The following is a 64712-nucleotide window of genomic DNA, read 5'->3' as shown; positions in this document are numbered from 1 at the left end:
CGGCCTACCGCGAAACACGAAAATCGAAGTTTCGTTATCTGCCTGTCTATCACTCTTGCACATTTAAGCGATAAAGATGCAGATAACAAAATTTATTTTTCGCGTTACCCGGTAGGCGCTCTTCCCCTCTGTAAACAAACCGCCTCAATGCGTCAAAAATTTTTTTTTTAAATATGCCAAACAGTTTTTTCAAAACCTGTCAAAAAACTGTTGAAGGAATATTATGTATAAGTTAATCTATGGTTTACAATAAATATGTGATAGTGCTGCTGCTGCACTCTGGTAGCAGAACATTGCAGTAATACCTCCTACTGAATAATGTTAAAATGTAAGTAGGAAAGCCGGCTTTGTTCCTCTCCAAAATATATTTTTCAGCTGCATGTTTTTTTGCAGTATAATCATTTTTATTGCTTTCCTTGTACAATTACTACAGTTTTGGACTCGAGAAAAAAAAAGACACACTGTTGCATTCCCCCCGTAAATAAACAAAACAGTAAACTTTAAACAACCCTCCGGCTAGTAGTAAATCGTAGTAGAGTAGGCGATGACAAGAAAAACACGAAACTTCGGTCATTACGTCCGCTGGGACGGAGTCGGAGTGCAAAGTTTGCTGTATATATTGTACCTACGTACCACGTACCTGAATGATTCCGAAACTATTGGGGTCTTTACAAGGGTTTTAGTATCTCATTATTAAGTCACAACATTACAGCAGCTTTTTGTGTGAGTAAGAACAAATAGGTACTATTTTTAGCAATTCGTGGGTGAACTAAGGTTATTTATTATGAGTTAGAGGATATAAAATAAAAAAATAAAGCTATACGAGTACAAAAACCATGCGTTTCTGTGATCACAAAGGATTTAATCCAATCTTTGTAACGAATCAGTATATCATGCTTTGAAGTTAGCATATAGCCAACATTTTTGTGAGGATATTGCTATTTACAATTTTATTGATGTGATACCTACGTTTACCTATCAGAAGATTCAGAAGGCAAGACAAGCCTGAGTCCTACAATTCAAAACAGCGTTAATTATTCCGAGGTTATTTATCAAAAACTGTTGTTATTTTTCAAAAACAATCATAAAAGCCGTAACCGTCAGAGACCAGGAGACCACTTTTCCTCATCGCTTCGCGACATGTCGACTTTACCATGTTCTCGGCCGCATTGCAAATGTAACGGAAGAATGATTTATCCTTCTTTGGGTCTCGACTTTGATCTTACAAGTTGTAGTGAAGGGTTCGCGTAAATTGTCTCTTCTTTCCTTGCCATGAACTTTGTTGGGAAAATGTTTAAGCTGACGCTTTTATTTTCTGTACTTGGGTGAATAATAGTCACTGAAGTTGGGAGTTCAAGTTTATATTTTGCTGTTATAATCTTAGATTTTTGTTAGAGAAGAAACATTTGGAAAAAATATGGATGGTTAGCGTTTTTAAGCACCGGTCGTATGACAAGTTTTTTACTGTGTACTGTGAAAGGACATAGGGTAATTTTTATCCCAGGAATCACTCTTTAAGGGCCCCGTAAACCCCCCTTCCCCCTTTTTACCAAAAGGGAAGAGGATTTTTTTATACGGGGAATCGATAAAGAGCAGATTGGATAAAAAATAAGCTACCCAAATTACTAACTCCACGCAGACGAAGTCGCGGGCAAAAACTAGTATATTATAACTATAATATAGTTATATTATATGACTGTTTATATATTTTTTTTATTTTACATATATACCATACTATATACTGTAGGTTATAGGTTTACCTATCTTTTAGGAAATTAATTATTATCTTTTTTTGCCGTTTAGTATACAGCTTTGATGTCTACCTGACTTTGAAAATATTTAAAGACGATGTATTTGAAAATGGCATAACTTCGTAAAAATGAAGGAGTTTAAGAATAAGTAATACTTAATTTTTTTTTAAAGAGCATATTAACTTTTTACTAAAAGCAAACTTAATTTGGCGATATCGTAATTTTTTTTAAGAAAAATAAAAAAAAACATTAAATAAAATAAAAAAATTGCATCTTTGGTGACAGATTGCACAAAAACTATAAGTGATAGCACTATAGTGTGTATAAGAGATTGATAGCAAATTTATTAGGGATCATTTCATTCCTACACACAGATGTCTTGAACGGTTTCCTTAAAAATTGAGAAAAACCGAGTTTCGGACCCTTAAAAATTACTTTGGTCTATAACGTACACATCTCAATATTTCCAATTGAAAAGTCTTTCATTAATATTAATAATGCCGTAATTTCAGCTAATTTCCCTGAATTATATCTTAGGTATTTGTGTGTCTACCTGTGACCTCGTAGCGCCGAAACAGATGAACCGATTTTAATTTTTTTTTGTTTGATAGCTGGCTTCACTGCGGTGAATTTTAGGGTTTATTTCATTATAATCCGTCTAGCCGTTTTGAAAATACATATAATGCACGTCGTCAAACGAGTATGGTTATTTTGTTATTTTAAGGTTATACAAGCAATATTGTCTTCGGTTACCGCGATAGTTACTCGTGAAATATACGCGATATAATCCGTTTTCATAGTTTTATTTCATGTTATACAAGTACTTATAGCTTGAATACCGTCCAACTTGTACAAAAACACATAAAACCTTTTTGTTCCAAATTTAATGTCATTAATTCTGTCCTTGACACTTTTTTGATATCTATTAAAGTTTTCGTGAGAATGTCAAAAAACTACCAACGGGGACACATTTCAAGGTGGGGGGGATCGAGCGTCAGGTGGAGGGGGGGGGGAGACTGGCGAATTTTAAAGATTTAATTTTAATTTTAATTTTACTAGGTACTAGATGTATCATGCCACACAGGTTTGAAAACTTTATTAATTTGTTTCATTTCCCCATACATTGCTTACATAGAATGACTCAATTATTGGTGTCCACTCGGTAGTTTTCTTGGCCCACAAGTCGTTTGGCATACGGCAGATGTGTCCGGCCCAGTCCCATTTAAGCTTAGCGGCTGTCAGGGCTACGTCGGCTTCTTTGGTTTTAGAGCGCAATAATTTAATAAGTATTAAGTATACATAAATATCGTATATTAAATTATTCTCTTGTATATTTAAACTCACTTAAAACTTCAATGTTATTACAAATAAGGTTTCGCAAAGCTCGCTTAAAACTTATAATAAATGAGTTTTTATCTGTGTATGGATTGAGCACTGTTAGCTTTATGCAATAGCAATCAAAATGTGTTGTTTTAGCAAAATAAACCAAGTTTTTTTAACGGGGTTAACTATGTAAACCTGTATAAAGGTGCAGAAAACTATTACTACGATTACCTACTACAGTTCTCAGTTCCACCATATGGTTTGTATATATATTGCCCACTTTGAACAGCAGTGTACCCGGTGCGAAACGAGCATTGCTACAGTACCCGCTAAAAGCAGTCCTAATGTACCTCAGTATCGATCACCCTAATGGAGTTACCCGGAAAACTATAAATTCCAACCGCCCCTTTCTAAAAGGATAATCACACAGACAACTCCGAAGCAAATGGGAATTTAGCGCCCCCTGAGAGGAGGCCTAATTGACTAAACATACTCGATTACAGCCCCCTCTTGTGAGGACCAATCACTTCGGGAACGATTTTTCGGTGTTAAGTATAAGCATTTTTAAACTGAGACAAAATGCTACTGCTGCTGAATTTTGCATATCTTTTCACAATTTACGTATCACCAATACGAAATCATATTAGCTGAGTTTTTTATCATTTCAATACTACCTGTGTTTCCTACACAATGTTTCTCATGACTAGCTCATGATCAACAATTTAGCGAGGAAAAACTAAAACTTTAGGCAAAATAAATGTTGATATTGTTAAATAAAATTAATTCAGTATAAAAGGCAAAGAGCCATCATTGAAAATTGTGTATAAAATATTTATAACGGCTATGAAATAACTACGATTAATAAGGTAATGAATTAAGTGAAAATTTCATTTTTAATTTGTACAATTAACATTTATTAACAGCAGGATTTTTAAAAAAAGCGGCTTTTTAACCTCCTTTTTAAACCTTTTTAAAAATACATTATTCTCTAGGGAGTAAGTTAGCGATAGCTCATATTGCCACAGAAATTCTTGACAGTTTTTCTAATTAATTAATTCATGCTTTCTAATTTTGAATACGATTCATATTCAAAATTAAAAAGAGTAAACTGACAGTTGTGGGGGTGTATAATTATGTGATTATTTCGTGAGATTGTAACTTTATAGTTTTTAGAACTAAGATTATTTAAGTGGATTCATACTTTCTCAATAACATTTATTATACTATTTTTAAATAATGGTTTCTCAGTTTCCTTAATTCTGGATATCAGTAATAGGTATACGTATGCATTTCATAACAACCTTTATAGTACGATTCCCACCTAACGGGCGGAGTCGGCGCGAATTTCACATTTGTATTTGTACGGCTACAAGCCGGTCGGCTCCTCGCGTATGCAGACGGCTCCGGTCGGACTCCATCACTTCTGCAATACATAATGTATTTGAGGCACATTAAAAAAGCGCTACGGCGCGGCCCGACTCCGGCCGGTCCGTGGGTATCGTGGTTTCGTTTTCTTCATAAAATTATCATTATGTAATTCAAACAAATTTGTAATTTATTTACTCAACTCTTCTACAAACATTTTTGAGGTTTTGTTTGGAATTTTCATATCAAACTATTTGTTTTCAGTTACGTGCTCTTTCTTGAAAAACGTCATTTTTATTGCGAATCTTCCAAACAGTTAAACATAGGTACCTAATCATTAAACTAAATTATGTAGGGCCAAATTAACGAGCAAAAAAATCTCCGAAAATAATAAAGAAGCCGATATAATTCATCAGCTCCTAAACGATGTCATAGCGTAAATGTATATACGTTGTTATCAAATATTATTTGGAAAGTCCCAAATATCGATTTAAAGGAAGAAACTTAAAAGAAGGGGTCCGTTATCTCAGTTTAGCAGCTGGTCTGAGACAACAGAACCAATGGGCCGGACTGCGGAGGGTCGATCAGTTTGATAAAATTATATTTTAAGCCTTCTTTTGTCTTTGTCAATATTGGACTTGTCTTCCGAAACCTATTTCATGTTTTATCATAAACTTACAGTGGTTGATGTTTGTATACGATAATGAACTTGGCGGATATAACCAACGGAGTTGCCTTGTCTGTGATTTGCTGTACAAAAAAGTCTGCCAATTTTTGCGGGGGAGGGGAACGTCAAATGAATACGTAACATCAAAATAGCCATGTCAGATAAACTTCAGTACATACATTGTGTATTTGTGAATGACCATTGGACGACTATTTTCAACAGACGGGAAAGCCTGTTAATGGCTACTCCTTTTGGTTATATCCTCTAAGATATTGAATATTTATTAATTAAATTGACCAAATCGATCACTTTGTTATTTTGATTAACTTAATCATTTGTTTATTTAAACACAAGCAAAACGTATTACCATTACCTTTTTCGGTCACTTTGAAATTTGTGTTTTTTAGGAAATTTCACAAAGCATTTTTACTGTCAGATGCATTTTAAGTTATATGAAGGTTTTGGTTTGTGTTTATTACTGTTACAGTCTGCCGTATTTGCATATTAATAATTTCGAAATGCAATGCAGGCTGGCCCAAAAAATAAGTTGACAAAAATATATTATACTGAAACAGAACATATAATAATCTTCAAAATATTCTTCTTTAACTTTGATATACAAACATTTGTTAAAACGATCAATAATGTGCACACTGCACGGTAATAAAATCTTAGCCAACTTATTTTTGGGCCAACCTGAAACATTATGAATCACAGCCAAAAATCTGTGGAAGGTCGTATGTAGGTATCTGTATGTTTTTTTTTGTCTGTCTAATTCTCATAGTAGCTTCGTGAACGTTTGTCAGGTAACTCGGCGGTGATAAAGACTGGGAACTGCCGCGGACGCCGCACCCCTTCTCCATGCATCTCCGGGGACAGGGAGCGCAGAAACATTAATATTCTATTTGCCATATAATATGAGACTATACTGATTTTTTAAAACATGAAACCTTATTGTTATATTGTTAGATTTAATAACAATTTAAACTTATACTTGTTCTTGAAGGTTATATTAAAAGTAATAAATAATATTGTGTTTTTTTATTTATTATTGGCTGATATATTGATATACAGTGTATCTCTGACCGTGGGGCTTTAAATTCATAGCTAGATTCTACTCCCTAAACTGAGCTACTTTTATTACAGGACCAACCCCGAAATCGCGAAAAAAAAAATTGGCTTTTTCATACATTTTGGCTGATCAGATGTCGACGTTTTCTATGGAAAAGCCAAAAAATTTTTCGCGATTTTGGGGTCGGTCCCATAATAAAACTACCTCAGTTTAACGAGTAGAATCGAGCCCTGAATTTAATGCCCCATGGTCAGTATAGATCGATTATGTATAATTACTAGCAGATAGAGTGGAATTGCATAAATTTTATATATCATTATTTAATGGACGGGGGCCTGCCTTTAGCAATATGTGTAACTTCAATAAGTATAACCCGAAGTGTTTCGCCACTTCAGCTTTGAAACAAAAACGTAGGTAAACGGCGAGTTCTATCCACGAATATTTTCCGAACTCCCCAGATACATTAAAATTCGACGTCCGTATCCAAACAGAATGCCTTCTCACATCTCTAAAGAAGAGTCATTGGGGAAATTCGTGGGGAGAGACGCAACGGCGTGTTTTCATTCGCGGCAGTGCCGTCCACGCCCGAGCCGCGAGAGGGCGCCGCGCGCGCCTACGGACTTGTCAGGACTTGTTGCTCACCTGACATGCAGCCCGACGAGACCTGATTAGTGAATTATGTACCACCCAAATCTGTCATGAATTTTCTAACCAAACCACTCTACAACCATGCAAAACTGCTCATGCTTTTAAGTTTCGCGCTAATCATTATCCTAGCCGGCATCCTTCACAAGAATAAAACTAAACAATTACAAACAGTAAACCCTGATTACCTCGAGGACGGTTTGCCGACAAATGCAACAGAGCCCGGGAAAACGAGGAGAAAAGAATACCTGTACCGTCTTTTGACAAATACGACCCGTTCGCTCATACAAATGGAAATAAAAGCTAGGAGACTGGAGGAAAATATGCGTAGGATTAAGGAAAAGACTGCAGATTTATTGTGGAAGAACAAGGATAAAGCGCTGTGGCATATTCTGTTTAAAAATATAAGCAGACATATTTCCATTCGACACGAGTTCCATCAGCATTCTAGTTTGCGAAGAATAATGCAGGATGCTCACACTGGCCTACACAAGGGGAAAAGAAAAGTTTTTCTAAGTTAAAGTACTGACTGTGTAATCGTGTTTAATATAAATAATCGTTAAAATAATTGTATAAAGTGCTAGATTGAAATTCCAAACAGACAATAACCGTATTTTATTCGAACCAGTTTCTACGTGTACCAACTAGAGAACCGGGCTCGATGTTCGCCTATGAGAGCACGTACGAGTATGTACCATATGTACTTATCTTATGGCGTAAAGATACAATTTTATAGAACCTTCAGTGCTACTTTTTTTTAGTGTAAGCTTAACCTGTTAGATTTTATGGCATTACGACTGGATTAAATAATTTTCAGAGACAAGCTATTGTTTTTTCCCAGAATTGAGGCTAAATTATCTTATTAAATAATCATTTATAAATTTTAGACCTTAGAACCTAACAATAAACGTAAATAATGTAAGGAGTTATTTTGATTGTTTTTAATTTGGTTACAATATTTTCCGAAACCCGCTAAACCTACAATCAATTTATTGACTTATGCATTGTCCTGTAATCATTTCGTATTGTCTTTAGATAGGTACTGAATAATGTAATAACTATGCCTACTTATTTTTGTAAAAATAAAAAATTATTCTTTATACCTCTATTATTAGAGCTCTGAATATAAGTTATAAATCTGCTCGGCCCTGTAAGTAAGTATATTTATGCCTGCTAGTAACTTACTAGGTATTACGCGAATAGGCAGCTTCAGCGAAGCTAAATTAGGTAGGAGCTACTGAATCGGAGGAGTTTAGTAAGAAATAGTATCGTTAGTAAAGAAATAAGTTAAACAGTTCTAAATAGGAGAGCAAATTTCATACACTGGAGGTGCAATTTGTACCATATTTTAAGTAACTAATATACACTTGTACTTTGACAACAGCAAGTTAGGATAGAACGATTAAAAAAATTAGTCATATTTGATATACGGTTTCAACTGTGGTTACTCATAGAGTAACCACAAAAAATCCATCCAAAATTGTACATATTGTGTTGTTGTATTGTCATAAATTGTACATCCATCTATCAACGGATAACCTTAGAAATTTACAATGTAAATGAGTTATTCAAATATATTTTTGACTATAGAAATTACAATCAGGATTTTTTTTATCAAATCAGTGTTAAAACATGCGATAGGTAAATTTAGTTTTGAAAAGTATTCGACCTTTTTTTTCTCCTTTTGTATAAAACCGATTCGCCAATTTTATAGATCCATGTACTTAGACCAATCTTGCCAGATTCAGTTAAATAAAGAATACTATATATATATTTTTATGATGAATAGGCAGGCGTTTGACCACGATCCCACCTGATGGTAAGTGATGATGTGGTCTACGGTGGAGCACGCTTACCTATTAACTCTTGCCCTGAAGAGCCCCAAATGGTACTCATGCGGAAACACAGACTCGGGCAAATAAGAATATATTAGGTACAGTAAAGTTTTTTAACAACAAAATAATGTGCAAATTATTTTTTTATCCAGTTTCCTATTATTTTCACTAACAGAACACTTCTTTTATATAAAAGCTATTATAATGGACCGGCTCGCGAATTTGTGTACATAGTAGTTGTTAAACTGCTCCCAGTACCGTAGTGGTATCGTATTAAATTACAATACCCATTAAACCTCTTCAAAGGATGTTTTAAGAGATAAAAGTGTCTTATATCCTTTTCTAGTATATACGTGATGTATGTGCCAAAATCCGTTCAGCCGTTTCCTAGTGATGGATACCAAACATTCTAATATTAAAACATACAAATTTACACATTTATTAGGACCGTATGAAGGTATACGAGTTAACCCTTAAATGCATGATTTTTTGTATAACTTTTTAATAAATTGAAATAGACGTGTCATGTTGTATAGATTGAGGGAATAATATTTTGGATAGCTGCATATTGAGCCACGGACCATCAAATATACGATGCATATATACATCATTATGCATTTAAGGGTTAAGTATGAATCACGTACACCATTGATTAAATGCTCTTATTTATTTCAGAAGGTGAAACTGAACAAGGACGCCTGCGACTTGACCCCGATTTTTCTGGACTTACTTTGAATTGGTCCGCATTGAGATTAGGTATTGATGTTCGTATTATTCTGAGTATTCTGACAGAACTCTTAAAAAAAGTGATTATCTGTTGTGATTTTTAGGGTTCCGTATCCAAAGGGTAAAAACGGGACCCTATTACTAAGATTCCGCTTTCCGTCTGTCCGTCTGTCTGTCTGTCTGTCACCAGGCTGTATCTCATGAACTGTAATAGCTAGACACTTGAAATTTTCACAGATGATCTATTTCTGTTGCCGCTATAACAACAAATACTAAAAAGCACGGAACCCTCGGTGCGCCAGTCCGACTCGCACTTGGCCGGTTTTTAATTCAATTCAGTAGACATCAGAAAAAAAGGCATATTGAACTCCAATACCGATCTGAGTGTTTGTTCTAAGCTTTACTCTTGCTTGTTTCAGGTACCTTGCGAGAAATGTACGGATTACAACGATGAAACAAAACACTGTATAAGTAAATATTTTTGTATCCATAATGTGTCAAATAGCAGTATCTTAAATGTTATGTAACAGCAATTTAATATGATTAAATAACATAAATTTAAAATATATTCCACTTCTCTGTTATACACCGTCCGTGACTTCCTTTTAAAAGCGATCCTTTCAAACAACAAATAATAAATACGTAGGTAGGTATATACAAATAAAAACAAAAGGAGGAATGAAAAAAAAAACCGGCCAAGTGCGAGTCGGACTCGCGCACGAAGGGTTCCGTACCATTACGGAAAAAAACAGCAAAAAAATCACGTTTGTTTTTTTATTTTATTTATTTATCTCAATGTACAAAACAACAATTTTCTTATAGTTATATTCCTCGCCAAACTGCGATTGCAGTTTGTTGGCGAGATAGCGCTCATTTTTACATTTTAAACATTTATGCACTTAAAAAACTAAACTTAAACTTAAACTAAACTTAAACTTAGATACTATCCGAAAAGCGAACATGCATGGCGATAGTTTATGATGACTATTAAAATAAAAGATATATTATTTTATCTTTTTGTTTAATTGTCACTACAACTTTTAAACTATTTTAACAACTAATTAAGGTATATTCAAATATAGTTTACAGTTTTAATATTAGGGTATCATTTCCAATAACGTTTTTTTTAACTCATTTTTAAATTTAGCCATACTACATTTATTTTTATGGGATTTGTATGGGAGCCCCATTTAAATATTTATATTATTCTGTTTTTAGTATTTGTTGTTATAGCGGCAACAGAAATACATCATCTGTGAAAATTTCAACTGTCTAGCTATCACGGTTTATGAGATACAGCCTGGTGACAGACAGACAGACGGACAGACGGACAGACGGACAGACGGACAGACGGACAGACGGACAGACGGACAGACGGACGGACAGACGGACAGCGGAGTCTTAGTAATAGGGTCCCATTTTTACCCTTTGGGTACGGAACCCTAAAAACTGTATATACCTATAAGTAGACAGTTACCTACTATTAATACATTGCAAACAAACAAAATGTAAACTGTCCATCGGCTTTTAATTATTATTTTTCCAAGAACTGACCAATTCTATCGTTCACTGCCACTGTAATAAATCAGTTTTTTCATTTATTTTTATGAATACTTTTTATTCAAACATCAACACCAAAGGTTGTTTGACCAGTATCGCTAACAGTGCCTATGTTAATAGAGCGAGTTGGAAAAGGACAGAAATATGTGTATACTCGTTCTAGCAGTGTTTACTCAATCATTCAAAGAGAGTTTATCAACGTTGTAGGTGTTCGATTGTGCATGTTATCATCTTCAAAACAAACTTTTCTGTGCTATTTGTTAAAATAAATCCAGTGATAATGTCGTGCTGTAAGTACTCTTTAAATTTTTACAATAATAATGCAAAATTGCTTGTAGTGTGCAAAAGTTGAAGAGGTAATATGTAAGGTTTGAGGTTAGGCCAATAAAATAAGAACTACCGGTAATAACAGAAACTAGCACCCAATTTATAGGTATTTTATTTATTAGGTAGATATTAAAATAAACCAATACATTTGTAAAATATATGTTAGCTAACCATAAAATTCAAATATAGGTATATTTATTTGTCGCCTTAGCCGATGGAGACGTAGACTTCGTATCAAATGCTAGTGATTAGAATACTAATTAAGTAATTTATTTCAATGTATTCAACCTGTTGAATGTCAAAATCATTCTTCTTTGTTCTCCTTATAAAAAGAAAATTATCGCAGTTTTTTTCTCGTTGACCTCAACACAACTTTGTTTAAGAAACCTTTCTAAATAATTTATAAGTCTGTCAAAATAAAAACCGAGAAATTTTCCTGTCTGACTGGCGAGGGGATGAATGAATAATATTCACTGACACAGTTAAACATTGTTTTCACTACACCAGCTCCTTTTTTCTTCCTCGCGTTGTCCCGGCATTTTGCCACGGCTCATGGGAGCCTGGGGTCCGCTTGGCAACTAATCCCAAGATTTGGCGTAGGCACTAGTTTTTACGAAAGCGACTGCCATCTGACCTTCCAACCCAGAGAGAAAACTAGGCCTTGTTGGGATTAGTCCGGTTTCCTCACGATGTTTTCCTTCACCGAAAAGCGACTGGTAAATATCAAACGATATTTCGTACATAAGTTCCGAAAAACTCATTGGTACGAGCCAGGGTTTGAACCTGCGACCTTCAGATTGCAAGTCGCACGCTCTTACCGCTAGGCCACCAGCGCCATTACACCAGCTCCTAAAGGCTCGATATTCTTCAAAAACTGATAAGAATGTTGCATTTTATCCTCAAGAATTGCAAAGTAATTATTAGCTGTAAATTTGGACTTAATTCCTCATTGAACGATAAATATTTAATAGCGTTTATTTGGATTTGATTCGTATTTACAGTTAGTATTTTTCTCGCGTTGGTGTGAAAAATTATGTATTTTACTCGTGCCTTGAAACCCTCGCAACGCTCGACATTGTACTTTTTTAAGCACTTGCCACGCTCGTGGTTTAATTTTGGAATCCTTCACTTGCTCGAGTATAAGTACTAGTGCGAGGAGTTAAACAACAATTTCTTCGTGTGATGATTCTGATTGGCAAAACTATCTTGTGTCGTTCCTCGGGCCCGAACTATTTCCGTACCCAATTTCATATACTTAAATCGGTTTAGCGGTTTAAGCGTGAAGAGGTAACAGGCAGACATACATACAGACTGAGTTACTTTCTCACTTATAATATTTAATCGATGAAGTACCTAAATAAATTTTTGAGATATAAATAATCTATAAGTACGTATTTGAGTAAACCACATTAAATCTAACTGCAGTTATATTCAGTATCATTAGCAAGTCATTTTCCATTCTTAGGTATTTGTCACTGCAACGCAGTGGGCCCGACATCCCGACAGGCATAATAAACGAACGAGGAAAGGTCATAGTTGGGATAAGTGTCAGCTAAAGCCATAATTCAGGAAAGCAAATCTGAAATAAAATATTTACGGTATTTTTAGTGCTATCATGAATTCGTCATTCTCATACACTTTGTTACTTCGCTATTATAGAGCCAGTGAGCACACGCAATGTATACATTTTTCATAAGTATTTGATGCATATACGAAGCATGGTCCTAGTAATTAATCATATGCGACTTCACAAGACTTCAAAAGCTACAAACCGTCTTTAATCTCAGTTCTGATAAAGAAAAACTTTTTTTTCATTATGAATGCTCAAAGACGAAGTTAACAATATTTTCCATGTAAGAATTTTTGTAGTGAACCTTTGAAAGTGGAGGTTTTGTAATACAGCCCGAGGGAAATGAATACTGAATACTGGCTTTGAGGGCAAAAATGAAACGTATTTTTACTTGATATTTGCGTGAAAATACAAGTAATTGCGCGTTTTCAGCAATTCCAAATTGTATTTCGAATTTTTGGTAAATATTGAACGCGTACCTAGTAGGTATTTCATCTATCTACTTGAGTTTTTAGGAGCTTAAGAGAACTTTAACTAACCATTAGAGCTATTTCGCACGTTGGAATGAACTTGAAAGAGGAGCATAAGTAAATATAATGGTGTAAGTATAATTATTTGTTATACTTGTTTTTTAATCATTTAATTATGAGTATGAATATTATCAGCACTCTGTGGACTTATATAAAACAAGAGTGACTGGACAAAAACTTGAGGATAGCCCCTTTTTTAGGAGAAGCTGGGACAATTTTATTAGTACAAGGGAAACATGATGCCAGGTACCAACGGATATTTAGAATAGCGAAATTACATATAAAAAAACCTTTTAAAAATAGCTCAATACGCGGGACATTAATGAACAAAACTGTGCATATTTTACGCGGCTACAAAATCATAACACTGCATATTTTCTTCTCGCAATCCTGGGCTAGGTAAAATAAACTGAATTTTCGTCGATGATTGCATTATTTTCTCATAAAAAGAACTGTCATTCTCAATAAATAGTGGATCGGCATCTAAACATTTATTTTCCCCGTTGCCATCCGTTGCATAAACAAGGGTGCGAAATGAGGGGTGCCACAGGGGTGTCATTGTAACTGCTTAACGAGTACGAGTGATTCTTAGTTCCAAGCGAACTAGTATAAGTGCGCTATCCAACTAAGCATAGTTGTAAAGAACCTCGAGGTTAAATATCCTGGTTCGGATGGATGAAAACTTGACTTGTCCGCATTTGTGCGTCCAATGGGAATATATGCCAGGTTCACTAATCGCGTCAGGTACCCTGCATAATAAATTACTCCTTTGTCGCTGTAATCACCTGTAATTCCATCAATAGCACATTGTTTGTTTACCAAATATCCCATCCCAATGTCCCTCTTGATTAACCGAAAAGGTATTTTGCGACGTGGTAAAATGATTGATGATTTAATTCCGGGTGTTAACAACGCATAATTTTTATTTTACGCTCACATATAAATTGTAATTCAGGACAATGGTCATTTTTCCAGAATAATTATTCTCTTTTATTTAAAATACTCATACAATTTACAGCAATTTATTATTTTGCTCTAATTATTATTTAATGATGCCTCAAATTTACAGCAATTTATTATTTTGCTCTAATTACTATTTAATGATGCCTCATTTTACAATTTAGTTAATATAAGTTTTTCCAACGTCACACAATATTATTCATATTTTTAAACCTTCACTCCCTCCGATTCTCACTTCCCTTCTTATTTATTCGCAATGAACATTTTGAGTTCCAGCAACGCAGCACTAATTTAATTAAAGTATGGCTTAAGGTAGCTGTATACGGAACGAGATTTTTCTTGTGTTAGGGAGTGATTTTGTATGGGGTGCCTGTGAAAATCATAGTGGAAACCCATGCGCTTTCGTCTTAGGGAAAATCACAATACTTTTTCAGATACTTTAATTTATTGATTTAACAATTTAACTTTTTATAGGCAAAGGTCCCGGTTATTCGTCGCCACTGGAGGCGTTTAGGAGTGGGCCGCGAGAGGAGCTTCTATATGTCGTGTGTGTTCAACCAGACAAGACTAAAGAGGACTACTTGGCCACCGTCGACGTTGACCCTAAGTCGCCAACGTATAGCCAGGTTTATATATTTTTTACATTAAAGGCAATCATGTTGATAATTGCATAATTGGAAGCCACGCTGTACAAGTTACATTGACACTATTATGAGATTCTGACCAGGGTGCGTAGCCAACATGCCAATAGTTTTGCGCTCCATAGCGAACGAAACGCAACTGTTACTGTCGCACTAATATGGAAGAGTGATACAAAGCGTTTCGTTTTCGTAGCGTTTTCATTGTTACACCGTAATTACCAAATGAGCTAGGAACTAAATTAATTCCCTAAACCTAAATTGTTAACTTTTAGAATACACAAGTTTAGTAAAGTAAAAAACCGGACAAGTGCGAGTCGGACTCTCCCACCGAGGGTTCCGTACTTTTTAGTATTTGTTATGGCTGCAACAGAACATCACCTGTGAAAATTTCAACTGTCTATAGCTATCACGGTTGATGAGATACAGCCTGGTGACAGACAGACTGACAGACGGACAGAGGAGTCTTAGTAATAGGGCCCCGTTTTGCCCTTTGGGTACCGAACCCTAATAAAAAAGGGTAGGTAGGCATGAAGTGCTTATGTTGAATACCTTTTAAATAAAGTAAAGTTTATTTGTGAATAGGTACCTAAATCTTTTTAGCCAAATGGATTTCTCTGAGATACTTACTCATGAATTGTGTCATGTTCAGCAGACTGACATAGAATTTGCGTTATAATATTTTTGGTTGTAGGTTTTAGGATTCCGAAGCCAAAATGGCAAAATCGGAGCCCTTATAGTTTCGTCTGTCTGTATGTTTAAGTCATTTTTTAGGGTTCCGTAACTCAAAAGGAAAAAAACGGTATCCTTATAGGATCACTTTGTTGTCTGTCCGTCCGTCCGTCTGTCTGTCAAGACTCTTTATCTCGGGAACGCGTGGAGGTATCGAGTTGAAATTATAACCATATACTCAGGTCTACAATCCCTTGAAGCTGTGAAAAAAACAAATTTCTAAGTCAACGTAAAAAAGATACGGCCGTTTATGCTGCAAAAAAACGTATAATATTTCGGCACTCTCAAGGGAATCAAAATTTATAGGGTACTTCCCTAATTTGGCAAGTAATCTAGACACGCGGCAGCGGCGTGTCCAGCCAAGTTTAAAGCAAAAGGAACTGGCGACGCAGCAACCGTGTGTAATATTACACGAACCATTTCGAGCTACTTTTGACCCCTTCACAACTTGAAACCTATTCACACACATGAAATTAACCTACACACATGAAATTTGGCACATTTATTCAAGTCCTTGGCTTGTCTAACATACAAAATTTCATAAACATAGCTCAAACAGTTATTGGTAAATTAAAGTTAAGAAACCGGCATTTTTGTGATTGACTGACTTATAGATCAAAAACATAACCCACTTCCAGATGACCTAGAAACTTGAAATTTGGCATCAAGGTAGACTATTAGGTGTCTATAAAGGGAAAAACCTAAAAACTGGAAATTATTGATAATTCTATGGAAAAAAATCATATATTGATAATTATTAGATCAATTTAGACTTATAGATCAAAAACCATGCACTTTCAGATTACTTAGAAACTTGATATTTGGCATCAAGGTATAGCCGACAAGAAATTGTATAAAATTATTGAGGGCGCCACTTCCTACGTAATTGTCACATTTTTGGCGTAAAATGATTAAACATGGCAACAATGTAGTATGGAAATTTTTAGTTCCTTTTTACTTATTTAAATTTCTACTATTTTATGTTGCACTATAGACTATTATATGTACCTATATATGGGGAAAAATCGGAAAACTGAAAATTGTTGATAATTCGATTTAAAAAAAACATATATTGATAATTAATTACATATTAAATTAATTAAGACTTATGGACCAAAAACTTATGGTTTTTGGTCTATAAGTCATCTAGAGATGACCTAGAAGCTTGATATTTGGCAAGAAGGTAGACTATTAGGCGTATACAAAAAAAAAAACTGAAAACTGAAAAAAAAGACAATTGACCGCGCTTTAGCGAGGGTCTCCTTTTCAGTTTGGGCAAAACTGCTTTCATGTTGAATACTATAGTAATATCTGTACAAAAATGATATCCCAACAAAATCATAAATGTGAAATGAGAGCCAAGTTCAATATTAAGAATATGTGTCGTTGTTGACTCTCCGACAAAATAATTGAGATCTATAATTATGGGTGCCAAGTGCTGTGCTGTGTAGAAAATCCTGAAATCATAAAGGCTTTGTCTTGGCTAGTTTATACGTATACGATATTTGTCTATATAGATGTTACTTCTCTAAAATTTGGTTTGTTGGTAAAAACTAGCCAAGTCAAATCCTTTATAATATCAGGATTTTCTACACAGCACTGAACTTGGCACCCTAGATCTCAATTTTTTGTCGGCGAGTCAACAACGACACATATTCTTAATATTGGATTTGGCTCTCATTTCACTTTTATGCTTTTGTTGGTATGTCGTCTTACACTACAAGTACAGGAAAAACTTTCAAAGTATAAATAAATAAAAAAATTGAATAAAACAAAACATTATTTAAATTTGTACGGAACCTCCGGTGGGCGAGTCCGACTCGCACTTTTCCGGTTTTTATTCAAAAAACGTGTTGAACGTAAGATACATTGGTTTTTAATTAACCTCAGAAATAGTAACGTTAATTTTATTGCAAGTGTTTCTGACTTTTACATGAGTACAAAGTCAAAATAGACGTGAGATATTTTACCTTGTATGCAGCAGGACTATGCACGGATTATAGGATAAAGCCACACATGAATAGTCTCATAATGAGCGTGAAGCTCAATTGTTTCATCACGTATGATTCATAGGACATGCATAAAACATCCTCGGCACGCATTCCATACATTTGTATCCTAGAATAGTGCTCCATCACGCATAACAGCCATCGGAAAACGCATTAAATTGCTGTGTATATTTATTTCAATATTGCAATGCATTAAATTTAATATGGTATCAGTACCAGAGTTGAATTCATGCGCACAAAAATATATCATGCAGGGAATTGGAATGCGGGGACTTGATTTGTATGACGAGAACCGGGAATTGGCCTGATGACAAATTTTGTAATCCCTTTTAATATTTTCGGTACACTTGTATTGACTAGTATTTGTTGTTATAGTAGGAACAGCTATCACGGTTGATGAGATACAGCCTGGTGACAGACGGACGGACGGACGGACAGCGAAGTCTTAGTAATAGGGTCCCGTTTTTACCCTTTGGGTACGGAACCCTAAAAATATAATCAGAGGTATAAGGAGAAAAACTTTTGTCTTCAGGCCAAAGAAAAATCCTATATGTTTTGTATTTATTATGTTTATTGTTTAAGTTGTATATTTTAAATCTTTGCTTACCTTATAACTGTACCTATCTGTTAAAACATCACATAATGTATTTATAATAATATGTAGGTATTTAAAAAACTATCGTCGTTAAGTTGAAAAATAATATATATTAGGACACTTGAAGTTTTTTTGTATATTTTCAGGTAAGTAAAACACACAATTTGTAACTCTACAGGTTAAATTCAATATGCGACTGTACAGCCACGCCGTTTAGGTTCTGGCTACATTGATGTGGGAAATGTCACTTGTTGCCGGCTAAAAGCCTTGTTTTGTATGTAAGAATAACTAGGTCGTTGTGTGTTTTTCGATTGAGAATTTTACCTGATATTTAATTATAAACTAATAAAATATATTAAGTACCTTTGCACATTGTCATGTTTTCTCTATCACATCTGCGTCGTAGTTTCATAATTTACGTAGGTACTTATCTTAATCATTATTTACCCTTCAATCGGATCTTCGATTTGGCGGGGAAATAAATAAGGCACAAAATTATTGTGGCATATCTACGTCTACGAGTACGCACGAGTAAATCTCTGAGATCATTCACTGTCAGGATTATTCTTAGTATTCTCGCATTCGTTGATAACATAAAATAACTTGATAGTAGACAGTAAATAAATAACTTTTGTTAGACTTAGTTTCAAAGATCTGGAAGGACTTGAAGTCGTTTAGATTAATATTCCTTTTTAGGGTATCCAAAGGGTAAAAAAGGGTAAAAACGTGTGTCTGTCTGTCCATCTGCCTGTCTGTCACCGGGCTGTATGTCATGAACCGTGATAGCTAGACAGTTGAAAATTTCACAGATGATGTATTTCTGTTGCCGCTATAACAAAAAATACTAAAAAGTACGGAACCCTCGGTGGGCGAGTCCTACTCGCACTCGTCCGGTTTATTTTTTACTGGTAAAGGTTGGGTAGGGGAGCTGCAAAATTGCATTACAAATTTAATTCATTCATAAAGTGGCCATGCACTTTGCAGCTGGGTTAAGTATGTTAGAAATGGTTAAGTATGTTAGAAGTTATATTAACCACTTCCATACCAACGCTGATGCGCACGGCTCCATCACGCGACGGCGACATGACCTGAGCTTGCCACACACACGACTGGCTAAAACTAAAAAATGCCTTAACTTCATTGGTCCAAAGATTTATAATAAGATCCCTCCGGCAATAAAGCAGGCCCCGAGTTATGCTTCATTTGTACGGCAAATGAAAACAAAATTAGTCAAAGATGCATTGTACACCATTGACGAATTCTTTTTGTAAATAAGTATTTAGGTTGTAATAGTAATAGTTGTTTAATGTATATTTAATATGTAATGTAATGTGTAATCGTAAACAGACGGACGTATAAAATGTAAAATTTTATGAATAAATATTTGAATTGAATTGAATTGGTGTACATTATAATCTATTTCAATTAAAGTTTTGGCTTAAAACACCCTATTTTCGGTCAACCGTTTGGTAAAGGGATATCTAGTTCAGAGCGATGTCGCACTGAGGCAATAACGTCGAGGTAATCCTGGAGGATTCCAGGCTTCAGCTGGTAGGTCATTACTGTATACTTTGCTGCAATACGGGCCGGGAAGTAAATTAACAAATGGAATGTAATATATCCGTCCGAGATTTGTTGTGGGGATTAAGAGATACGTTTCGGTAATTTTGTAGTTTTATGAATGTTTCCGTGGGCTTTGTGAGGACAGTTTATGTCTATGAGAATTGTGACATGAAAGAAGAAGCGGTTTTTTTTTACCACGGCAGTGAAAAACACCTTGTTATTTTTTTTACTGAAATAGATTTTGCCCAGCATCGTTATGGTAACTTTTGAATTTGGGACGATTTGGTATAAAAAGTGTCGAGTTATTTTGTTTCTCGAGAAAAAAATATGGATCAGGAGCAAAAAATCAATTTATTTCAAATCCTCAAAACAAACCGTAATATGCTCGCAGATGGTTATACTACGAATTATTTGTGATTTTTTGGCTTACTTCATATGTATTTCCGTCACGCGTGCGTTTTTTTAAAATCGTTAATGGTTTCTATGGATAAGTTGTAAAAACCGAAATTGACATATTAAAGTTATTTTTATTGAAATGGGCTTTGCCTATCATTGTAATGCTAAAATGTGAATTTCAAACGATTTGGCTTGAAATAAATCGTTGTTTTTTTATGTATGGAGCAGGAACAAAAAATCAATATAAGCAGAAAATACCGTAATATTCTCGCAAATGCCACGAATGATTTGTGATTTTTTGGCATTTTTGATATTGCCCTAACGGGTGCGGTTTTTTCTAAATAGTTTATTGTTTCTATGGAAAAGACGCAAAACCCAAAGTTGTAATATTGTTGAATGAAATGGGTTATTTCGGATATCTATGCGCTACCCTATGAATTTCAGACGATTGGCCATAAATAATTTCGAGATGATATTTTTTTCTTTTTTTTTAACAAAAATCGTTGTTGTAATAATGATTAGCATTCCAAAAAATCACAATTAATTCGTTGTATAACGATCTGAAATGATATTACGTTTACGTTTGCGGTTCTCGAGATATCTTGATTTTTTCAACCTTCCCTTACATTTTCTTGAAAAAAAAAACAATACAACAATAATTTTCATGTTAAATCGTCTGAAATTCATAGGGTAGCATACAGATGCTCTTAAAAACCCATTTCATTCAAAAAATCTTAAAATTACAACTTTGGTTTTTGTGTCTTTTCCATAGAAACAATAAACAATTTAAAAAAAACACACACGTTACGGAAATATCAAGAATGCTAAAAAATCACAAAAAAATTATGCCAAATCGTCCCAAATTCACAAGTTACCATAACAATGCTGGGCAAAATATGAGGGCTTGCAACTCTAGTGAAGTTAGTTATGAGTAAATAACCAATACGTGCCAAGCTATTGGATAATAGAAACAAAATTAGTTTTACTTGAAAAATGTGTCATGCAACGTCATTTCTTTGTAACAGAAGTGACTAGTCTTGTCAACAAAATTTTGAAATGTAAATTTCCCTACACAGGCGCGCAAACAAAAAAGTATATAATATGGGTAATTTTTCAGAAGAAGTATTAGGGTCAGCTGCACCAAACCATCTGTTACCGTTAAAGCGTTCGCAAAATTTTATGTACGGGAAATTTCATACTTCTCCCCTGAGTGACGTTGATCAGTCCGCTAATAATTGTGGTTCCTGCAACTGGACCTTAATTCACCACCTTTCTACCTTTAAGGTAAAGAAGAACTATATGCACAACTTTGGAAAGAAATCAAATTATTTTATTAAATATGTTTGATGTGTTTTTTAAGTAGTCACACTACTATATATAAATTATAAACTGAAATGGATATTAAAGAAACAGTGACGAAGCCAAACCAGTAGTGAAGGTCGGATTCGACCCCTGCCCGTGCCGTGATTCCGTGGCGGGGTGACCTAGGGGTTCAAGGCGTTAGCCCTGATTGCTAAAGACACCGGTTCGAATCCGGCCATCACCTTTTTCTTTAATATGACATCTATTTCAGTTTATATGCTACAGTGTTTATTCTTCTTCCTCGCATTATCCCGGCATTTTGCCACGGCTCATGGGAGCCTCAGGTTCGCTTGACAACTATTAAGTATTTTTATAAATTTTCAGCCAATAAATATTCCAGGCCCGGCCAGCCCGGCCTCAGTAGAGAATAGTGGAAACATTTTCAGCACACATTGCGAGTATTGTGACTGAGGGCATAAAGCCATTGAATGCGTTGTTTGCGCTCCACATCCGAACCAAGAGCGTGACATTATGCTTAACTGGGCAATGCAAATTATATTCACCATACTGAGTATAATTGGAACCTTTATTTTTGAATGAATGAATTAATGAATTAATTTTTTTATTTGCTAGAGACATGGTTATATACAGGTGTTAACATAGTTTACAATAAGTAGAGGTGCGCTCATATCTCGCCAACACTGGCATGCAAACAATATTACTTAATACTAAACTAATTATATATACATAACAAATTAAAATTTACAACATGCAAGTTATATTAAATAAAATCGAAATATGAAACATTTTTCAAACTAAAACTACAAATTGATATATCAATTGTTAAAATATTCTTGGATCGAATAGAAAGAATTCTGCACTAGCCATTGCTGTAGTTTCCTTAAAAACATCGTTTATACCAAACACGTTGTTTAGTTATTTTAACCAAACAATCGATCGAGTCGATTACATACATACAAGATTTTTTTTGTATCATCTTGCTTATTTAATAAGCAACCAATAGCCAGCAATAGTCTGGCAACCGTCTGAGGAGACTTTACTCAATATCCTTGACTTTACTCAATATCGGACCAGTTAATTTGTTATTTAATTACGCAGGGAATCTTGGCTAGCTCCATTGTCCTATTTCAGTTTTTTCAGTACCTATACGCAATTTATATGAATGAACAAGAAAATACGAAAATAATAAAAACAGTTCATACCAAATGCGTTTTTTTACAAGCTTTTATTTAGTTTCACCTGTTCCGTTGTCTATCTTTCTGTAATCAAATCTTGCAAGTAAAATTTGACCCACATCCCGGTTTCAGATTGAGCTGAAGTTTTGGACGCGTATGTAAATTGACTGAAAATACAATATTATGGTACAGTCAGCAATACTATTCGCTTAGCACCTTTGCGTACAAACTTCTATGCAGGGGGGTACCTTTTCTCTGCAGCTGACTGTACCATCGAGCTGATCTGATGACGGAAACAGGAGGTGGCCATAGGAACTCTGTGATAAAACAACGGAACCTAATAAAATTGTGTTTGGATTTGGTAGAATTGTCTCGATGAGTACTAGTTGCCTGTTAAAAAAAAGTACAGTCAGCTATAAAAGCTTGTATCAAAAATGAAATATTTGATAAACAACTTATTCACAACTTTGGGAACAAATCAAATTATTTTATTAAATATTTTTGATTTGTGTTTTATAAGAGGTGCAAGCTCGTACTGCTCGCCCTTAGAGTTGGTCAAAGACGCCTAGTCTTATTAAGATGGCATATAGTCGAGAAATTGGGACAGGTTCCGCTGTGGTGGGGTGGGGTTGAATGCGTTAGCCCGGATTGCTAAAGACGTCGGTTCGAATCCGGCCTTCACCACTGGAGGGCTTCGTCATTTTTTCTTTAATATATGACATCTATTTCAGTTTAAAAAACTTATTTTCAGGTAATCCATCGCACGTACACCGGCCATGTGGGTGACGAGCTACACCACAGCGGGTGGAATGTATGCTCGAGTTGCCATGACAACGCTAACCTGAAGAGGAACTTGCTGATCCTGCCCGCGTTGGTCTCCAGCAATGTGTACGTGCTAGACGTAGGCACTGACCCGCGCAAGCCGAAGATGCATAAGGTACATTTATTTTTTAATTAAGTAACAACTAAAACAGTAGTTTTAGCGCAGCAGTCCTTGTAACCTACTCTAGCTTTTGAGTCAGTACTGTGTACGGGGTCTAGTCTGCTTTCAAACTCACTTTTAGTAGACATTATCATTATATTTAATGAAAGGAATCAAAAAGAAAATGTTCAATGACAAACGTCAACTCTTCCGTCCAATAATATGTCAGTATCATCATTAAAAAAACAATTGTATTGCCATATCAAAATGCCGTTACCCAGTTTGACAAAGAGTTGCCACATCAAAATCGAATTACACCATAAATGATAAAATGAGACACAACCGTATCTTATACCTTTAAACATCCTTTAAACGAGCAATTCTTGTATAATTATATATATATCTATATATATTTATATATTTCGGGGATCTCGGAAACGGCTCTAACGATTTCGATGAAATTTGCTATATGGGGGTTTTTAGGGGCGAAAAATAGATCTAGGTAGGTCTTATCTCTGGGAAAACATGTATTTTTGGGTTTTTATATGTTTTCCGAGCAAAGCTCGGTCTCCCAGATATTAAGTATAAAAAGCTGTTACTTTTATAAGAACTGGGGAGTGATTTTTTTATATTATTAAAGACATGTCAACCAGCAATCTTTTATTTACAATCTCTCCGACTGTGAATATAAAGATGACGGAACAAAAGTTAGAATGGATTTATTTTAAAAGGATCCTATTTCTTTAAATTTAAAAATTCTTGCGTGTTGTCAAGTAAGAGACTATTTGTATGTACATTACACTAAAATATGGTATTAATCAAAATTGTACAATATTTAAATGAAAGCTACAATGAAACAACAAAAATTTTAAAAGCATGAAAGTGCCATTATTTGAAGAATCAGTTCAAATAATGACTTTCTTATGGTTTTGAAAATATTTTTATAAAAGCCTTATTTTAATACTTTTCCTGATCTAGTGGTAAAAAAGTTCTCTTTTACGATGAAGCACAAGATTAAGCGACGTCCGTTACTGACGCTATTATGTTTCAAATTTTAAACCATAAAACTGCATTTTTAAGCACTAGTGCAAATTATTTCCTCTTCAAGCCAAGGGCAATGCACCTATGAGTTTCTCGCATCGCCTGTACCAAAGAGGATTTAATAGGATAGAGCGGTACTGTCATAGTAAATTTTGTAATCACAGTAAATTCACTGCCATCTATCGAAACACGATTAAAACTAAAAATGAAGATGTATAAAATACGATAAAATGTATTTATATATGGATAAATGATTCTTTTTATTTGCATTAATTATTTTTAAATGATTTTGATCCATGTTCTTTCACTGATATGCGTTAAAATTGTTAATAACAAACGAAACCGTCAACGCCATCTATCCGATAGTAGGCCAAAGGTAGTGGCGCCATCTGATCGAGAATAAATTTTCTTGATTTTCGAGGCACGTTTTTTCCTTAGACTGTATCCATCTATTACGGAGTTATATCTATCTTTGCCTGTACCTATCGGGTGCAAAGAAGATAATCGCCATGTTTTTTGTTGATTCATTGTTATTTACAAGAAACATATAATACTTTATGAATAGGTAATTCAAACATTATAAGAACACTCAGAAACTACCTTATTCTATATTTACTTCAAAATTTTACACTTATAGTAACTACTAACTACCAATTCATAAAATATTTATTTATTTTAACTTTATTGCACAAACACAGAAAAATGTACAGATGGCGGACTTAATGCCTAAATGCTTTCTTTACCAGTCAACCGAGACATAAAATGTTAAAGCAGGAGAGGTTCATAACTTATAAAGATAAATTTAATCAAAAAGTCAAATATTATATATACGTACACCTAATAAGATACTTATATGATGTACAAAAGATAAACCAATACATATTACCCACTACATACAAGATGGAGAACAGCGAAGTAGTCGTCTGAAAACAGGTTTATTTAGGGCTTGTCGAATAGAGAGAGGTAGGGCATTCCAGAGACAGATTGCCTCAACGGCGAAAGAGTTCGACATAAAACCAATACGGTGAGAAGGAATCGAGAGTTTGAGACAACGGAAGGAACGCAGTTCACATCTTGGACGAGGTAAGGTTAGAGTCTAATACAAGACTTTGACTTGTTTAGTGCAATGACGGTTAGGCCACCAAACGAAGGAAATGCAAGGGAAATAATTCGCGTATAAGCAAATTTTGGCATAATCGTCGGGAATAGTGTACCTTTAACCCCCCCCCCCCTTACCCGTTAGCTTCACCCCCACCCCTCGGTACTTTTAGTAGGTATGTTGTTTAATACACCATTCCCTACAACTATGCCAAATACGCTTTTATACACGAATTATTTCCCCCGATTGGCAATTTTTGGTTTTCGTTTGGTGAGCTAGGTGCCATCAAACAGAACTGGTGCAAAAGAAACCTCATTCAGATTTACTAGTTGATGATGGCTTCCTAGAATTTGCCTGACATTTTGCCGGATTGACTGATGCCAAAGCTACTGGAACATTCCAGTATGTGGACTAGGTCATCGTTGATGAGAGAAATGGCAGAATCTATGTTTTCCACAGAACCTTGGGCGTATAGTTGTAAAATTATCTGCATACAAATGGTAAGAGCTGCGGATTTTGGAGGTGATTTGGTCCATAAAGATGGAGAATAAAAACACCGATATTTTAGAATTCTCCATTCCGTTTCTTACGTCTACAACATCATTGAGAAGTGCAGTGGTGGTGCTATGCCCCGATTGAAATCCCGATTGAAACGAGGAGAGCAGGTTGTTACTGTGTATAAATTTGGAAATCTGTTTATAAGCTCCTGCCTCAAGAATTTAGTAGTTATGAGAAAAGATAGTTGCATATTGCTAGCGGACTTTTCCATTCTCGTTGTATATTTGACTAGTGTAAAATATACAACGGGGAATGGAAAAGTCCGCTTGAGTCATTGACTGGTAATTATTAACGCCTTGCCGGCCATAAAAACATTTCCCATATTACTTTATCGATCACCACCCAACTCCATAATTGCCGAGGGCGTCACATAGTTCGGAAGTGAAATTTCGCGCAACTAGCTCCGAAACCCGTCCCGAATCTGTCGCCAAACTTCAAACATTCCAACTCATGCCAGACAGTTCGCGAACTCGTTATATTGGCTGTTAAACCTTGCGTTATCCTTTTCACACACTTTGCCGCCAGTTTGAACTTTGCATTTTATGATTTACATATTCCGAAAGCGGAGGTATTTCTAATATCGACTTAGTAATAAGTTTTTGGCAAAAATTTCATTTTTGGTACAAGCTTTTATCGCTGACTGTACTTTTCTTGCCACAGGCAACTAATACTTATCGAGACAATTCTAAAAACCCCAAACACAATTAGGTTGCGTTGTTTTATCACAGAGTTCCTATTACCACGTCGTGTCTCCATCATCAGATCAGCTCAATGGTACCATAATATTGCATTGTCACCCGACTTACAAATGTATGCACATTTTCAGCTTCATCGGAAACCGGGAATTGGGTCAAATTTAACTTGCAAGATTTGACCCTTACAAACAGTTACTTACATATTACCTATACATACATATTGACTTACTTACATAGGTACATTGCAAGTTAATGAACGCTTGTAAAAATGGCATGTCATTCATTCAATAGTACCTAGGTATAAAGTTACTCTTTCCTACTCTTTAGTCCTACTTGACATTTTAGCAATATCAATATATTCGTACATACTTTTATTTTTTGATAATGACCTATTCAAATTAGCTAAATTAAATAACGTACATCAGAATAATTGTATGCAAGACAAGAAATAAGTACTTTTGAATAACATTTAAAACGAATAGTTTATAATAAATATTATAAAAAATATACTTTATTAAAAACAGTAGAACATATTTTCCCCAAAATATTATGCTGTTACCGCAAGGCTCAAATTAATATTGTACAATATTACATTTATTTTCTAAAAACAACGGTACTTACCTCAAAAGATAAAGTTTCCGCTCGTGGCCTTACGAGTTCACGAACAACTGTCGACTCATTTTATTTTCCATTAGGCGAAGCAATGTTTGTCCAAACTGCTTAATATTCTCACCTTCCTTTCTTTATCGAGTGTTTATCCCCTTTATCTCGTTACTAGGTAATCGACGGCGCAGAGATGAGGTCATTCAACTGCAGTTTCCCTCACACGACGCACTGCCTAGCATCTGGCGAAATCATGATCTCAACGATGGGCGATAAAGACGAAAACGGGAAAGGGGATTTCGTCCTCATCGACTCGCAGACTTTGAAAGTGACAGGTGAATGCTCGTGGACGTGCCTTTGGACCGTTTTGACGGAGGGGAGAGATTATTCAATAGATTACGCTACACGCTCCTTACTCCCTAACCTCCTCCTGACATTTTGCGTTATTTTTAGGGACGTGGACAAAAGGAAAAACTGCGCAGTTCGGTTATGATTTTTGGTATCAGCCTTACCACGATGCTATGATATCTACGGAATGGGGTACACCCAAATATTTTAAAACGTAAGTGTTTTTAATTAATTCCTTTTATTTTATACTTACAGTGATTTCTCCTAATCATAATGAACCATATTTTCTACAAAATGTCATTTTCGTATTAAAGGGGCTTCCACCCTGATGACGTGCCCAATCCGAAGAGATACGGCTCATCCTTAAATATGTACAAGTGGTCAACTCGAGAGTTGCAACAAGTCATAGATCTGGGCAAGGAGGGCACGGCTCCCCTTGAGGTCAGATTTCTCCATGATCCTAAAGCCGCATTGGGATTTGTCGGATGCGGCGTCGAGGCTAACGTTTTCAGGTAAGAGATTTGTAAGGATTCAAGGATGAGTATTAGATACATGCCTTTGTCTTTGGTGTTATCTGTAATAATATATTATTTACGAGTATTTTAACCAATATAATAAAAAATTACAAATAGCCGACATGGTATCGTCGCCCTTACCGCGGGAGACATGATACCGCCAATATGTTACATTATGAGTATTATGACACCTCGTGCTATTATTTAACCGCGAAATAGGATTGATCATATTACGAGTAAATATTGCATGAAATGACATTGTCAGTACAATGAAATTTTAAACCTGGGAAATAAAAATGAAAACATAAAATTACATTACCTAAATAAACTTAAGACCTACCTAAGTCTTAAAAATATAACCTAAATCATTCACTCATAAGTATCACGAATCGTTATCAATCCGTAGGTAAAGTATCATTCATTACCTTACTTGGTACAAACTAAATCATTTTAATAAATTTATTTAAATACTTGTTCGTATACATTCTATATTTAACGAAATAATTAAAATTCATTGACTAATGAATACATTTTGTCTAATGATAACGTAATGGATAATTACAAATAATATTGTACTGACGGTACATTCGAATGATATTTTCATTTCGGTCGTATAATAACAAAAGACAAGCGTTATATTATGTCACATCGTGAGCGGTAAATGCGATTATAATATTATACGCCCTCACCCAAAGTTTATTTTTCTACTTGTTAGTTTCTACATATTTACAGCTAGCAAATGAGAACATTTGGTTACACAGTTTCAAAGCAGTCAGTAATGTAGTGACCAAAGTGAAACCATCAAAACTTTCTCAATTAGAAGTCGGACGCGACAAACCAAAAAAAGCCTTACATCCTTTAACTTTAAATTCTTTTCAGATTCAAAAAGACCTCCGATGAAAAGTGGAGAGCTGATAAAATAATTGATGTGCCAGCAAAAAAAGTATTGCAAGATGGCGTAGAAACCGAGCTTAATGGTAACGATTCTCCTTACTGTGGCAATTACTGGTACCATCATTTATTTGCTACATTCAATATAAAAAAGTACCAGTAAAACCAGAAATGATTTGAAACTGCAGTGCGACATGAAGGAGTAGAAATTTAATGAGGGCGCCACTTTCTTCGTATCTGTCACATTTTTGACGTAAAATGCTTAAACATGGCAACTATTTTGTATGGATTTTTTTTAGTTCCATTTTATTCCATTTTTTCTGTATGTAAAATGTATACAAAATAAATGTGTGTAAATGTATGTTCTTTATTGGTGCAATAAAGAATATTGACTTACTTACTTAATTTCTACTCCTTCATGTCGCACTATACCTAACTTATTAATTTTCCCTCGGATTCAGCAGAACTTTTGCCGGTAAATGGGTCTGACACTTTTATTAAGTTTTTCCCCTCAGGATTGATGACCGACATCCTGCTGTCATTGGATGACAAGTATTTATACTTCACGTGCTGGCTCCATGGGGACGTACGTCAGTATAACGTGTCGGATCCGGAAAATCCAAAGCTAACCGGCCAGGTCTTTTTGGGGGGACATATTGCTAGTAAACACTTAACTGTTGTTGAAGATAAGGACAATAAGGTAATAGTTATTTGTGCAACAAGAGAGGAAAGTTGGTTTTTCTTGCGAGTGTTTATTTTGAGTCCCGAGAAAGCGAAAGATTCTAAGGTAGAATCTTGAGCGTAGCGAGGGACTCAAAAACACGAGATGTAAAATAACTTTGCTCTCGTGTTGCACACATAAATTTTCACCTCAGTAGTGAGAACATATTGAAGGTTAAAATGTATTTCGAATTACACAGAATAAACAGAAAAAAAAGTATTATAATATGTACGATACGATAAGATACGATACGATACGATACGATACGAGACGAGACCGGACCGGTCCGTACCGTACCGTACCGTACCGTACCATAAGAAAAAAATACCGTAATTACGTAATTATTTAATTAATCCAAGGAGTGACGAAAGTAGGCTTGTTCGAGCTGCTGAGGTGAAAAAACTATTGTTTATTAAGGGAGGGATTCATTACATGTAATCTTACCCAAGCGTTATGAGGGTTTAAGGGCACGAGTGTAGTGTAAGAGCGTTTTCACATTATCCGATCCGATATAGGATGTCGGAAGGAAGTAAAATATAATTATATATGTGTCACTCTGTATTTATTAATGCATTTTATAAATCATTATTATTAAAAAACGATAAATAACGCAAAAAGGCGGACTTAATGCTAATGGCACTCTCCTGCAGCTGTTCTTGTCATAGCCGACATCCGATATCGAAAAGGTGCTTCCGATAAATTCAGCCATGTCGGAGCCCCCCATCAGTTGTCGGACCGATAATATTTGTTTATTACTTGTGCCTTGTGCATATTGTTTATTGTCGGCGGCGGCGGATTGACGGCGCCCGGGCGCGCCCCCGCGCGGCCTGACTATGGGGATGTAGACTACATCCGATATCGGATCGGACAATGTCAAATGACAAATGAATGATAGTGTTCGTTTGTCTATCTTGATCTGTTTATTGTTTCATTCTCAATTGCTCAAAGGTTGACTGGAAGAGATCCCTTATAGGGATAAGTCCGCCTTTGTACATTGTATATATTTATGTTCTTTTATTGTGTTTGTAATCTGTCTTATGTACAATAAAGTGTTTACATACATACATACATACAAATCCACGAGAAAAATACAAATTATTGATTTTTAGTATTTATCATTCAAAATCATCTCTTAAAAGTCCCAAGACTGGACTTGCCGAGCAGGAAACATCGACTTCCAAAAAAGAATAAATTTTCAACGAAGAAAGCCGGTTAAAGCTTAATGCTATTATAGATTGCGTGCTCATCGACATTTCCTTTTTATTTATGCATTGAATCTAATAAATTGGCAATTTCCTTTCGTATTTGTCTGCATTTTTCCATTTGTACATATTCAATGCAATCGACTCTGTTCAAGTATTTAAGACAACAATAACTATAATATATTTATTTTACGTCACGGCTTGTACCCACTTCATAACCTGTATGTGACGTTGCAATAAATGATTCTATGTATAGGTATAATGGTCGTTGAAAGGGCCAAATGACTTTACAGTAATTCATAGTGCCACGTCATTCGTTGTGTTCTGCCTCGCTGCTCTCGTATTGTTTCGTAAATTACTTTGTTCTGTTGTTCCTCAGTTTTTCGGCTGTGATTGCGCGAAACAAATAATGTGCACGAGAATATAAATACATAGTCGAAAGCAGCTTGTTTCATACTGTACTACAGAATCTATGAAAATAAAGAAACAAAAAAATTGCTCTTGTTCTGGAAATAAAATCATTATAAACTACAAACATTTTGTTGTTTGGAAGACAGAGGTTGTCTAAATTGATCGCTCTTTAGCGATAACTGTTTTTAGCGGTAAGAGTGAGAGATATTACCTTTATAGTATGACATAAAATAGTTGAATTGAAATAAAATGGAACTAAAAAAATTCCATACTAGATTGTTGCAGTGTTGCATTTTACGTCGAAAATGTGACAGTTACGTAGGAAGTGGCGCCCTAAATAATTTTCTACAATTTCTTGTCGGATTGTGATTTGTACCTACCGTTTTCTTTTATTGAATATTGGTGTACAATAGAGAATATCGTTTTGTACTCTAAAATTTATCTAAACAATTCCATTGAAGTAATTTTTACAGTCAAAGTTTTTTATAAAGCACCTAGTTTTCTTTCGTGATGACGTCGATTAATTTATAACTGTCTACTTTAACAACAATAGGTAATTATTATAAAGATAATTCTCGAATATCTTCTGGTGATATAAATAACGATATTGTTAAAATTTTACGGTTTAACTCACGTGTTGTTTATACTAGTCACTCGCGCAACATATTTTAAGAATATAGGTCTCCATTTTCAAGAAGCAACAGTCTTCTTTGAAAAATGTCGCGCGAGTGATCCAAACCGGATAAGTGCGAGTCGGACTCGCGCACGAAGGGTTCCGTACCATTACGCAAAAAAAATCACGTTTGTTGTATGGGAGCCCCACTTAAATATTTAGTTTATTCTGTTTTTAGTATTTGTTCTTTTAGCGGCAACAAAAATACATCATCTGTGAAAATTTCAACTATATCTATCACGGTTCATGAGATATAGCCGGGTGACAGACAGACGGATAGACAGACAGACGGACAGTGGAGTCTTAGTAATACGTTCCCGTTTTTACCCTCTGGGTACAGAACCCTAAAAAGTGAGTTAAACCGTAAAATTACTTTAACTGTTGTTTCTAGGGTCCGTATAGGCAAGTGACGGTGAAAGGCAAGACTCTTCAAGGCAGCCCGCAGATGCTACAGCTGTCTCTTGACGGCAAGAGACTTTATGTATCGTGCTCGCTTTTCTCACCTTGGGATAAACAGTTCTATCCGAAAACGAGTGAAGAGGTATCAGATTTAATTATTTTAGTTTTATTTTACACACTTGAAATTTATTAAGAAAGAACTTTGCAAGAGGTGGCGTATGCTTGACGATTTTTATCGGGTACTTATACGTTATATTGTAATGACGTACCTAATCCCAACTATTATGATTACTACATGTTACTACTCTTATTTAATTGACTTCAAAATTTTACTTCCTTAAATGTCTGATTTGGAACCTCGTGTTTCCTTTGCAGGTGCAGAGTTACCTTAAGGACAGTACCTTAATTCATCTGTACAAATCATATTTAGGCATGATAACACTAAGCTTAGCTAGTGTTGCTAGTTTTGTATATGTCTCTTGGCAATTTTATTAATAATGCCCCTTTCATTTTATTTCATGGGAATGCCCTGAATTTTCTCCAAAAATACTGCTTGGCCTTTATTAAATTTCGCATTACTTCGAGTAAGTGAGGGGCGCGTGGTATTTCCAAGATATTATTCAAGTTTAGTTGTTATGTAGGACATTAAGGAAAGTACGAGTATTATTTATTTACTATATTATTTTATACAGCAATATATACAAGTGAATTAAATTGCTCATAATGTATTAAATAATTTAAAATATGTCATTACGCAACCTTAATCAGAGTTATAATATCAAATTTGTATCAGTTATGTTACTGAAACTACTGGATATCTATACGTCCTACGTATAACATTTGACAGCCTAATTCATAAAATCGACACCCTGCTTGTCACCTTCTATCTATCGAAAGGAAGGAAAGGAGATGGTTGACATGCCCAAGAGAAACAAAAATGGGTAGCTGTACCATCTATAAAAACTCTAGCCTGAATAAGGATTCACAAACGTTTACAAGGCCCCATTAGTTAATTTACGTTTTATCCCCGTCTCACAAATACTGTCAAAATGACAGATTAAGACAAACGATTAATTGCTAGTTCAGGCTTAATGAATAGCGCCATGAAAACTATGGTAGTTTTAACAGCTACTTAAAATACATACTATTACTTCGTATAGCATGTTTGTTATAGGGGGGCTGGATCGTGAAACTGGACATTGATACCGAAAACGGAGGTATGACTCTGGACCCTAACTTCCTGATTGACTTCGGACGAGAACCCAACGGGCCAGTCTTGCCGCATGAAATGAGGTCAGAAAAAATAAAACTATATCTGCACTACTTTGAAAAAATCTCGTATCTCACACTACTACTCCGAGTTGAAAGGCAGTAACTCTGACACCGCATTATTCTTTTGATTGACAGAACAAGATACAAGCTTTTTTTTTTAAAGTAATGCCGATATACCTTATAATAGCTTACCTTACCTTGATACCTTAGAGTCGGACAAGCTAACTCTGTAAGGCAATTGTAATGAAAAGTGTGGCCATCTCATCGTTAATGTCAAATTTCTATGAAAATATGACCTTCATAATAACACTTTGTTCTGTTCAAGTCGGTGCAAAGTTAGCTTAGCCGGACTTTACCTGTTTGTTCTTATACAGGCTAATTTCGGGGTCGTGTAGCAAGAGTACAAGACATCATACAGAATTCAAAGATGAGCCAAATGATGTTGTTAATTATTGTTTATCACCAATAATGATGATTATTTTTCAGATGACAAGTAGAAAAAAACATTTTTTCCATACAATGTGGTCACTGGTCACCCTAATCAATGTGAAGTCTTGTCGCTTTCCATACAGCGTATGTCAAAAGTCATAGGGTGACCATGATTACTAGTGTAACATTAAATTTACTTGAAAAATAAGAAAAATTTAACTAATTATCGTTTTATCAAATACTTCCTTATCATAATGTGGATCATTTACAGAGTCAGCAAAAGTGATTTTGGATCACGAGCCAGAAATCATCCTGTATTTAGCCGCTATAAAATCTGCATTATGAAAACATATGCATACTTTTGACGGTTTATGAAACATCCCGTTATAAAAACAAACATATTATGGACTAACGACTGGTAGAGAATGCCGTGTAGCATTAAGTCCGCCTTTTGTAATTGTATATTTTTTACTGCAATATAGTTTCACATAAAAAAAATAAAAAAGTAGTAAAGTTAAGTAATAGGTAATAGCAGAGTTCCGATTGACATTCTTCGAGCACGGTACCCTGAAAAACCATCAAACATTATAAACTAGATGAAACTAACCCAGGGGCGCTCTCCGTAGTGACGAAATGCCATTTTTATCCCCATTGTTAACATACATACAAGTATGTATAGGACGATGTTCACTCCAGCATATGATAGGTAATATCCTATACTTAACTACCTACCTAACAACATGTACATATTATATACATAACTCGCTTGATACGAAGTTTCCCCTTTTATACAATACAGCGTTTGAATCAATTTCCTTTTTGCAGGTACCCAGGAGGGGACTGCACTTCAGACATTTGGCTTGCAGATAGTTAATTATATTGTTATATTTTACGATAATTTAAATATCTTTAGGTTATTATAATAAAATGTATACGCTTTTATCCTGGCTTATATTCACATGTACTCACTAGCTTTCTGATAAAAGATTTATATGTATGACATTTTATTTAAGTATATAAATAATTCAAAAATCGCAACTTTCTTTTATGTGTTATAAGTATTTTAGACAAAAAAAAATATTCGTTTTGTTTTATTCCGAGATATAATTCTCCATAATCGCTAAAAAAGAAATCACCGTTTGGTGTAGATGTTTTTTAAAATATAGATTTTTGTACAACAATTTATTATCTTTCCATGTACGCCTAAAAATAGCGGATGAGGTTAAATAATTTCTAGTTTGAGTTCACACTAAAAGTTTGGATGTAGCCAACAACATTCAGCTTTCAATTACGTCCAAAATTTTGGCAACAAGGGACAGAATAGTCCAGCAGCGCGCTGGTCGAATTAACAACTTTCAATCTAATTATTGTACGAATCCAGTTAGTTCGCTTTGCTCAAAACTGTTCAGTATTAACGCTGTGCATTTAGGTGTTGATTGTCGAGTAGCTAATAGATATATAATTTAGTAATTCTATTCTTAGAGATTTGAAAGAATATACACATCTTTCTTTTTCCTAGTTGGATCGTAAAGGAGATTGGGGTCCGGTTATAGCTACCTAATCCTAAAAATAGCGTAAGCATCGGTTTTTTTTACGAAAAATGACCTGTCGTCTTAAAAGAAACACTAGAACATATTTACATTAGTCCGATTTTCTCACAATAGTTTCCTTCATCGGAGAGCTCATGGCAAATATTTCAAATAACATTTCATAGACAAATGTCGAGAAACCCACGCATACTACTCGTAGGTACCAATCTAGGTACGAGTCTAGGTCCGAATCCCCGACCACACTCAGTCGGAAGCTCCACGGGAAAGTAGAAACACCCATTTAAAAACGCGGCAAGTATTTGTACTCATCTATCTAATAAAAATAATAGTCTCTTAAAGGGGTGAAATATAAATGAACCTACTTCATTTGGCCTAGGTAGGTACTTCATTTGAGTTGATCATTGGAAAAAGCGTCTTATTAAAGTACACTTAGTTTGTCCTATTTCATTATGAAATACGAGTACCTACATATATGCTCGTAACGTACTTAACTATAGTTACCTATATATTAGCAAAAAACGAGGACACCTACCCACCGTCTAGACTATAACAGTGTTCGTCGTGACTTACCCAGACATTCTATTCATCTTTGATAACAAAAGACCTCTTATATTATTAGATAGGAGTATCTGGTCTTCAAGTTCGTTCTTAACAATCAAACCAACTTCCATACCAAAAAAAAAATGATATCGTTGGTTATGGCTTAGTTCACAAATGTGTTAGAATAATTGGTTTATATTAAACATTGAGTATTTAGTGTATGTTCCTTTTTCACCTTGATTACTACTTTGTACTAGTAGTTGAGAAGATGATAAATCAATGGATAAGGAAACTTCTCAATATAAAAAACATTAACTGCTGCCAAAGTTGGTTTCAAAGATTCCAAACTGCACTCCAGGGTACGGCCACCAGATAAAGTTGGTTATTTATTTTATAGAAGTGCAGTAAAAGTGATGTGTGGAACCTATTCGAGATACAGAAATCCGTTTGTTTACCTTTGGAGGATTTATTTTTCTTAAACACAATTTAATGTTGGAACCACTGAGAAAGCTAGTAAAAAAATGTAGATAAATGACTTCTTATGACGATAGAATGATACCACATGATACTCAACAGATTGACCTAAATAATATTTTAAAATATGTACCGTACTTCCAAAGTAAGTACCTATTAAAAGAAATAAAATTGATTATCTAATTCTATCTGAATACAGAAATCTCCGATTGCATTTAAAGCTTAAAAAAGACCATTACGAAAGGTTTATAGTCCAAAACCCACTTCCAATCTTAACACTTGAATCGATTGGAATTGAACAAAATAGAGATTGCTTTCAAGATAATGAAAGCGGCTTAAAAAAGGTCCAGAAAATGTCCAGACCGCATTAGAAGGTACTCGTTTCTGCTACCTAGTAGGTACGCTTTGCAATACGAATTTAAATAAATATTCAATTTCTTCCGGTTTTTTTTTCATGTATTGATTTTTATTTTTAGGGTTCCGTACTTCAAAAGGACAAAACGGAACCCTTATAGGATCACTTTATTGTCCGTCCGTCCATCAGTCTGTCTCTTTATCTCGGGAACTGGAGGTTTCGAGTTGAAATTAAAATTAAACTTCTAAGTAAACGTAAAAAAATACGGCCGTTTATGCCGCAAAAAACATATATATATATATATAATCAGCGGCGGTAACACGGTTGCATTTTTATCACTTGTCACGTTCTGACAAGTATGTAAGTGCGAAAGTGACGGGCATAGTGACAAGCGATAAAAATGGAACCAAAAAAACAATCAACGATTAACTTTCAAACGAAAGTAATGATAAAATAATGTAATAAACATTTATAACTAAGGTAAAGTGGGGTAAGACTCACGTAGTTTATTTTGCTCGGGCAAGACTAACAGTATGAGGATTCCATACAAGTGATAGTCTTACAGTTTTGAATTATTCACAGTTAGTTTTACTAGACTTATACGTCGAAATAACGGGAAAAACAATACAAACGCTAATCACGGTCCATATCCCGGTAGATATAAGTCAAGTAATAGTCTTACCCCGCTGATGTATTACTCCACCTTACCTTATATACTTTACGTCAACAATTGAAAATTTCATAGTGATCATGATTATTTATAAATTGTTTTAGCTTGCTTGGTTTAAAGATTATTAAAAAGTACATTCGATAAATATTATCTAAACTTCAACAATGTCAACATGAACCGAGCTCATTTTAATGTAACACGAAACTTTACAGTATTGAGTGAAATATTATTATCATTTATGAGTATTATGTCAGTCACGAGATAAACTTTTTGATAACGAATCGAAGCCCAATGTTATCACAAGCGTTGTCAGTTTGTTTCACAAAGTTAGAGTGTTTTGTTGTTTCTGTTTAATTGTAGTATTGTTTGTGCCAAAGTGAGTTAAAATGGGTAAAGTAAAATTAACTGCGATATTCGAAAATCTTAAATTTGATGAAATACAAACGAGCACAAAGTTAGGAGTAGAATACATAAAAACAAAAGGTTTATTCCGTAGCTTATACTTTGAGCCGGAAAAAATAATAAGTAAGGTTGATTCTTATTCGAACAATATAGAATGTGCAGATTCATCTTCATTCCTGCTACCGGGTACTGCAACATTATCAACTACAGAGTCATGGACAAATATCACTGAAAAATTAAAAAAGTTGGCTACTGTAATTAAACAAAAATCCGACTTGTTCTGCCAACTTGAATGGTTGATCCGGCGTATCCCAATTGAAAACACGCAACACAGTATAAATTTGATTATGAAAAACTTGCTTCATGCCAGTGCAGATTTGAAAGCTGCTTACATTGAAGAAGGAGTTATTACCATGGCTGACAACACGCCGATACTGATACTTGGTTTTGTAGCTCAAATATTCAAAACTTGTGATGACCCAATTATTTTGTCGACGCAACAAACCGCTGTAGTGTGTTATCTCTTTACCGAACTGTGTCGTGAAGTTGGATGGAACATGCGATTAATACTAATAGATCAACTGAACAATTTGATGGACACTGACAAAGTATATCCAAATCTATTCAATAGTTTAATGCCCGAAATTACTGGGATTATTACCGAACAATCTGACTTGGATTCTGCTGTTGATGATTTCCTAAATGCTGAGCTACATCCGCTACCGCTTACACGTCTCCTCGTTCAAGAAAATGTTTTTGAAGAATTTAAGATTACTTTAGATTGGAAATGCAAATTACGTCATGAGGAACCCGGACTAGATATGCAAGAATTAGTACAAAAATGCTCGAAATCATTTAGATATGGTGATAAATTATTTTTAATAAATTATGCTGGATGTTATATTCGGCAGGGATCAGAGCAAGTTGTGCTAGTAGAAGCTTTTAGAAGTGTCAAAGAATTGCTGTCACTTGTTCCTAAGTACAAACAGCTATGCTTATCTATATGGGCTAGCAGCATTTTAGAAGCCAATGAAATTGCTCTAAACGTCGACGTTCCAATTATATGGGTAAATGATTATTGTAACTTTACTGGATGCGATGAAATCAGTAAAGCAATTTATAAAAGAATAGATTCTGTGAATGTGACAGTTAAAGTTAATAGCTCCATTGTTAAAATGCTAAAAAAACAAGGACAATGGTTGAAAAAAACTTTCACCGAGCGTTGTGACGCTGTGCTGAAAGTAATCAAAAGTAAAGATGTCAGTTTAGGAGATAAGATTGAACCTGAAATACCGAATTGGAAAATCAACAACTTTATCTCTATCAACAACGATACGATGATATTGGGATTTAATGTACCTGATAAAGTAGTGTTATACAACACATTTGGAACTATAGCAGTGCCGTCCCCTTGCTTTGATAACATTATTAGGGCACTTATAAATGGGAGCGCCGTAATCATTGCATCTAAACCTAAAAACGAGGAGGAAATTTTCATTTCATTTGAAGCAGAAGGAATACCTGTAGCTTTTTTAGACGAAGAGAAGACAAATGAGTTAGATGATATTAAGGTGCCTCTTGGTGATAGTTGGTGCTTCCAAACAAAAGTTATTTGGACGACTTATGGAACAATATTTGCAAACTAACCAAACCAAATTCTCAATAAAACTAACAAAACAGATCCTATGTACCAACATGGACCCACGTTTTCGTTATACGATTGAGAATTTAAGGAATGGGATGATTAAAATTTTTGAAATTTGTTTATATGTTTTTTTTTCTTTCATTATACCCTAATAATTATTCAAACAGCTTTAACTCCTCTGGTAGATGTAAAGCCTTGACTTTATGTTGTACGGAACCCTCGGTGAGTGAGTTAAGTAAGTAAGTAAGTATCGGTACTAATACCAATTATACTAATAGATTCAAGAGCTATTAGCATTGCTTTGTTTTGAATTTTGCATTCCGAATTTGATACACCTCGCTCAGGTTTTTCCTACAGATTAAAACAAAAAGGCGTTATAAATTTGTTCTATTTGAAGTCCAGAAGTTTAATGCAAAATTTAAAAATAAGTTCGTGTCGTCATGCAAAAAAATAAGAGTTATGAAACTGCCGGGAGATTTATCGCCACGCCTTATGGCGCTTCTCCGGGAGTTACAAAAAATTGACCTAAATCCAAGTAACAACTTCATCTGGAAACTCGACTTGGATACCTATTTAACTTAAATGACCAAGTTACTACTTCAAATGAATCTAAATATTAAGAGAAGTGTAAATTATAGAAAAAGAGGGGAACGCTGTCGCCCATTGTTTTATTAAAACGATTTAGTTGAATTTGTGTCGGCTCAACAGATTGCGCGTTCGCTACTGTGTTAAATAAAGTACCTAAGAGTATCATAAAAATCCCGTCTCACCCTTTTTAAACTGCCGCAAAATTATTGCTAAAGCTACGACAGACTCGAGGCATTAGGAAAGAAATAACTCTTTGGGAATGTTCACCAAACAGCCCATAAGACGTTTCCTTGCGTATTTCGCGTAATATCGGGCCCTCGCATTCGTCTCCCAATATGTTCTCGGGCGTAGTGTTACGAGTTTCGTAATTTGATTCTGCTGAAATATTAACTGAGAAAATTTACACGGAGAGACAAATGGGGCAGGGTGAAGCGGTGAAGGATAATGGCTTCATCGTGGAATCTGTGAGGAGTGCAAGTACTTACAATGATTACAATTCTTACTTGATAATAATTAATTTCGTCTTCAAATTTAATCTATTTTGGTACGTACTAGCTAGTGTTATTGATCTTATCCCAATTTCTTTTTAGCTCGGTCCCTGCAAGTTGTCTAAGGGCCCAGATATATCGATGCGCATTCGGCAAAAGCCGATAGGAAAAAGCTTTATGTCCGAGCAATAAGAGCGAAAAAGCCGTCGACGCGCCGGCAGGCGCCGGCCGATGCGAGCCGAACGACGGCTTTTTCGCACTTATTGCGCAGACATAAAGCTTTTTTCTATCGGATTTTGCCGATTCCGTGTAAACACATGTGGGGGAACCCTAAGGCCGGTGACATTAAAATAATGCTACTACGATTTAGAGTTTTAAAACGACATACATAATTATTATGTCTCAACAATATACATCAATGGGAGACTCCCCATACAAAGTGCCCATTCTCTTTTACAGTTTTGAAATTGGGAAGCGAAGAGGAAAATAAGAGTACGTTCGATGGTGCAATTATAACTATAAAAATGTTGATGTAGGTACATACATAAGTAAATTACGTAAATGATCCCACGATACCCAGATAAGTTTTGTTGGCTGTGTGAGTGTAAGTTTTAGTTTTTATTATGTAACTACTTCAAAGGCAAAGTATCCGTAGAAGAGCTACCGTAATTATTATTAGCATAATTTCGATGATTATAACTGTATTTTATAATTAATGAAGTCGAAAGTAAATGTAATCACTGAATGATACATCTACCAGAAAATTACTCGATGTATGGCTGCAGTGGGTCTCAGGAGGAAACCTGACAATTCACCCAACGTGATATGCAATACACAGGCCATTCACATTTCTACGAGGTACCTACAGGTATAAACATAAAGCTTGCTAAAGGTAAGGTATGTACCTGTCCTATTATTATGACTGGTCGGTCATATTAAAAGAAATTTTATCAAAAGGATTTAAGACGAAAGTGAAGGACCTGTGCGAAATCGCCTTCTCTTACAAACGTAGTCCTCATTTTCCTCTCTGGATATTAACATTGTTCAAAATATTTTGACACAAATTGTTGCCACAGCTATGCTCCTACGTTTGAGTTTTTTTGAATTTGTAATTATTATAAGTCAAAAGCATTAAAAAAATTGTATGAATTCGGTTTTTCGCTCCTAATTTTTAAAATAATTAAAAAACCGAAAAAAGTCAAACGTAGGGGCAGAGCTACGGTTAAAATACATCAAATTATGTAAAAATGTAATAATTATGTAGTGATTTCATAATGTCAATATCCAGAGAGGAAAATGGGGACTACGTTTGTATGGAGAAGCGGCCGTCCCCTTTCCTCTTAACCACGTCCACAAAGACTCCTCTGAATTGTGAATTCTGTTTTGGACAGACGGTTTGTATTAATGTTTATCTTAACACAATTATAACAATAATACAATACTTACAGAAGTTTTGGCACTTCCGAAAATGGACGCAATATTTGAACCCATTCACACTTACAAAAGTATGAAATTTTGAAACTAGGCAGGCTTAAGTACCGGGCTTTCTTTGGCACAGGTACCTTAGACCAGAATTTTTATGATATGAAATTTGAGACAAAAATCAAGTGGTTTTTCCAGGTGATGGGTGGTCCCAATCCTAAACCCCATCAATCAGTCGCTTTAGCAAAAATAATATAGGTATCAATTTATTGCTATCCTATTAAGTATGTTCGTTAAGTTTCACAGCTAAGTATGTATCTACGTATATTATATATCAAGCGTTAAAGGAGACATTCAGATCTCATTTATGAGTGAGCCGATTTTGCATACTAAATGACCGCCGTAATCTAAACTAATCCAAATAATAGAAGGAAATTAAACCTCAAACGCAAGTACTCAAGTTACACAGCGGGATCCATGGAAAATACTGGACTTTAATTGACTGGTCAGTACCTACACTTAAAAATATTGGCTTTAAATAATTTACTTAAAAACCTTTGTTATATTTCTACAACTAAAACTAAAAGTAAATTAGAAGTTAATATATTTCTCCTTTTGTTATTGTGGGACGTACCACATTATTACAATCTATAAATTCTGGTCAACGTGGGACTCGAACCCACATCCTTAGATTGCCGGTCCAATGCGTTAATCATCGTTGATTTTTTCATTGTGATTGACATCTGTATATACAATTTATAGATAGTAAATTAGAAATTATAATTTAGAATTAAGAGGAATTAAAGTGATATTGAAGTAACTATTAGATTGTATGTGGGTTTGGGTATTCTAACAAAAACATCAAAAAATCTGTGAAGTCGACCAAAAAGCTTGTTCTTAAAAACAAAAGCTGCCGCTGACTAACAAAAGACACATGTCCCAAATTTGTGTGTCAAAGAAATGTTCTTATACAGCTTGCAGCCAAATTGCTCTCCTTTGACGCAATGTGCAAGGAATAGGTAAGAGACTGGTAGATTATTACACATGACACTAGCACGATATTGCAATCTCAGTTGCATTTACCGTCAAAGCACTGCAGGGGATTGCTATTAGAGGAAAATTCAATAGATATAACTATGAATAAAACATTTCATGAGTAACTATCGCGGTAACCGAAGACAATATTATGAATAAATTATTAACTGTTAGAGGGTGAAATTTTTAAAATACCTAAATATAAAACGGGCTTTTCTTACTATGTACTGACTATCCGGAATTTCTTTTAATAAAATCTTCGTTCTAAGAACAAATTAAATTATTTTCATAGAAAATAATTTAATTCAGTTTCAAATCTTCGTTGGTTGGTGACAAACAGTTTTTTGATGAAGGTTCCGTTTTCGTATGTTCCAAGTATCTCTAAAAATGCCATCACGTCGTCATACGTTCTTATATCAGTATTATGCTTTATTTTAACTTTGCTTTTAATTTGGAATATTGCACCATACAGGTGCGTTCACACCGCAGTGGAGCAACGTTGAGCAACACTGTGCTACACGGTAACATTAGGTATCTTACCTACGAGTAGTTACACTATTGCACAGTGTTGCTCAACGTTGATCCACAAAAGTTAACTGACGGTGTGCACCTTAACACATTGATCACCTCTAGCGAGCAGCGGCCCTTGTTTTGCTAGTAAGGAAATATAAAAATACCTGTCTAAATATTTGAATATTGACGACCTGTCTGGCTTAGTAGTAGTGACCCTGCCTATGAAGCCGATGGCCCAGGGTTCAAATCCTGGTAAGGGCCTTTATTTTGTGTGATGAGGTTGGGTGTTTTTTTTTACTATTTAAGCATTTGTATATTACTTATATATATCGTTGTCTGAGTACCCACAACACAAGCCTTCTTGAGCTTACTGTGGGGCTTAGTCAATTTGTGTAAGAATGTACAATATTTATTTATTTATAAAGGCCATTAAAGGTGCGTCCACACCGCAGTTTGCTACACGGTAATATGAAGTATCTTACCTTTGTATTTACTGTTGTACAGTGTTGCTCAACGTTGCTAAACAAAAGTTAACTGGCGGTGTGGATGCACCTTAACAAATAGATCACCTCCAGCGGCTTTTGATTTGCTAGTATAAGCTAATCTTATATTAGCTTATACTAGTATTTACTGAATATTTCATATCATTATCATGAAAAGAGCGTATATGTATATCTTAAAAGCCGGCAACGTACTTACAACTCCTCTGGGGTTGCAAGTGTCCATGGGCGGCGGTTATCGCTTACCATCAGGCGAATCTGCTGCTCGTTTGCCTCCTATATCATAAAAAAACATTATCATTATTTCAATTTGCACCTCGCCGTTGCCTGTAATCCGAGCCTGCTTAATAATGTCGACCCATTAGGGCGGGTGCTAATAAGGCGTACTTTACCAATGAAGATTGTGTTTACTACTATTTAATGTAAAATTATCCTCTTAAACTGATACTTTGGCTATAAGTACCTTTGGGCAAAGAGGATATAATAGGATAGAGCGGTACTGTCATAGTAAATTTTGTAACCACAGTAAATTCACTGCCATCTATCGACACACTTTAAAACTAAAAATTAAGATTTACAAAAATACGATAAAATAATGTATTTAAATATGGATAAATGATTTTTTTTATTTGCATTAATTATTTTTATATGATTTTAACTCATGTTCTTTCACTGATATACGTTAAAATTGTTAAATAACAAACGAAACCGTCAACGCCCTCTATACGAGAGTAGGCCAAAGGTAGTGGCGCCATCTGATCGAGAATCAAATTTTCGTGATTTTCGAGGCACGTTTTTTCCTTAGACTGTATCCATCTATTACGGAGTTATATCTATCTTTGCTTTGGGGTTTCAGGTCTTGAAGTATCAAGTCCGTAGTGTAAACATCTGCAGAGATTATAAGATTTATAAGCCTTCGCTTTGAGGGTAAGATGCTTATAGTTTGTTTATCTTATACCTTGTTACGACTTTCATATTGATTGTCACTGTGACAAGGTACGAAATGGTACATAATTCAAATTCCCTGATTTTACACAATTCTCACTGCCTAAAAAAAGTAATCTTTGACATTTTTGATGGCGGAAGATCATTTATTAGGTTGGACCTGCCTAAAACATGATACGTTTTCTTTTTCGCTTTCTAAAGTGTACGTTGCTTACTGTTCACGAGCCAAGCCCTAGAAAATTGAGTGATAAAAGTGATAAACTGCTTACGCTGAGAGATAACCCTAATCTGGGTATATCTCATAATATTCTGAAAAAGATTTGTTGATAAAGTACAGTTTATTGAATAGTATCCTAATAATACTAGTGGTTCCGTGAGCTGTAGACCTCGCGAGCACAATTTAGAACTGAAAAAATGTATGGCTCCGCCATTTTGAAAATTTACAAAAATGAATGGACAAAAAATCTATTTAACCATCGGTCCTGCTCACAAAATTTCACGAGAATCGGTTAAAAATTGTGACCTGTGGAGGAGAACATTCGGACATACGAAAACATATTTGCCAAAGCTGAAACGGAGACCTTCGCTAAAGTTCGGTGAATTAGACTTTTTAGAAGGATGTTTATTTCAAACGGCACAGTCAAACTCAATTAAATAACCTAATACTTACTTATCAACATTTTAAATACAATACATACATAGACCTGCTAGGGTTTGGACAATCTCACATTGATACTTAACTTTTTTGGTTTTCTTATCAAGAAATATTTGTTTACCCGCCAAAATTAAATTGCTTAATCACAACTCTAGTAAAAGGTTAAATGAATTTTTAAATCGAGCGTTTTGCAGTGCCGACAACTTTAATTAAAATCGCAGCCAGCATGAAACGGCGACGATTTCAAAATAACTCGAGGGAAAAACGTCAAATCGACTATGTTTTCTTGTCCTCGTATAAAATGTCAACTTTATTTTGGAATGTAACCTTTATTAAGCTAATTGTAAGGTTGCTTTTGCGATTAGAATGTGGAGTGAGATAAGATATTGGGTAAAGTTCCTGATCAAATGCTCCCATTTAGTTTTGTTTCCTTCGGCGCAGCTGCTACAGAATGCTGCAAGTGCTTTCGTATATTAGCAGATAATAAATAACAGCCGTTTCGAAGGCTAGAATTCTGAACTCAGTTCGAGCTACAGTTTAAAAAGACTTAATTAATACATTTCTGTTATTTTTTAAAACTGAGCGCGAACGAACCTTGAATAACTAATTTAATTTTCAAGATTCCTTATTGAAAACTATCCTGCTCTGTAATATAAAAGGGAATAATAGCTATGAAGAAACTAATTCAATGACTACTTGTTAATTTTTCCCGCAAATACGGGATACCTCTTTGAACTCGCAACTAAACTACTACACCCCTATAGAAAATCTTTTATGGCATCAACAAACCCGAAAGATTACAGACAAACAGTACACCAGGGACCTTATTAAAAAACAAAAGTCAGTACTAGTATAATACCAATTCAAGATGAATATTAGCTATAATAGCTATCCTTATCTGTCACAAAGGACCGTACTATAGAGTAAGAAAGTGCAAGTAAGTAATATGTTTACAGTATAATTTTGATGAGTTTAAATCTGCATTCCAGAATAGGATCCCAGCTCCAGGCGCCATGACAATGTCCAAGCGCTATTTACTTTATGAGACGACCGTTAAAGCCGGCCATCGGGATTCACGGACCGTAACACTTTACTGAATTGCAGCCGCATACCAAAATAATGAGACCGAATACGTGAACGTAACGAGAGTGCCGATGAAACTGTATTGCTTAAAGGCTAAAGCACACTGGACATGTAGGCAGCATGGCTCAGTTATGGCTCCCTGCGTGAACCCGATGGAATTATACTCGTGTAATATGACATGACACAACGTACCTATCTATGCGTTGCGCGCCAGTAACCTTTCGGTTATCGAGTTGATAAAACTGATAAAGCAAACGTTGACTGTCATCACCCCGATAACTGCGACCGCGCTGGATTATGTTTTTCTTTGCTGAACTTTTATCGAGTAGGTTAATGCCAGTTACACGAGTAAATCATTGTAAACGAATAAAGGTGACATTCGGATTTCGGATGTCAACTGCACGTTACTGTAGCGGCGGTCGATATGCGTTGTCGCATGCACTAATTACCTAAGGCTAATAATATATAACTATTGCTCGAAACATGTAAGGCTGATATACCTAATGCACGGATTACCTAAAGTCGGTATACTTAATGATCGAATTACCTACCTAAAGTTAATATACCTAATAGACGGAATACCTAAAATCAAAATCAATACTAGAATTAATGTTTAGTAGAACATTTATAGGACATACATCATTTTGACGATACAATATAATTGCATTATGACGTTTACAACTTTTTTCGTGACAGTCACTTGTTTTATCAAGGAAATATAATATCGTATCAGCATCAGTCTTGCAGCACCTGCAGTTGACATCCGAATGTCCTGTTTAATAGATTCAACTGAACACAGAACTGAATTAATTATATTGTACGTATATTGATTTGAGAAATAATGTTGTCAGACTGAAACAGAATATATATATACTATCATTTTATGCCATAATTGTTACGCAAATATCTTTGAATGAATCGTAAATTATTTTACTTACCTAAGTAATATTAAAGCTTTAACTCGCGTTGAGGTCAAAAGCTTAATCAGAGACTGTGATAACACAAATATTTAAGGGATAAAGTAAATCAGATAAGAGCGATGCGGCTATTAAATTTAACCCTTTTCATTATAATCTAATATTCATATACCTAAATATTAAATAGGCAGATGATTGCGCGGTTCTTCAGGGCAAAAAGGTTCAAAGTATTAAAACGGCCCGTTTATCCTGGATTAAGCGCGGCTAATTAAGATTAAGGCGAGTGTCACGGAAACATTGACCAAGAGCAAGTCTAACTTTTGAATAGAGGGTTTCCACAGTGTGACAGTAAAAGTGTTTTCATATCTCATGATGAGAAGTAGTGAGAGTTCTGTTTCATTAAGTGTTTGCGTTAAGCACTTATTTGGTAACATTTATAAATTCACTGTCAGCCAAATATAGATGTCCAACCGCTGTCAAGTATATCGTCAGTTTTTGTTGTCACTAATTACTACCACAAGTTCAGAGCCACAGTGAACCGTAGTAGTACCAAAACAAGGTAGGTAATCATTTTTGTTTAATTATTTTATTTTATAATTAGTGAGTTTTGTTTGTCACCTGACGATATGCATATGAGCGGGGATTAAATAGGTACTAGTGCGATGCGGTATGGATATTTCACTTTTTTTTTCGTAATTTTTAATTGTGCCATTTTCAACCAAAAGGGTACTTATTGTCGGTTGTCAGTAAGGCGCTATTTCCATATAGCTTCAATTCGAAATCAACTTTATCGACAAGCGACAATGTGGTACCCTTTGGTTGAAAACGTCACATTTATTAGAAAAAGCCATAAATGTTTCAAGCCAGGCTTCTAGCTATCAGGTTAAAACGGCCACGACATGGTATACATGCTAATAAATTGCTAAATAAATAGAATAACAAGATACTTAGGTACCGAACTTACAATAGAATAACCTAGCAGCAAGCAAACAGAGACGGCGAAATTGAAAACTTTCCCGAAGGCCGAAGCTGTGTAACTTTACTATGCAACAAGGGGCGCGGTTTTATTTTGAAAAAATGTTACGTAATAAACTAAATGAATATACATGTCAGTAGGTCTCTATTTCCTATTATTATTAAGTATATTTAATTGTTAAAAGTTGCTTGTAGTCAGTATGACTAAAGCTGCGTTTCCACCAGAGATGTGCGAGAATGCGTAGCGAGGGATGTGTTTGTTAAGAACCAATAAAATCATTTTGTTTTCCTCGCTCAGCGTGTAGTGTTTCTATTGGTTCTTAAAAACACATCCCTCGCTATTACGCATCCTAGCACATCTCTGGTGGGAACACAGTCTAAGAGGCCAATTTCAACTTTCATTGTGAAGTATAAGTGAAATGTATGCGCGACTGACTTCATTTGGATATCATTTTTACATCAAAATGTAAGTTCGAATTGGCCTCCTGATCTTGAAATAGTTTTTTACGCTCTTGACAAGGGAAAAAATAACTATATTTAGAAGACCAAACTATTCAATTCCGCGTTAAGAATAACTAAACTTGGTACAGTCGAATTTATAAATATGTTTATATTTTTTCACTTTATTGCAATCGATTAGGGTGAAGAAATGTACGTGTAGGTATTTATGAACTCGACTGTACAAATATGGTTATTTGGTATCTTACTGTCCAGGATTGTTCATTGAGGATTAAATAAAATAAAACCGGACAAGTGCGAGTCGGACTCGCCCACCAAGGGTTCCGTACTTTTTAGTATTTGTTGTTGTAGCGGCAACAGAAATGCATCATCTGTGAAAATTTCAACTGTCTAGCTATCACGGTTCATGAGATACAGCCTAAGTGACAGACAGACAGACAGACGGACAGCGGACTCTTAGTTATAAGGTCCCGTTTTTACCCTTTGGGTACGGAACCCTAAAAACTATATTTGTGAATAGGTACATAATTATGTTTTATCTATATATGTAATTAGTTTTTAAAACGGACTTACTTATATTTATTGCCCATCCTACACCCCCAGAGAGCACTAGATATTTACGAAATTCACTTGGTAAACGGCTAATGCACCTGCATTACGTTGTAACCACCAAAGAGAATTCTTGAGGGAGCGTTTTATTAACTAACAGAGCCACAGGAAAGCTGGTTGATAAAAGTAGTAAGACCTTTAGGATATGTTCGTAGGTATTGTCATTTATATTCTAAAGTATTGTGTGGGTTCCTCAGGGGAATAATCTGCCGGTTTAATTGCTGTAAAACTATATGTTAATGTCTATCAATAGTATATGATGATACATTTATATATGATGATACGGTAAATTATTAATTGAAAGGTTGTCACTTTTTTAAGGATAACCTGGAACTTAGAAGTCATTATTATTTTAAACTTAAAATTTCTAATTCTAGAGTGACGAATTGTAAAAAACGTGTCTTTAAAACTCGTATAATTGTTACCCGCCGTATATTAAAAAGTCTACTTTATGATTTGTCATACCTAGTTAACTTCCTTATCTTCGGCTCTTGCGAAAAATCTAAAAATTTGTAGTAAAATAATATAAAATCAATTTAAATTTAGTTCTATCCCAAATCAATGAATATATTTCGCTGACATTAGCTTATCGCGTTCAATTAGTTATCGCTTTTACCGTAAAAACAGCATTGTTTTCAGTTCAATTCAACACAATTTATCATAATTAAATTCACTTCCAAACCTACCTATTTATTTGCTATCGTATTTTAAAAGAGCACAAAACCAAATGAATGAGGTAATTGTTTTTTTGTTCTTTTTTAAAATCAGACTTTTTGTTGATTACAAATCCATTCCAGATGAAATGTCGTGTAAGCTTCGAAGCGGTACTATTTCTAAGTAAGCCGTTGTTCCTTAAGGGGTATATAATTAATCAAACGGTACAAACTAAAGCTGGCTTGAACCTGATCTGTTATACATAAAAGCGAATTATTAATGGTCATATTGTTAAGACAAGTCTGATTATGCTCCGAGCAAAAAAGACGCAAGTGGCTCCAATTTCTTGTCCGTATAAGTTCTTGTGCATGGTTTCATGTGTTCAGTTAACTAGGAACACAATTGTTGTAATCGCAGGGTCGGCGGGTAAGGGTATGCTTTGATGTTTTGGCAAGACTAATTACAATATATATAGCATACTTATGCTTACTAAAATTAATTTCAAATGTACGATAGTCTTCGTGTTACAGAGACCGTTTTTATTTCACCAGCATTATATGGATGTTTTGTCTCATTTATTTATTTATTTAGTTTGTTATTATTGTTATACATAGCTGTGTTTTCTATTTACACATAGGAGCACAAGGTGGATAACAGTAAATAATAAATATTTAATCGTAGAATGTAATCTGATAACACAATCATAATGTCAACTAAAGTGGAGAAACGGGACCGCTATACAGTAAAAACGCTAAAACAAAAACAACAAACCAAAATATTTTTTAAGAAAAAGAACCGACTTTAATGGGGGATGTCGGTGAAAGATTAATTGTTGATACACTTTGAGTCCATACAAGGAAATGAAAAAGACAGGATCTTTTGCCTAATTATGTAGAAAAGGAGCTAAGGTTAAACCGTCCATTTTTTTAGTAGCATTTCGTTTCTGTGAGGCTCGCAGTTGTAACCTAACCTAACCCACTTTTCTGATGATAGCAGTTCGGTTCTGTAAGGATTGCAGTTCAAACCTAAGTTAAGTTAGGTTTGAAGTAACTAACCTAACCTAACCTAACCCACTTTTCTAGTAGCATTTCCGGGCCCGGGTCCGGGTCTGGGTTCGGGTCCGGGTCCTGGACCATGTCCAGATCCGGGTTTGTTTATTCGTTATAATTATATAGGGTCTCTATTATTTCCCATGAAGTTTTAAGTCATAATGTATATGTCCAAATTTTCGTTAATCATAATTTGGTTTTTCTCAGAAATGCGTAACTTTTCAGGATTGCCATAAAAACAAATCTAACCTAATCTAACCTATCTATAGGATAACCTTACGAAAATCCTGAAAAGTTAACGATTTCAGAATTATGACTAATGATAATCTGGCAATCATTACATTATAGGTATATTATGACTCAATAATTATGTAAAACAAAGGGACCCCGTAGGCTTACATTAAAAATAGCGCAATTTATCAATTATAAGTATTGTTTTCAATTGCATATAGACGCAGGCAATATTACTTCACCTACCAGTATATTCCTTACTTTTTTGTTTTGTGTTGTTGTAACCAAAAAGTTAGCCTGAAAGAAATAATTCCTTAGTGTTAATTTCCTTTACATCTCTGTGGTTCTTTGCATAATGACAGCCATCTTCAGTTATTAAGCTGAGGCTGCCGGTGTCATTGCGAATCAGTATCATGTCACCATGAATAAGTGGCTTAATGATTTAATGGTAAGCAATAAATTAAACGCGCCCGGATATTTCCGCGTAACCTACATTGTTTTGCCATCACATGTATATATACAAAACACAAGAACGAACAAAACTACAAAACTTATCACCGTGAACATAATGGCTGTCGTTCATGTGCGACGCACGTTGCACAAAATACGTGCGCGCATTTTTGCACCGTCATTTGATTGGACTTTATGGCTTGCTCTAGTGAACAAATGCCTTTTCAAGTTTAGTTTGTAGCTGTGTAAAAAATATGAGAAATCGAATTTAAATTGTCGTGAGTCATACTAACTTAAGCCAAAAAAATACGGTTTAACTCACGTACCTAATTTTAGTCACTCGATTCGAAATTTCAAACACATGTCGCGCGAGTGACTAAAATTACGTGAGTTAGATCGTCTTTTTGGCTTAAACTTATTTAAAGTTTCTAAAGTTGGCGTTAAAATATAAATTAGGTATATTATGTAGGAAGTATTGTGCCCTACGAAATTACTATCGCGATTAGAGCGTTCATTCACACACATTTTGTCAAGGAGATTGACAATGACATCGTCCGGTCACTGTGTTCTCTGCTGTAGCAGTAACGGTGCAACTATAATCGCATCCGAAAATAGTACCTTCAAAGTGCGTTTAAATGCGCATGCCAAGGCATAGCAAAAGCACATCAAACTTATTCTAAGGCATAAATGCGTCATGTATTAAATAGTTTCGCCGGTTCGAGCCCTCGCTGACCTTGTAAACGCAGCTCAGACATGTGTCACGGGATAATTTGTGTCAGTGACTTCGGGGCTTTACCCTGCAATTAAATTAGCCGCCGTGGTACTGCTGATGAAATGGGCTCATTTTACTTCTGTTTGTAGTAATAAAGAAATTATGACAGTTTTCAAGCTTATACGACCGAAAAGCAAAATTAACACGAAGTCAAATCCGGAATTAAACATGCAAGCGCCATATTAAATCTTAACCGAAATATTTTTGACGCACGAATATAGCGAGCTACAAAGCGAAAAGCTAACAAGGCCCTTGATTAACTTCCTGGTGAATGCAAATATAGGTCACTTACTTCATCATGCTCGTATGTGAATAAATTGTAATATTTTATAAATTACTCTAATTTAAAGGGGATAAAGTCCATTATTGAATATATTCTGACAGAAACATATCAGTTAGTGCCGGTAAAACGTTTTGGTAGGCCGTTGCCTCTAGGGTGTTGTTGGTGAAACTGTACATATGGCAGTAATGAGGTTAGGCCCTGGCCCTCTGGTCGTATGTTTCCATTGGGTGCGCGAAAGGGTACAAGTTTATCTAAAGTGTACAGTAGACCTTGAAATTCGTACCATCTTTGCATAATCGGAGACCGTTCTCATATTGGTTCACTCGCAAGCAGAAAGCCACCCCGACTGATTTACATTACTTACAAAGCGCAGAGCGCTAGATGAAAGGTTTTAGACTACATGCTATCTATAGGAATAGATAATTATCAACTGTTTTAGGCATGTAATACGTAGCTACGAAATCCTCATGATGCCCAGCTACGGTTTTGGAAACATAACCTAGGAATCTTCCTAGGTAATAGGTAATAGATAATCGTATCTATTACGGTACATGGCTCACGGTACGCACGATATGACACACCTATTAAACTAAAAAGTGCATTGCTGATACTAACTGTAAAACGTTACAAATCAGCCAATATGGAATCAACTCAAAATTTGCATCAACTTTGTCACTCTTATGGATAAAATGCAATTTTCTCATCAGATTTTGAAGAATGAAGGAAGCCTATATGAGCTTTTGTGGTGAAAAAAGCATTTGTGTGTGTTTTTTAAGTCCTAACCATTTTATAATACCAGTGGCTATCGGCCGTATTCAAACAATACTTATAAGATATCACACCGATACGATACCGATCTGTCAGTGTCAAAACTGACGTTTTTGGTTTAGGAAATGTCACTTTTGGCATTGTTCGAATACAGTCGTATGTGAGCTAAAAACTTATCAACAAATAAGTCGAGTTGAGGGTTTTAGAGTAATAATTCGGCCATAGGTATTCAAATTCGTTTAGGTATAAATACATAAGCGCTCCATACATTTTATGTACATAATGTGCTTTAGTAATTAAATTCTTATTCACAAACGAATAAGTAAATAAAACTTCAAATAGGATTAACATCGTAAACATTGTCTCGTCGAATGTTCAATGAGACCGATAATCATGTCTCTGTACTTCATTATATCGGAACAATTGAATTATTCAATAAATTTCGAATTATTTCCAATTCGAAGAAAACAAGAGAGAAATAAAAGGATTCTTATTTCTTATGAACGAAGGAATCTGATTAAAATTCCTACCCTTTATTTTGGAGAGGAAGTCAATAGAGTGAAATGAAAGCCAGAAATCAAAGGAAGCCTATTTGCATTTGCACAAGCCTGAAATCTTAGAAATGTATTCATGGAAGGAATTCCTAATCTAATTTTTCCAATATCGCTCAACATTGTAGTCACGTTTGTCAAACACAAAACTTCTAGGAAATTTTATAAGAAATTTTAACGTAATAACTTTCACGTTCAGCTCAAATGACTACAGACTATTGAAAACTACTTTTACTTGTTTATGTTTCAGACTTTATTCTGTGGAAAGTGTTTATCCCTTTTAAATTATAAAGTATAATTTTACAGTAAAATAACTCATTTTACCTAAATATACACAACTTTCGGTTCAAAACGTTTAGAAAATCGGGCAACTTTATTGTGATCATTGATCATTGTAATATATTTGGGAACATTTTATTTCTACTGAGGGTATCATAAAGCTTTTAAGAAATCGACGGTTTGACCATGCTTATAAAGGTCTAGCGAGATAATTGAAATTTAAAAGCGCTAATTTTATGAGATCCACGCAGAACTTATTTAAAAAGTTTAGTGTTTGACTTCCATATCTTTACCAAAACGTAATCATGTGTATATTTCAGTTGAGGTACTATTTTGTCTATAAAATTTAATTACATAAAATAAGTACAATTGAGTTGAATATGAGTAGGAATACTGTTTTAATAAAAACACAAGATGTGTATAAATGCTAAGTGTTGGATATTTACCACGAAAAAAAAACACTAAGTAAATAGAGTAATTATGACTCAATCTTGTCAGACTACATCATCTTGCAAACATAAAATTTATTATAATATGCCGTTAATATTTTCAATCAAACAAACGCGTAAAAAGGCAAACAATGCAAACAATCCCTCTGAAACACATTTACATATTTATCACGAAATAAACAAGTATTTCGGCCTCAGTTGAATCTTAAGCAGTAACTATGGGTCTATGCCCAAACAGATATCCGAGCCTCTGAAACGGGGTGAATTATTCAAGTGGCATACCCTAAGCGAAGGGGTTGATCATCCCCCGAGTGGCTCAGGAAGTACGCCTCAAGCCGTAGGCTGCACAAGAGGAAAAACTAGTAGCTGCCATTTACGCAACATATTATTTGGGAATTTAACATGTAACACTTATCCTTGACAGCTATGAGTTTTAGCTGAAAACGGCGGTTTTAGACCATGTTTATCGAATCTCGTCTTGCTGCGGAATTGATTTCATAGAAAACTTGCTATTTTTCAATCAAAATTACTTAAAATTAATTATTATCCTATGAGTTTTCTTCGAAATGAACTTCCCGAATTACACCGCTAGATTCGCGCAAAAGTAAACTTCAGTGCAAATTATGTTTTTAAGAAAGTTTATAAATAAGTGAGGGAGGCTAAGTCGAACGTACAGATTGATATCTGAACAGAATGATGATGATATCAAAATATTAAGTTTGAATTGGCCCTCCTGGTTAAGAATTTCAATATGTATTTTTATACTTTTTCATTCATAGTTACCTTTCACGGAGCGTTGTCTGAAGTTATATACTTGCCCAAACTTCATGATTATAAGCCAGCATATTTCAAACTAATAGGCGTCAGTTACCTACTCCTTAGTGCCGGCAAACGGAAGCCTTGTCAGATAATGTTACATTTGATTGAAATTGCAAAATTGCACCCATTAAGGAAACCGTACCGCTTGCTTTGATATTTCAGCGAGATTGCCTTTCCATCGTGATTGGAGCTATTGTTCATTTAAAAGGATTTATGGGCGAGATAAAAGTTCTTATTAAATTTACCTTCAGTAAAGTAAGACCCTCAGTTTGATGGGTAAGTAGCTTTGTTCTGCTTAATTTTATATTTTGCTTCCTTCCTACTGAATATGTATGGATGGGATGGAAACTAAATAAGGAGTGATGATGGTCGAAAACCAATTTGGTGGTTTAGCGTCACAAAATTGTAGCAAACCCTTTAGTTATAATATAATGTGAAATATTTCTATTGACCGCATGAGACAAAGTTTCGTTAGTAGACTTAAAATGTAACCACATATATTTTTTGTTATTATTTCATTGGTATAAGTAAGGGGTAAATATGAGCGGTGAATACCCAAAAATTCCAAAAATAGGTTCAAGAAAAGCTTAAAATTATTAGGAAAATTTCTGCAGAAATCAGTTGATTGCTATAATTCGCTATATTTAAGTAGTGATATTTGTTATCAGCATAGTTGTAAAGTTTTGTAAATATTAACTAATTGTCAACTGATTTAAACAATCCATCTTATTCCATATCTATCTGAAAATCCCAGTGAATAGCATCCCGTAAACCCCCATAAATTAAGGGAAATGCTGATTCATTGTTGTTCCGCACATCCAGATAACGGGGTAAATCTGACGATATTCGCATCGTATAACACGTCAACGCACTCTAATAGGGCAAAAATAAAAATAAAGTTATCTCAAACCCTAAATGCTGCAAGGCTAAGCGTTTTAACCCTCCGCCGTCCCTAATGCATGGCCGTCCATTTTTTAGAGACGCGGTCGATGCGGCCCTAACATCCGTAAATCCCTATAATGGTGGTTACCCCTTGTAGAGGAATGTGGCTTTACTTACTGCACAGTGCCACTACATAAAAATAATTCATAGCCTTTTTACTGCCCAATGTTCTTGGTTTTTGAAATCATACTTGAAAAAATACTCTGTGTTTATTTTAATACTTAATTGTCGATCATTTAAAGAGCGATTTCGATATTGAGGTATCGAAACTGATTATGGAGTAACAAACACTAGTATAATGTATACATATATTTCAGTTCATTTCAACATTTTAATTTCACTTACGTCATTGATTAAATTAGTGATCTATTAAAATACCAACATAAATCAAAATATCATATCAATTTCAATATGTATAAAATCTTAAAAACACTTAGGTAATTCTGATAGTAATATATTCGTACGAGCATCTACATAAGCGTTTTTAAGCATTACATTTGCGTAAGTAATTGCCAATCTTGCCTTTTAACAAAAAATACTATTAATATGAATGAAAGAAGTGAGGATTTAGGCACATGTCCGTTTTATCTTGACGAGGGTTTCTTATTACATTCGAATCGAATTTTGTTTATTTTTACTTCAGCGAACGGGGTCTGTTATACCTAATGCGGATGTTAAATGCACTTTTAACTATAAAACTTCCGTGAGACTCAAACATATTAAACTATTTTAAAACGGGTCACTCACGTATTATTAAGTCGAATAGCTGGATATGTTCGTGATGAGGATCCTCGTAAATTGGAACGAAACATGTCAAGCTATTCGACTTAATAATACGTGAGTGACCCGTTTTAAAATAATTTAATGTGTTAAATGCACTCGTTAAAAAGTAACAACTATTTAGCTACTTAACTAGGTACATATCGTACTGTAAAATTGATGTGTATTTCTTTAATTACATATTTTGTCACTATTAATACCACTTAGTACACAGTAGTGGGTGGACGCAGGGTCAGCAATCTGAGATACGCAGACGATACGACGATAGTGGCATCAAGCGAAGAGGAGATGGCAACCCTTCTGAAGAAAATTGAGGTTGAGAGTGCTAGGCTTGGTCTTAAGATTAACCATTCCAAAACGAAAGTAATGGTGATAGACCGAGCCAATCTACTTCCCATCACCGATGCACTCAGAAAATATGAAAAAGTAAGTGAGTTTGTGTATCTCGGGTCGCTGATAACCTGTGACGGTGGCTGCGATGGCGAAATACGCCGTAGATCTGGTATAGCCAAAAGTGCTATGGCGAACCTCGACAAGATCTGGAGGAACAGAAGCATTCGTCGTTCAACCAAGGTGCGTCTGACTCGATCTCTGGTATTCTCTATTTTCGTATACGGTGCCGAAACGTGGAGTTTGAAAAGTCGCGACAGGGCAAAAATCGACGCTTTTGAGATGTGGTGTTGGCGAAGACTCTTATGCATACCCTGGACGGCTATGAGAACCAATAAGTCCATCCTAGAGGAGCTGAAAATCACCACGCGGCTCTCTACAATATGTCAAGAACGCGCACTCAGCTTTTTTGGACATATCATGCGGTCTAAGAAGCATGACCTAGAAAGGCAGATTATCTTGGGTCAAATGGATGGCAAGCGCGGGCGAGGAAAAGCACCCACGAGATGGTCTGATGGTGTGAAGAGGGTGGTTGGCGGCAACATGCAGTGCGTGACTCATGTGGCTTATGACCGCACACTATGGAGACGGAGCATACATGGTCGCGATCCTCAGCAATGAGGGACCGAGGAAGAAGAAGAAATACCACTTATTGGAAACAATTTCGTCGATATATTTACTATTCTTATTCGGTGTGTTACTTTATTTTTAATGGTTTGACATTTGAATGTATTTCTTGATCACACAAAAATGAATTACCTACTATATTTATTAAAGAAGACTCCATTATCCAATTATTGTTTCCTTTTTAGAAGCAGCGCCCAACATAGTTTTTATTGGCCTCCGCCCTCAAATCCGTCCTCGTAGATGTCATTATAAACTTTGAACCACGCCCTCAATGGTGGAATTTCAAAAGGCACGTATTATTTAAGTCAGCTAAGTAATCGAATTTCGGTAGCTTAAAAAATGGGAATAGGTAGGTACTAAAATTATTATTTTGGCAACAAATGCGGAGCCTTAAAATATATAAGTATGAGTTGTATTTTAATGCCGTTACAGCTTTTGTTTATTTTTATGCAGGTGCCAAGTATTTATTCGGCAACTGAATTATTATATTGGAGACGATTTATGAAGCACGTTTTAAAAAGAAAATGACTACCTGTTAATTTAAAAATAATTTTAAAAAGTTCTTTTTAAATATTAAGGTAGCAAATTGAGATAAATGCACATCTAAAATGTGTATATCGACAATGATCATTACTTAAGCTGTCGTTTTAATATATAAAAGGATCCTTAAAAAGTTATCATGGTCGTATAAATATTGTAGTACCTATGGGTAGAAAACTTAAGGTGTTTGGTAATGCCGTGTTTATGACAATGTTCATAAAATAATAACGAAATGTTAATGGTTCATTGAGTTATTATCACTATAGAGAAGCCCAGCGCTGGACCTGCGAGATGGCCATGCGATGGTTGAGAGCACGCACTATGGATGGGCCACGTGTAGACGCGTACGCACCATCGCTGGCCCACTACCTTCTGGCGACTGAAATTTGAATTTTAACACCTTTGAATTTGGGGAATGTACTAATGTTGTTAACCGGTATGCCAGTCTGAAGAACCCCGAGTTGTTTTGCGGTTATCCTTCCCAAGAGGTTACGCGACCCGTTTCGAATGACATATAGGGTTAATATAGGGTTGCCGTTGTTTCAAGTCCATCTTGGGAGCCAAAAACTGACGTACTCAGAAAGTGACGAACTCAGAATGTGACGAACTCAGAAAGTGACAAACTCAGAATGTGCCGTACCCAGAAAGTGACAAACTCAGAACGTATCCTAACTCGAAACTGACCTCCTAAGAATGTGACATGCTCCGTCTAAAAGTATTCTCTTGGTATTGATATCTGTAATTTAGTATTTTGATAAGGCTATTAGCATAGAGTAACTTATACTAGAGCGGTACTGTCATAGTAAATTTTGTAACCCCAGTAAATTCACTGCCATCTGTCGACACACTTTAAAACTAAAAATAAATATTTATAAAAATACGATAAAATGTATTTAAATATGGATAAATGATTTTTTTTATTTGCATTAATTATTTTTATGATTTTGACCCATGTTCTTTCACTGATATGCGTTAAAATTGTTAAATAACAAACGAAACCGTCAACGCCTTCTATACGACAGTAGGCCAAAGCTAGTAGCGCCCTCTGAACGAGAATCAAATTTTCTTGATTTTCGAGGCACGTTTTTTCCTTAGACTGTATCCATCTATTACGGAGTTATATCTATCTTTGCTATTAGGCTACTCTTTATTTACAAAGGTAAATTTTTTCTCCAAAGCCTCAACTACGCAATACTCAAAAAACGAAGTTTCTTAGTGTATAAATTCAGCCTTAAATTGTCTTACCTTACCTTTACCCGCAATTGCATAGGAATGGACCAAAAACGACCAGCGATCGACACTATATCGCGAAAAGTTTCAATTTCGCGCCAAAACACCGTTGCACATAACAACCTCGCACCATTTTCCTGCACACTGAATAGAAAAAGAAATGGCCGTTCAATATCAAAGAATAGGTACACCTATTCCCGATGATGGCTACAACCGCCGACAATTGCTTTGTGTTGCTTTCAAAAGAAAAATAGTAGGAGGGCCCCTAGATTGCTTTCAAACCCTTGAGGATGTCAGATGGGTGGGTTATTTACATCCCACTGGAAAGTTTTTTATTCGCGCTGCAGCGTATGGAAATTTACTTGTTTATTTTCTTTTAAGTTTTGAAGGTTCCTTTCAATCACTTATATGTATATTTTAAGTACATATGTACTTATTTAATGCGAGAGGCAACATCTCTATGTTCTTAATAAAATAACTGTTATTTATAACTATATAAAAATAAAGGGAAGGAGTAATTTTGTTAAAATATGGGAAAATATGTGATCTTAGGAGGCAGAAGTCTAAAGTAAGTAAGTCAAAAGAAGGACGTAAAAGTTAGCTTCGTACTTCAAAAGAATGCAGATGGTTATGTTTAATTTTCGATGTAGGGAGGTGTAAGAGTAACGGCCTGATGCGAACTTTAAGATACGTCAAAAATTGGCTAAAAATACGATATGGTTCGGATATGTTAGTGTCAAAAGTGACGTTTCTGTTTGAAGACTTTGGTGGTAATTACTGGGATATTTTTTCCCAGTAGTTACCACTGGTGTCAACTAGTGGGAATAACCCGTATTTTTCGACGATTTCCTCTCAGTAAGTACTTTCTTTTCCGATAGTTCGAGAGGCTTTGGAATAGTACCTCTTGGTGTTAAGGGTTGAAACAATGGGCCACTAGAGTACAGCTTGGGACTAACAAGTTTACTACCTATATATAAAACTGTAGCAAATTCATTGAAATCAAAGTATTCTTATTACGTTTTTCCTCTGGATGATTACATCGTGAAACCATAATAATGGTGTGATTTTATCACTATATGTCGGGGGAAAATTGCTTTTAATGTAATCTTCTGCAACACGAAGGCATATTCAAGTTATTAAAATAATATTTATACCAACTTATATACTTATTTATTAATCATTATCACTAGTATGTTAGTGCAATTAAATTGCACTGATAATTATATCAAATCACTTTATACTTAAGTAAGGGTCTTCTTCTTCTTCAAACATAACTTTTTTTACTATAAAATAAACGGTAGCAATTTTTTTTATAGGTACTCTAACTAAACTTCGTAATATACTCGTACTTTAGTTTATTTAATCACCGGTAATCCGAGCTTAAGTTAAAAAAAAAGTAATTACTGTAAAACTTTTACAGTAACCTATGGATTCGTACATCACATCAGCCAGGGTATCGTATGCGCGTTGCCGACCTCTTAAAAACCTGTACCTTTACTCTTTTTCAAAGACCCCATGCTGACCAGTCTTGGAAAAACATCGGCTGGGAAGTCATTCCACATTCCACAACCATGGCGCGGAAAAAGAAATTGAAATCGCGGAGCCTTTTTATCCTCATTAATTCATTCATCTTTCGGTGCGATTCGGGAAATGAATTAGAGATTCACTAGATATGAAATACTAGACTTATATTGACCGGGATATAGACCGTGATTACCTTTTGTATTATTTGGTCAATATAAGTCTAGTGAAACTAATCGTGAATCATTCAAAACTCTAGATATGAAATAGTAAAGATATGGGACGTCCCACGGGTAAAGGTACCTTATGGGGGTTGGCGCTTAAGCTATTATTAACGCCGCTTCAATTAATATTGGATGGCGCTTACGTCGCATAGCGCCGTAATAATTTGCGGCGCTATGCCACCTACGCCAGCCGCTGTAAGGTACCTTTTGCCGGGGAACGTCACATATCTACTATTTCATATCTAGTGAATCTCTAATTCATTTCCCGAATCGCGCCGTTTGGTTCAATTAGGTTACCACCGTCGTTAGGGCAGTTCTGCTATCAGTTATCTGATTATCTTATCTCACTATAATAAGAGCGTGCGACTTTCAATCCGGAGGTCGCGGGTTCAAACCCCGGCTCGTGCCAATGAGTTTTTCGGAACTTATGTACGAAATATCATTTGATATTTTACCAGTCGCTTTTCGGTAAAGGAATTCTTAGGATTAGATGTCAAGCGGACCCCGGGCTCCCATGAGCCGTGGCAAAATGCCGGGATAACGGGAGGAAGATGATGATATAACTATATATCCCTGGAACCTAGATGGTTGAATGTTTTATAATCTGCATTGTTCTAAGGCTTTTAAGTCAAGTGCATCATCGCAAAGTATTATAGATCTGACAAGCAAATATCCATATACATATTCAATCCAATATCTACCACAAATTTCCATACATACCTGTAATATGACCATGAATCAAATTCTATTTCCGTATGTGTTTCGGGTATAATTTAATCAAATGTTTCCCAATCAAATGGTTTCCTCAGACGTAAGCACATAGTCTGCGGTAAGGTAAAGTCATGTACACGCCACACAGTAACGCACACCTAAACATAGATCTGAATTCTGAATGGATAACACGGCTGGCCGAAAATGTACTTGTCACTAACGTTCTATACTTCCTCTTCGTCGCACCTCACAAAGTGTTTCGAAAGGTACAAGTCAAGTTAGGATGGCCTTTCAGCTTTAAAAAAAAGTGTGGCGTATTACTTGTTGAGAAAGGCATTGTAATTTTTTATTTTATAAAAACCGGCCTATTTAAATAAATGAACTTCATAATTCCAGGCTCTCATTAGAAACAAAGTGGTCATGAACTAATGTTGCATAAGTATCTACTCGTATAATATAATTAATGGATTCATCTCTCTTGTTCGGAAAGTTCACTTTTTTATGCTATCATAGCTGCTTGGAAGATAGTTTTTCTTACCTTAGGGTGGAAAGTACTTTTTTCATGTAACGATAAGCCATGATTTCAGTTCAGTTCAGTTCTTTATTTGCTTTCTTAAGATACAAGTATCATGCAAAATTGTATACAATAAAATAACTTAGCCTAAATCATGCATAACATTCAAAATTAAATTCTGAATAACATAAATGTACAAAAGGCTGATCAATGTCCTAACTAACGTAAAGATGTCACATTTAATAATATTGATAATTAGATTTTACACAATAAATGATAAATATACACTTAGAAACAGATGAAGTAATAATAAAGTAAAGCTATTTAATAACTATATAAACATATTTTATAAAATGTCAAAAGCACTATTTAGTCATACAATTTACCAAAATACTCATCGAGACTGTAGAAAGGCCTCGTAGCCAAATAGCTTTTAAGATTCTTGGAGAATATTCTCAGGTCTTCAGACTCTTTAATTTCATCTGGTAGATGGTTAAATACTTTTATTGCTGAATAATTGATGCTTTTTTTGAACTGAACAAAATTCGACCGTGGTAGTGCT

General features: G+C 35.1%; 2 protein-coding genes and 1 long non-coding RNA gene across 3 annotated transcripts; all 3 read left to right on the top strand.

The window, feature by feature from the left end:
* The first annotated feature begins 6655 nt into the window (after positions 1-6655).
* Positions 6656-9982, top strand: LOC134745244 (uncharacterized). The gene is made up of 3 exons (XR_010128147.1): positions 6656-7514; positions 9337-9422; positions 9804-9982. It is a non-coding gene; the product is annotated as an uncharacterized LOC134745244 (long non-coding RNA).
* A 1096-nt stretch (positions 9983-11078) lies between these two features.
* On the top strand, positions 11079-35546 carry LOC134745451 (methanethiol oxidase). The gene is made up of 11 exons (XM_063679493.1): positions 11079-11234; positions 14806-14957; positions 23514-23699; positions 27856-28015; positions 28134-28242; positions 28343-28540; positions 29423-29520; positions 29950-30134; positions 32833-32982; positions 34015-34133; positions 35367-35546. The coding sequence occupies exons 1-11, from the start codon at positions 11225-11227 to the stop codon at positions 35413-35415; spliced, it is 1416 nt and encodes a 471-aa protein (XP_063535563.1). The 5' UTR covers positions 11079-11224; the 3' UTR covers positions 35416-35546.
* Positions 35547-38423: 2877 nt separating this feature from the next.
* On the top strand, positions 38424-40193 carry LOC134745243 (uncharacterized). The gene has a single exon (XM_063679237.1). It carries the CDS (start codon positions 38517-38519, stop codon positions 40176-40178), a length of 1662 nt encoding a protein of 553 aa, XP_063535307.1. The 5' UTR covers positions 38424-38516; the 3' UTR covers positions 40179-40193.
* Positions 40194-64712: the final 24519 nt, after the last annotated feature.

The sequence above is a fragment of the Cydia strobilella genome, chromosome 11 (genome assembly GCF_947568885.1).
Source record: "Cydia strobilella chromosome 11, ilCydStro3.1, whole genome shotgun sequence".
Taxonomy (NCBI): domain Eukaryota; kingdom Metazoa; phylum Arthropoda; class Insecta; order Lepidoptera; family Tortricidae; genus Cydia; species Cydia strobilella.
This window is presented reverse-complemented; position numbering and strand designations above follow the sequence as displayed.

Coding starts and splice junctions, on each gene's coding strand:
- LOC134745451 (XM_063679493.1), top strand. Junction 14,958..23,513: donor AGTCGCCAACGTATAGCCAG/GTTTATATATTT, acceptor ACTTATTTTCAG/GTAATCCATCGCACGTACAC. Junction 29,521..29,949: donor CGTAGAAACCGAGCTTAATG/GTAACGATTCTC, acceptor TTTTCCCCTCAG/GATTGATGACCGACATCCTG.
- LOC134745243 (XM_063679237.1), top strand. CDS start 38,517: ATGGGTAAAGTAAAATTAACTGCGATATTCGAAAATCTTAAATTTGAT.